The 72,089-nt window shown below is 48.3% G+C and overlaps 1 protein-coding gene across 1 annotated transcript; it reads left to right on the forward strand.

Moving 5' to 3' along the window:
• The first annotated feature begins 20,343 nt into the window (after positions 1-20,343).
• LOC135906200 (kinesin-like protein KIF2B) lies at positions 20,344-21,664 on the forward strand. Its single transcript, XM_065437461.2, has 2 exons — positions 20,344-20,728; positions 21,020-21,664. Exons 1-2 carry the CDS (start codon positions 20,420-20,422, stop codon positions 21,449-21,451), a joined length of 741 nt encoding a protein of 246 aa, XP_065293533.1. The 5' UTR covers positions 20,344-20,419; the 3' UTR covers positions 21,452-21,664.
• The last annotated feature ends 50,425 nt before the right edge of the window (positions 21,665-72,089 follow it).

Below are 72,089 nucleotides of genomic sequence, written 5' to 3' on the forward strand. Positions count from 1 at the left end.
CGAAGAAATTGTTGAAAATCGCCAAATCGAAAAAGAAAAGATTGAAATTTTCGACTCTCTGACTCAGTAATAAAAATGATATCATGATTCTGTAAACTGCACCTGTTAAGAGATCTGAAGCGGATAAAATTGATGCACTAAACTCCGTTGTGAGATATACTACTCTGTTGTGAGTAAGACTTCTGCATAACCCTTGTAAAAATTGTGACAATTTCACGTAAGTTATAAATTTATATATCAAATTTGTGATGCTTTAGATGCTATAATAGCGAAGTTTATACACACTAAACATTTTAACGCCCTTATGGGTGTTGAAAGCGGTGTTTTTTGTATTTACACCCATATAATCAACCTTTCAGCAACCTTTTTGGTCAAAACACTCTATCATAAGGGTGTATACCACACATAAGGTGTGACTTTGCTCGAAGAAGGGTGTTAAATCGACGACTGAAGGGTGTTGAAGGCATCGATGCATAAATCTGGGTAACGTGTACACGTCAGTGCATTGAGCAATGTGTTTATGTATTGCATTTTAATGCGAAAGCATTTTATGTCCTTTCAGGTAGAAAAGCTGGCGTTCTCCGCAACAACAATCCATATGGGACCCTGCTCATGCCAATCTTGCCATTTCCCTTGAAAGCATTCAGAACCGCGCCGCCCCTTTTATTCTCTCAAAGAATTCACGTCATTCTAGCTTCACGTCCATGAAAAGAACACTAGGTCTACGTGACCTTTGGTTGCGTCGCAAGTACTTTCGTCTCTGTCTTTTTCATAGAACATGGTACTTTTACCCTTCTCTTAAAGAAAATCTTTTCACCACACCAAGTTATCGTCTCGCATCGACCATCAACACAAAATTGATGTGCCATTATTCCTCTTTGCCAAGAACAGCCACTGAATGGAACCGCCTTCCCGCCTCCACAGTCTCAATTTGTGACACCACTAATTCAAGATCGCCGTTCAAAGTGTCTTACAGTTAGAATTTCTATTCTTGCCCTGCGCTGCAAATATTGTATATTTTCACCACTTCTTTCTGTTGTGCCTACTAGGCCTTGAAAGTATGTATAATGAATAAATAAAATGGGACATCATCACCGTCTTGTATGACGTCAGTAGCGATACAGAAAGTAGTAAATAGAACAACAACGTTAATAAATGAGTAATTATGGGTAATTAATGTGAAATAACGTGAAATAATTAGGGTAGAATAAATTGGATTAAGGTTCGTACAACTAGAGCAAGGGGGATTACTGCAGATTAAGGTAGAATTGTGAACGACACGTGACAATGTATGAACTAACGTATCACGGTCACGTGACAATTGCGAGTGTACATCCGTGAAGTCACTAAGTTTTCGCATTCCTAAGTGACTGTCGATTTTTTTTCAAAGATTCTGATGTTAGTGGCATGACGGCCACTCCAAAAATGTATCATCCAGAAAAAGTACGCTATTTCGCTTACAATTTAATTATCATTATATTTTGTGCTCACATAATATTATCATGCAATTAAACACTACAAGAAAAACTGCAGTAGCAGAATGAAAACACGTGAGCAACTTGCACAATTCTGCGCGAATATATCGGTGCCCTTATAGCCCAACAAATAGTGGCAAAATTAAGTAAGCTGTTTAAATACATTGCTGATCAAACAGGGACGTGATGTTAGACGAGGCCCTGCTGTACAATGGCATCAACGTACAATTTGCCTGGTGAAGCCATAAAGAAGACAATTATAGTAGTGAGAGCAGGTTGGAAGTTCTCAAACCCGAATTTCCACATACCTTGCCTAATTTATTCAGAGATTTACTAAGCTACTGATAGGCTTTCTAAGCGCACCCTCAGACACAGTTTGTAAGGCTCAGCCTATATATGAAGGGCTGGTGTCGTCATAGCTGCAATTGCTTATCCACACCATACGCTCTTACAAACGCAGTCTTCAGTCTCCTCATGAATGCTTACGCGTCGCTGTCGCACGACCAAGATGTGAGCTTCTTTATCGAGCCACGATCTCGCTGAAACTACGCTGTGACCTCGCAAGGTTACTTCGCTCTGACGCAGAAAGTAATCTAATCGCACCAGCAGAAGAGCGCCGATCGTCTCGCTCACGGTCACGATTTGTGCGCTGTAGCCTCATTGATGCAGCACAGACCGCACCCCCCCCCCCAAAAAAAAAAATGCTCAGCACGAAACCTAGTAGCAACTGCCCGCTCACCACTCTAGTTAGAGACCACTACGAAACAGCAGCACACACGCGGCCATGCGAGCAAGCAAACCTGTCAGAATAAACGGGTAGCAGCGGATGTTTATATATATATATATATATATATATATATATATATATATATATATATATATATATATATATATATATATATATATATATGTATATATATATATATATATATATATATATATATATATATATATATATATATATATATATATATATATATATATATATATATATATATATATATATATGGCTGACCGGCGCGGCGCGCTTTGCGCGGCCGCCCCCTACCCAATGAAAAGCGACCGGAAGTGACGGGACGATGCTGTACCATCACAGACCACTAGGCGCGCGGCAGGATGGGAAGGCGGAAGCTGCGCCATCATTGCATTCGCTGCTCTTGCTACAAGAAATGCATTGTCTCGTTTTCGCGTGTGTTAGCGTCTCGCGCTGTGCGAAATAATTTTAAACGTGTGATTAGTTTTGTGCGCGGTGTAGAAAAAGATGTGGCCCGTGCTTGTTGTATTACTCTTGCCCCACTTCAAAGCAAAACGTTCGTACGCACTGGAAGATGGATCCACAGAGACTGAAACGAGCAGTTGCAACGTGCCCGGTGTCGGCGGTCGGTAGTACTGCCATAATGGAAATCTTCAGGCAAGTGCCCGTTTATTTGGTATTTGTTTGGAGGGTTACGTGTTATTGTTTGCTCTAGAAGCATCTCGCTGTGATCTCGTAGCATAATTCACTAATGTTAGAGCAAGAGCAGCAGCGCTCCTAGTAGGGCAAGCTAAGTACCTCGATCGCGCCCCGTGTGTCTAATGTTTCTCAAACCTAGATCGGGCGTAGTGCGCCTGCATAGTTCCGCTTTGTGTCTCAGCGCCTGAACGTTGATAGATGGGATTCTCTGATGCGTTCAGCGCGGCTTCTTGAAATACTGTCGTTCGCACTTCAGTGAAATGTGGTCGACCAATTTTGCGTCGCGTAGAAATAGGATGACTGGCTTTGCCACCTTTCGAAAGAACAGGCGTGGTATTGGTTATCCCTGTTGGGGTCGCGTGCTGCTGTTGCTGCTTGCCGGACGCCTTCAGCATGTTTTCGGCTCGTTTTGTCTGCGTGTGTGCGTGCTCGCGCTCGGCTCGATTTGTGTGTTTGTGTGTGTGTTTGTGTGTGTGTGTGTGCGCGTGCGTGCATGTGTGTGTGTATGTGCGTGCGTGCGTGCACGCGCTCGGCTCGCTGTGTGTGTGTGCGTGCGCGCGCGTACATACCGGTTTGTATGGGCCGGCGTGTTTGCGTGTGTCTAGTGCGTACGTGTTTTGTGACTGTGTTTCTGTGGGTTGCTGTGCGTGCGTGCGTGCACGTGTTAGCGTGTCTGCCTGCATGTATGTGTGCTTGTTTGTGTTCATCAATGTGTGCGTGCGCGCTTTTGTGTTTGCGCTTTGAGAGTGCGTATATTTGTGTGTGCGTGCGAGTGCGTTTTATGTGCGTGCGCATGTATTGCATAAGGTCGGTAGAGTTTTACTCGCAATAAAACTCTTCAGATTTGATGCAGCGAGTGTTCCCGCCTGAAAGCCGAGTTTGGTTTCAAGCCACTCTGGACAACTGTTGTATGAGGCGCCGTTTCTCGGGAGGAGCAGTGGGAAGGCGTCAGGTACAGTGGACTCTCGTTAAACGGAACCTCAAGGGACCGGGAAAATATGTTCCGTTTATCAGGAGTTTCGTTTAGAGAGAGAAGGTTCAGGATTTCGCAATCCGTTCCACATTGCTTGGTCCCGAAGAGGCAGGCGTGCGCGCAATTGGCAGTCTCCGCTGAAGCGGATCTCAGATGCAAAATCTAGGTATTAAAGAGGATGGTACGGTCAGAACGGTGAACCTGTCCTTACTCAGCTTCCCCCGGTGCATTTCTCTCCTTTGAATGACAATGATTTTGAGGGTAGCAATTTGAAGAACAGTGCCGTCCCATCTACATTGTAGATGTTCTTTGCGTCGTAGTCCTCCAGAATTTTGGGGAGCCGTGTTTCTCGCCAGTCGGCGCATGCCGTCGTGTCTGCAGCGGCAGCCTCCCCTGAAACGGCACGACACACTATGCCATTCCGATCTTTAAATCTCGTCAGTCATCCTTCGCAGCACAAAAAAACCTTCGACGCCGAGCTGCAAAACAAATTATTCTGCTTTCGCGCGAACGAGTGGACCACTGATCGGAATGTTTTCACTGCGGGCTCTCCGCAGCCAAACCACCAGGCACTTCTCCAGATCTTCGTGGTTGGCGACCCGCAGTCGTTTTCTTTGAGGGCCAAAGCGTGACTTCCCGAAAGCCTGCCGCAGCTTATCCTTGTCCTGAAGTATCCTCGTGAGGCTGCTCTTGGGGACGGCGTGCTTCGTCGCAAGCGCTGTTTTTGTGAAGCGACCACTCTCGAAGTCGTTGATTATTTCCATCTTCCTTTCCAACGTAAGGGCATTGTGAGGTCGCTTCTCCACTGCCATCAGGTGCTGACTTCGCGACGAAATGTCGCAGACGACGCTTAACAGCGGGTGTAATGCTTAAGCCTAACGACAGCAAGCGCACCGTGACAGAAAGCACGCGATGCGGTTACAGTGTGCGAGAAAGAAGTGGGGAGACAGTGATGGGTACCGCGGTGGGGCTCTTCGTGGACGTCAAGTTGCGGTTTCGAGTCTATTTTCGGTTCCGTTTATACGGTGGTCTGAAAATTTGAGTTCCGATTAACGGGATTTTTTTTTACATTGCCTTAATACAAAACCAAACAACTGCGAAGCGTTTGTTCCGTTTAAGCGTTGATTCCGTTTAACCGATTTCCGTTTATCGAGATTCTACTGTATACGCTTTCTCCTTTTTTCCCTCCTCTGCCCTGATGAATCGATATACTTGGTTGTTATTGTGAAAGGAACGTTACATCTAGAGCATAAATAAGTGATTAAGAAATCTGGTAGTGTGCTTAGCCATTACACTAATTCTGATCTTAAAGTCGTGGATTTCCCATTAGCCCACATTTCCGTTGATGCAGACAACCGCTGAAATTGTGAAAGGTAGGTTATTCGAGACGTTATACGCATATAGCAATTGTATTCAGAAGCTTTAATGAATTTTGCAAATTTGAGGTATTGCGCTTTAGAGGCATCGTATTCAAGCTTTAGGTATCTCTGGGTAGTTTGCATGCCCTTCGAGAGCTGTCGCCTGTAGCCCTATTGAAATTCGTAACTACAGTTTGAAGGCTTGCCCTGGCTCTCGAGAAAGTGTTTAAGCTGGAAGTGTAGGTTGAGGAGTTTGGGGTTGGTCACACAAAGGCTTTTTTATGCCTTAGCAGTAGGAGTGTCAAAGGGTAAAAAAAGTGCATGTTTGTGAAGCGGGGGAAGTAAAGGCTTGTGTGTGTGTGTGTGTGTGTGTGTGTGTGTGTTTGTGTGTGTGTGAGAGTGCGCGCGCGCGTGCGTGTGTGTGTGTGTGTGTGTGTGAATTCGCTCCTCAAAAGGGAGTATGTGTGTAAGTGAGCTACTTCGTTGCTGGTGCTGTTTGCCAAGAATTGGCAAGAAAACAATAATTAATTCAACTTGAAATAATAAACTCTGCAAAGCATGCAGGTACAGTGGCGACAGCAGCATATGAACATACAAACATGCAGCTTTGTGACAATATTAATGCGTGACTGCAACATCTGGAAGGAGGCTTGCTTCTTTTTCAGTAAGCAGCATAAAGTCCATATTTTGGCTTTTCTCGTGCAAACCAAAACGAGGCTCATTGCCAATGATCTTGTCTTTTGTTCTAATAGCATTTGTTTATCTTGAACTCTAAGCGTCGTTTCTCGCAGGTCATGCAGGTGATAGCAGCAGTTTACCAATGCCCAGCCTTGGTGCCCTCAATTAAGAGCGAGCCACTTGAGTTCGCCTTCGGGCAGACGGTTGATGTCTTGGACGCAGTTGTGAATACAATATTCTAAGTAGATATAGGTGTGTAGTGTAAGATAATAAGTCAAGTTATGATTTATAACTCTGAGGCTCCTTGGCGGCCTCAGGTTGATATCATGTACAGTTGTGTGCGGTTTTAAATGTTGCCGATGGTACCGTGCATACTGCAGGTATGACTGCTGATACAAAGTATACACTTGCATTTTCTTGATGGAATTTCCTAATGAGGATTTTCTTTACGTAAGAATATTCACAGAATGGGGCATTGCAGCATCATATTCTTCATTGTGCATTTAGTGCTAATTTCATATTACCTTCCTGCTACCAATTTATTTGCAGGAAAGGAATATTTGTTTACTGTCTGTAATGAGCTTGTTATTTGCTCGTTGCATTACACTCTTCTACCTTTAATTTATTCCCATAGAAATCTCAAAACCTTAACATTTGAGCTGTTTTTATGTTGAATACAATATCAAAACAAAATGCGCCGGATTGCAATCTAGACTGCAAGGGTCTTGAAAAAATTACAAGAAACCAGGACCTCTCGTGGGTGTTAAAAAACGTTTCAGCAGGCGATGCGCCTATTTCTTGTGCTGAGCTAGTTGGTCGTGGAAATTGCAAGCATATTTCATTTCACACAATTTTGCAGCAAATAGCTGGCCTATCATTGTCTCCAAGCACAACCTTTCCTAATTTGCATCATGAAAATCTGTCTCATGCTTAATTTGAAACAAGTCTTGAAAAATGAATGCTTCATAATTTTGAAACTACACGAAGTATTGGTTGGGGCTAGACAGTTTTCAGACAACTTGACCATGTTTAACCCAGCCATTACTAGACGAGAAGAATAAACATGCACAGGAGCACTCATTCAATCAAATGCAATGCTTGTGGTCATTTTCCACGTGGCAAAATGTACTTTTAAGCGAGAGGGTGGGTAGCCAATTTACCACCATTGCGACTCATGCGGGTAGTGGCAACACAGGATGAGAAATGGTTGTGGCTCTACGGTTCATTGAATATCTGAACACTTATATACAATCCCTCCTCCCCCCTTCAGTGAGGGGTAACTGTGCAATATGTTTTGGGCGGTAAAGATGATTGTTTTAGGAGACAAGAAATTTCAGGCTCTAGTTGAGAGGCTACAGAAAGACGGACCATGTAAATAGTCGCAGACCAACACAAACTGCGTAGGAGGGACGTCACAGTTTAGAGCATGAAGTAGAAATTGGGAGCATGAGGAAGGATCATAAGTTTAAATAAGGGAATACTACTTGTCAGCGCATTGCCAAGCTAACCCATTGAAAGAAAGTGGCGTGCTCTAAGGAAAGTAGTTGACAACACGTGCTAAATTTTCCAGGAAAGTGTGCCAAAATGCCAATTCTTACTTAATTAGTAAATAAGAAATACACAATAAATTTTAGGATACAGAAAGGGCCTAATAAACTGCATTGGAGATCGTTTGGCTGGATGCATGTATTTCAGGGAAAATGAGAAGGCCAGTGGGGGTTTCTTCTTTTTAATTTTGTGTGCACTCTCTGTAAACCAGTACTGTCTCCTAGTGCAATAATGTGTAAAAACAATTATTCTTCATGGCTCGTGTATCAAAGTCTTAATGTGCCATATCCAATAAGGTTGTCAGCTGCAGTACTTATAAAGTGTAATGCACAGATATATTGCGGATTTCATAATGTCAATTTATACTAAGGTCGCATACACGCTCCTGGACAAATGTCTGCTGTTAAGAGATGTCGTTGGCAGTGTCTATAAACTTTATTCACTCTTATTTTCTATGGTGAAAAAGCTACTGTAAATTTATTTGCCTTTGCTTTTGTATGTGCCATGTTGTATTCACAGTGATATAGTTGTTTAGTGTTCACGGTAATGTGCAGTTCCGAAATTTGCAATATAGCAATTCCTCCGACCTTTCACTTGTCTTGTCCAGTTACCTAAGTTGTGCAATGTGCCCGGTCACAATAATTAATATGGTTGTTTTCAGGAGTTCGTTGCCTTATGAAATCTTTCGCCGTGTACATGAGTAATTGCACAAACTGGACTCTCATGATTCCCTTCTTATTTTGCTAATGCGGGATGAAAGATTCCAGCATAGCCATGTGCTGCATTTAATGGTCAAGATGCTCAGAGAATGGAGTCCCTGCACCTCGTGGTTAAACGTGGAGTATTTTTTTTCTTTTTGAAAGTTAAATGCCACTTGCTGCATAAATTGCATTTTTGCAGCTCAAATGTGTACCATATCTTTTGAAATTTTGAATCAATTAATATACACAGCTCAGTATATTTATACTGTTTGATACAACCAGTTGTTGTTGGCAAATGCTAACAGTGTGATATTTAACATGACTGCCTGTGTCTGTGTTCTTAGTAACCAGAGTATGGCTGATTTAATAAACCATATTTGCTCATTTGCATACTTATATGCTACAGCAAGCCCTAATCTTGCATTACCGCATCTAAGTGCAAATAATTTAGAAAGTTACAATGTATTTTAAAACACTGTCCACCTTTTCGACTCAGCAAAATAGTTTAATCAACAGTGGTTTGTTTTTATCAGGCCTCCATTGATACTGCACTTTGCACCCTGACAGTAGTAAGTGTGCAATATTCAATCTTTTGTTTTATAGTAAGAAAAGAACGCATTTTCAAACTACATATTGTATAGCAGACCAGTGCCTTCGGGTTACAAAACAAAAATTTTAAGAAACCGGCATTGTAATTAGAAAATCTGCTACACAGCATTTTTAGCCCAGAGAACTCTCGTTTCACAAAAGAAAAAAATATTTAGGCACTAAAGAATTCTACACATTTTTTCTGCTCAGGTAATCTTGTTGGAAAGAGAGAGAGAGAGAGAGAGAACATTTATTCGGAGAAAGTGAGCAATGATGCTCCTGGCTTAAACCTTATTTAAAGCAGGTCTATGCTTGAAAAATATTGTTTCAAGCTAGAGAATGTTGGCCAGTTATGCCTTACATCGACTTTCCAGACTTTTCATCATGCTTTGCCGTGACATTGGTGTACAAAATAACAGGTGTGTTTCTTGTGTGTTTGCTCAGGATTTCATTTACTTCCTTAATTGACTTTTGCAATATCCCTCCTTTTTTTCAGGGCATCAAAACTTGAATTTTTGTTAATTGGAGCTTAGTACTGAAAATTTATCACTTTATGTGGCCCAAAGTACTGCGAGGTCAACTCAGGCTCTTTCAGTGCTGCTATACATAGTTTCTTCTCTAATGAGAACAGATTTGATCAATACATATATCTTTAAATACATTTGTGGGAAATGTACATGTTGTAATTACCATTGTGTTTGGTGATTGTGCATGTTTCGATTTCATGTGATTTATGTATATCTTGTACTCTATTGTAGCATGCAATAAATACATTTATATTTTTCGTGAAAATGCAGCATGTCTTACCAGTCTGTGTTGCATGTTATACAGATCTGGAAATCGTGATAACAGTTGGTGTTGATACACATGATCAAAAGTGTCAAATTTGCTAGGTTGTATTTGTGCAGCGAACACGGGTTTTGCAATATACACCCTGAATTACTAATAAGTAATGTGATCCACACGTATAGGTGTTGTGTATGTCCATCGAAGCTACAAGGCCGGCTGTTTGATGGTGCGTTTGGAAGCCAAACTTGAACCTTCTGGCACACGCGAGAGTTACGCGTGGATCGCTGTACATAGTAGTAATTGAAAGCGTGTACTGTCGAACCTGCCCTCCATGCACACCAGAAATAAAAGGTTGTACACATAGATGGGTGTCAATGTGGAATAGCACCCTTACACCCTTCCTCTAGGGTGCTATAATTACACCCCAACTGTAGGGTGTAGGCAACGGCACCCTTAGGTTGTCCGTCTGGCGACAAAATGATTTACACCTTTAAGGGTGTTAAAATGTTTAGTGTGTAGAACTGCTATCTCTCCTGTTGGTGCGGAGTTATAAATTTTTAAACTTGGTGCTCCAATATTTTGTTTGCGTTCCCAAGTTTCGGCAATTTTTGCGAAAAATTTCAAGCTCTAAATCGAAATTATGTTTCTTAGGATCACTCGAATTTACCATTATTTCTCAAATCCAACAAAGCAGGGGACGTATTCTCGGACGATCCCTTTCGGCCATATTATCGCCTTCGCGTGACGCATTGTTCAACCAGCCAATCAGCTCGCACTGAAAGGGCACACACTACGCCCCCTGTTGTCTCAGAAAAGCTTCTGTGTGATTCCCATGTATTTGATTAGGGAAATTGGAGTAAGCACCGAGCTAAAGCTGCGTTTTATGAGCGAAAAATTTTGTTCGGCAATGTATTTTGCGCATTGTTTCAGTAGACCGAAACATGTACTGTTCTGGGGGCGTCATGTGTTAACGTTTTGTTGTTTGAAGTGGAAGAGACAAAATTTCTTGTAGAGCTTATTTTCTTGCAACTTCACCACAATTTTCTTGCAACTTCACCACAGAAGGGCTGTTTTTTCATTCAGTTTTCGTTCAGAGACAATGGTTTCGTTGTAACCAGTATGGTTCGATTTTTTCGGCACTGTGACGTCATATTTGATGCGAGGTGACTGACTGCTCTGCAAATAAGGGCACACGAGCTTTCGCATGAGTTTTCATCTGACTTGGCGTTTACATAACGGTAATATTTTGCAGACACCCTCGTCAATGGAAGAAGAAGAAGAGAACACGCAATGCTTTGTCCGCATCGGCTCCCGTTTTTTGGGAAGTTTCTGACCGGATTTTTTGCTTGTGGATGCCTAATTTCATCGTCGACGGATTCGTGAAGTTGTGAGCTCCAACTGGATACCAGACTGTTGCCAGTGAGTGGACTTTTTCAAATTTTACGGCTCGTTTCACTTCGACCGCGTCGCCGGTGGACCATAAGTGTTCGTGGCAGGAAACCGCTCTCGGCCTTTTGGCCGCTCAGCGAGACCTCTTATGGAATATACAGTGCAAGGGGAGGAGCTACCACCCGACGATTTCCTCGAGGATTCCGGCTGGCAATTAGCTGGCCGAAGACACCATTTGACGAAATCGTCCATAGACAGGCCCGGCAATGGAGCCAGGCCTAACGCGGTGCCCGGGCACAACAATCATGGCAGGACTGGAGCTGGTGTCAAGAGCCGCATTATTCGTCGTGGAAGAATGCCGCCGCTTCCCAGGGAGGACATCAAAATTGTGATCAGAGTGAGGGGTGGCCTGAATATATCCAAGATAGGCCCGACTGTGGTGGCTGATGCTATCAACACCGCTGCTTGCATCGAAGGTTCGAAGCGTGAAGCCGACACGATCTGTCCTAACTATCAACAGAATATTGTCGTGGTCAGTACTCCCGAAGAGGAGAACGCAACCAAATATGTGAGAATCAAGAATATTTTGGTGGCGGGTCGCCTGCACGAGGTAGCGGCATACCGCACCACACCACATGCTACGTGCAAAGGTGTAATACGAGACGTTGCCCGTTGTGACGGGCCAGAGGTGTTGCAGCGCAAGATTGTTAATGCAAGAAACCCCCTGGCGCTGGCAGCCAAGAGGATTAAGGACACCGGCACCGTCATAGTTGCCTTTGACGGATACCGGGTACCTAACTACGTCAGGTATGACAATGCATTGGTCAGATGTACTTTATATCGTAAGCAGATCGACATCTTCTACGTTTGCGGACGGCTTGGCCATCGTGCCGACGTCTGTCCGACACCCAGCGAAGCCGTATGCAGAGGATGTGGAGCCTCGAATCCAGACGAGCAGCATCAGTGCACGCCTAAATGCAAGTTGTGCGGTGAGGGCCATCTCACGGCAGGAAAGGAATGCAGACAACGCTTTAAGATCCCATACGTCGTTCGACGTCGCCGAAAAGAACGAGCCAGAGCCGAAAGGAGCCGGATGAGAAGCCCTACCCCGGATTACCGCGGTCCTGAGCTCCAGTTCCCGGAGCTCGACCAGCATCGGTCCCAGCATACAGCCCCCGAGGGAGGTCGCCGTCACTCGAGATCGCGGTCTAGGGATCGTGACCGTTCCTGGAGTTTATCCCGGAGCCATTCCCGTGGTCGCTCCAGGGGACGATCTGCTTCCATGGTTCGCTTCGAGTCCAGAAACCGGTCCAGGTCGAGATCCAGAGCCCGGGGACATGCTCATCAGCATCAGGTGGTCCACAAGGAGGGCCGTCCCACTTGGGCAGATCGGGTCCGTGGAGGACCATCAGAGGTGATGTCGAGGTCGCTGCCAGAGCATGATGATAGTTTGGAAAAAATCACGAGATTAGAGCGCGAGAACGCGGCCATGAGAGAGAACATTAATAGGCTAATGGCTGAGATAGCAGAGATTAAGGGCGCTAGGAACTCGCAACCCACCGCTACCATCAACGCGGAAATTCTGGAGGTCCCGATGACCGAGGGTAGCGACGGGTCACGACCACCGAAGAAGAGGGCAATAGCTTGTGATCAGGAGAACGTGTCACGTAAAGCTAAATCAGAAGTGCGCGAGATGCTAACCGCTCTCAGCGAAAGTCTGAAACAGTTAGGTGATAGGATCACTGAGATGCAAAGCAAGATGACGACCTTAGAAGCAAACACCAACCAACGGTTGGCCAAAATGGAATCCTTTCTCGAGTTTGTGGTGGGCCCGGTAACGCCACCGAACCCGCCGATACGTCTTTCTGAACCAACAGCTAGCAACGTAGCCCCGATTCTAGCCCCACCTAGAGTCGGCGTTCAGCTCGTAAGAGATGGCTCCGCCCCTTCAGACATTCCGAATTTGGCAATGGAACTGTAGGGGCTTCTCTAGGAAGAAGGCTCCCCTACAGCAATATCTACGCAATTGTGAAAAGATGCCCCAGGTTATCTTATTACAGGAAACCCTCTCGCCTGGCATCTCGATGGCTGGGTTTTGCTCGGTCGCCGTGCAGTCGGGAGGGAGGGGGTTATGTACTCTTGTTAGTAAGAAACTCACTCATGTGACACATGATCTCAAATTGGCTGGTAGTAATATTGAGTATATTATGGTAGAGGTCATACCTGGTCGGGTCAACCGAGGCAGCATATATGTTCTTAACATATATAGTAGTCCCAACGAAAAAAGGCAAAGATTTAAGACTCTGCTCCGCAAGGCCATAGACATGGCAGGCTCAAGCCCTCTTATTGTCGCAGGGGACTTTAATGCCCCGTTTCATGCCTGGGGTTATAAATATGATACCAATAAGGGTAAGCATCTCTGGCAGAATGCCATGGATCTGGACCTGACGCTGATCACTGACCCTAACTTTCCTACCCGAATCGGGACATCCACGTGTAGAGACTCTACCCCCGATCTCATCTTCGTTAAGAACGTGACTGAGGCCAAATGGAATAACTTGGCTGAGAACCTTGGTAGTGACCACTATATTTGTGAGGCCCAGCTTCCTATCGTGGGTAAAAAACAGCGCGAATTCTCGTACACGGACTGGGATAAATTCCGCAAGCTTCGGGAGGAGAGGCCTCCCTCAGATTCCCGACCTACTATAGAGCAATGGATGGTTCAGGTTCAAGATGACGTTCGGCGTGCAACCTCTAAGGTCTGCACCGACCTTCCTGTTGAGAAAATGGACAGCAGGCTAGCCCATCTGTTAGAAGCCAAACAGTCCATTCTCAACAGATGGAAGTGTCACCGACTTAATCGTAGGCTACGCAAAAAGATATCTGAGTTAAACAAACACATTGAGGAGCATTGTGCAACCCTCTCTAAACAGCAGTGGGACGAGGTTTGCAATTCGATAGACGGCCAAATGCGCAATGGTAAAACTTGGAACTTGCTTAAGCATCTGCTTAACGAGACCAATACTAAGTCCAATCAGAGGCATGTCATTGCTAGAACCATACATGAGGCTGCACGAATGACCTCTGAGGACGAACTAATCCGCACGCTTGCCAACAAATATCTCCCAGTCGGCTCAGGGCGGTCTCCTGTACATCTCGATTACCAGGGCCAGGCCAATTCCTACCTGGATGCAGAGTTTGGCGTTGAGGAGATTCGAAGTGTTCTACATGGACTCAATGGTAGATCCGCACCAGGGCCGGATGGCATCTCCAACAAGGCGTTGCGAAATCTGGATGAAAAATCAATCGCATACCTCACAGAGGATATTAATGAAATTTGGAGGAGTGGAACCGTCCCGTTACCTTGGAAGACTGCCCTCGCAGTACTCATACCCAAACCTGGAAAAACACCTAGCGTTGACAACTTGAGGCCCATCTCGCTTACATCCTGTGTGGGTAAGGTAGCGGAGCACGCGGTCCTGAATCGACTCTCCCGGTTCCTGGAGAATAACGACGTTTACCCCCATAGTATGATAGGATTCAGACCAGGCCTATCCACACAAGATACCATGAAACTGATTAAGAATCAAATCATAGACAACGACTCTAGCGACACTCGAGCCATTTTGGGACTTGATCTTGAAAAGGCCTTCGACAGCGTTCTACATTCGCATATCCTAGCCTCGATATCTCGGCTCAATCTGGGTGAGAGATTTTATAACTATGTTAGATCGTTCCTCTCGGATAGGAAGGCTACCATCCGGGTGGCCGATCTCGAATCCCAATTACTGGAACTTGGCGAGAGGGGCACCCCACAGGGGTCCGTCATTTCCCCCTGTTTATTCAATATAGCCATGGTTGACCTAAGCAGAAAGCTTCTCGAGATTGAAGGCATCAAACACACTATGTATGCTGACGATATAACTATATGGTGCACAGGAGGCAATGACGGTCAGGTTGAGGGCGCCTTACAGGAGGCAATAGACACTATTGAAACCTATCTAGAACCCACCGGTCTCAGATGCTCCCCCTTGAAGTCGGAACTTTTGTTGTATAGTCCCAAGAAACGCGGTCCAAGGCCCAAGGGATGGACATCGTTAGAAGACAAAGATATTAACTTATGTACAAAAACCGGTTGTCGTATACCCAAAGTCGATTCAATCAAGGTCTTGGGCATGATCGTTGAGTCAGGGGGTACAAATGGCAAGACTATACGCAAGCTAATTACTAAAACTGAAAGTGCTGTTCGTTTAGTCAGGAGAGTATCAAATCGGCATCATGGACTCAAGGAGGATAACCTCATTCGACTAATGCATGCCTTCGTTCTGTGCCACTTTAGATACGTGGCAGCCATGCATCGATGGAAACGGGCAGAGAGGGATAAACTGAATGCACAGCTTAGGAAGATTACCAAACGGGTTCTCGGGTTACCCGTATACACTTATACAGAGCGATTAATGCAGCTTGGCATTCATAACACTCTTGAAGAGATCGCAGAGGCCCAGGAGCGCGCACAGCTATCTCGCCTCACAACAACGAAGGCAGGGAGATCTATCTTGCAGGAACTCGGATATCACCCCGATAGAGTAGCAGAAGAGTTCTCTGACGTTCCTCCGTCGATTCGTGAGAACATTACGGTCGCGCCAATACCTAGGAACATGCACCCCGATCATAATAGCGGTAGAAGGAGGGCAAGGGCGGCCAACCTCCTTAGGCAAATACACAATGATCAGCGACAGGTCAGCTTTGTGGATGCCGCTTCTTGTAAGGGACGTCAGGCGTTCACCATCGTCACTGTTGATGGTCGCCAAGGAATCACCAATGCTGCCTCGGTTCGGACGAGGGACTCCGAAATAGCTGAACAAATGGCTATTGCACTAGCCCTGCTAGATAGCTCACGGGATGCCATCTATAGTGATTCAAGATCTGCAGTCAGAGCATTTGAAAAAGGCACCATTTCCAAACAGGCCCTCAGACTTCTTGGGGGCAAGGCAATCACGCACCACTTCATTTATTGGTTTCCGGCACATCAGGGTCAGATAAAAGGTGCTCCTCCCAACCTCAATGAGTCGGCTCACGGGTCTGCGCGTGAACTTGCCCACCGCGCTACCCTCGACCAATCGGAAGCCGACTCACTAGAGAACAGGGACACGCCCTCCACCTACAACGAGATAACTAAACACTACTATCTCAGCCGTAGAACCTACTTTGTTCCTCATCCGCGCCTCAATAGAGCTCAAGCATTAACGCTCCGTCTACTACAAACGAATACCTATCCGAATCCATCGCTCTTAAATAAAATCTATCCGCATACTTACACCAACGCTAACTGCCACGATTGTGGAGATATAGCCACGTTAGACCATATGCTCTGGCGGTGTGCTCGGTCACGCTCTATCATCGCTAACAGCTCGGCCAGATGGGAGGCGGTTCTCCGCAGCCCTCTTCTGGCTGACCAACTCTGGGCTGTCCAGCAGGCCCACGATGCGGCCGAGAGGCTCGGCCTTCCGGTTCCCACGTGGGAGCGGCCCGCTTCGTGAAGACTCACGATCTGCAGGACTTTAATTAATAAAGTTTTACCATACCATACCATACCCTCGTCAATGCGTGGTATGCACATCCGACTTGTTCATTTTCAATGCTCAAAACCAACCCATTGGCAAAAAATTCGAGTTTAGTTTTATTGTGTTGAGACGATGGTCATTACAAGATTTCTTGCTGTGGCTTCAGTACTGCCGATTCTTTATTTCCTGTAGCTGTCATTCACAAATGTAGGTATGGCTGTACAACTTGCGAGTGCACTTTCTCACTTCTTAATACGCTTAGTTCATGTTCGCATGCACGTTCAGTGATGTGTTGGCTACCTAGAGCGTTCCACACGATGTTAGTACCCCGAGAGTAGCAGCTGTCGCGCAAGGCACATTTCGCCAGCTAGGTTCCCTGTGACAATGACGTTTCTTGTCATGTCACAATATTTGTGGAAGGAAGCCGTAGCGTTCGCACCTCCTTCACCGGTGTCGTTGGATCCCATTGGCTGCAATGAATTTGAATGGGCTCGCGTTTGTGCCACTTTCAGTTTATTTATTGTTGCCATACTCGCACAGAGAAGCTTCGTTTACATCCTCATCTTCGTGCCTATAAGAATTCTCGCACCTAGCCTTCCAGTACTTACCTTTCAGTGCCCGCAGTTATACTAGGCACATATGTACAAACGTTCTGCTGGGCTGCCAATGTGATGTCTAAGATCGTTTCTTTCTTTCTCGAATAGATCGGAATTGAATAAAATTTTATCATCAGGCGTTTTTCGGCTTTTAAGGGTTTCAACACCACACAAGGGACTCTAGTTGTAGGCCACCGCCAAGGTTTGGGCGAAGTCAGAGAGGTTCAGGATATATTTATTTCGGTGGCAGGTTTCAAGAACAGTTCCCTGCGGGAGCTCGCCTGTTTCGAGAACAGTTCCCTGCGGGAGCTCGCCTGATGAGACATCCAGGGAGAAGGACAGGAAAACAAAGAAGTGTAACTCTTTATTGACGACTAAAGCAAGAAGGGGAAATTCTGAAACAAGCCTGGCTTCCTGAGGTCTTGGTCTCGGCGGAAGATGACGGCCGCTTGGACACCGATGTTACCAGCGGCAAACCCTGATGTCCAGACACAGTTCTTGATAGCGAGTGCACAAGAATTGCGTTTGGACAATCACGGCCTGTCACTGAGCAGGCTCGCGGCGAGGTGGCCCGACGCAGCCGCCTTGGAGTGTTGACCCTGCGAAGTCAGAGAAGGGAGATCGCGTGGTGAGGCACGCGATGCTCGCTGCAGAGGCGTCGCTTTGCATTTGCGATGACGCAGTCGAGGTGCCGACGGGAAAACCGTAACCATATGCACGCGTCGTCAAGCACTTCTTGCCCGCTTCGGCGCTCTTTCCGGTTAAGGGAGACTCGAGGACCCGTTACGGAATTCCCAGAAGCTGTGAATTCTGATTGGTGATCGCCTGCCGCTCTTTTTCACTCCGCGCGCCTCCACCGGCAGTCACTCAGGAGCGTAGGCGTGTGCCGGCGGGTGTTTGACGCGAGCATGTGGTTACAATCTGTACCGCCTACCTCGAGTGGGCGCCGTTTGGTGCCATCCACTGGTTGCAATGAAAGAGTGCAATTCACAAAAGAACACTGACCAGCTTTAACAAGATAAGCTGGTAATAAACTCGTTGTACTTCCTTCTAGAAGGAAGGAAGTGTCAATTTTCTGGCACACAGAACAGCTGACATAACAATGACCCTTTCTTTGCAACTCGTCATTACCCAACGAACACATAACAATTACTGGTAGATTTTACACATATGTAATACTCACCAACCAACATTCAAACACCTTAGATCGCATGTGGCAGTTACAGAGTTGAAGCCAGTCCGTGCTCGAGGCTCAGATTGACAGGAATACCACGACATATACCACGGGTTTCGCGATATCCTACCCCAAAGTCGCGAAGGATTGCAGTGGTGTACTGATTGTGATTTACCAATAAAGGCTTTCTTGCGCAGTGCGGGACGGAACTAAGTGAAGCAGCAATGTATTTAGTGAGAGAACTTGGGGACAGATACAAAAAAAAAAAAACTATTGCTAATCCGATGACTTCATTGGATATGCTTCGAGCCATGGCTGACGGGCTTCAGTTGAGGAATTGCAATGTGTCTACGAAAGAGTTAAATTTAAAGTTAACTCATGAATGGTTATAATCAACAATTTATTATCACGCATTCACCTCCCGTGCTGCTAAGAATGCGCCGCAAAAATAAAAGGATATCCCCTATGCAATGTCTCTCAAAATGTTTTCTAAACCTTCTTGAAACTGGTGGAATGCGAAGCCAATTACATGCAGCTTACATCGCTCTCTCTAAATTTTTTCATCAACACTTCCGAAGAAAGCAAGTGAAACTAGTTACTGTGGAGAAATGGACACTGTCATAACTAAAGCAAGATATGCTACTAAATGATTGTCAGCAAACAAACAACGTTCAATCACTTCTGATAATGGAAAGTGCTGCTAAAACATTAATCGGCTCCGGGTAGGTTTATGAACCTGATACTGACTTAGGCCACATGTGTATATAAACGAGAGAAGTACACTGACAAAACATGTGTGTTAGCTAGACCAGACTATAATCTACGTTTATAGTGCGACGCTTTATAATTAAATAATTAAATTATGGGGTTTTACGTGCCAAAACCACATTCTGATTATGAGGCGCGCCGTAGTGGGCGACTTCGGAAATTTGAACCACCTGGGGTTCTTTAACGTGTGCCTAAATCTAAGTACACGTGTGTTTTCGTTTCGCCTTCATTGAAATGCGGCCGCCATGGCCGGGATTCGATCCCGCGCCCTCGTGCTTAGCAGCCTGACGCCATAGCCACTAAGGGCCGATTTACGCTCGAGCCGCCCATCGCCGCAAGCTGCACCGCACGCTTGCGTTCGCGCGAAAAATTGCACGTATCCAGGACTTGTGCACAAATTACCCTTTACACTGTGTGCACAGTGTATACCTTACACATTGTAAACCGAAATTTGTGCACAAGTGTTTGATACGTGCAATCTTTCGCGCGACCGCACGCGTGCGGTGCAGTCTGCTCGAGCGTAAATCGGCCCTAAGCAAGCACGGCGGATAAACCATGCTTTGTATATCAGGATTTCTTTTCGCGAAGTCAAAAGGGCGTTATTGTGAAGGACGTTGTGCTTCCGTACTTGATCAGACAAAGGTTTCAGCCTTACCAGCATCGTTACTTTGTGGTTTAAGACCACACGAACAGCATGTTTGGGTGGAAAAGCCCGCTATAATCGTTATGTCAGATTTTGAATCTCACCTCTGTGCCCCACATTGACACTCGACGTTTTGGCTCATGTTTGATCCCAATTTCTTCTAATTCGGCCTGTTTTCTAGCAGTGTTTTTCATTGAGATAAGAAAAAATTTAGCTCGGCTACCCTTTCCTAAAATACCTATGGTTTGTCACAAGTGGTTACCGTATACGTGGCAGAAAAGGATTTTCGTGAGGTGATACGCATTTGTATATGTTAATAACATTATTTTATTAAGTGCAGTCGATATGTAGATATCAATTTTCCCACACATTTTGCTCTCGGTTTTTTTTACGCTGATTTCATTCGTCGAGAGTGGCTTTAGAGCACAAAGGCTACCGGAAACGCGTAATTGGTCCTTTTATGTGGCTTTCACCCTGTTTGATGAAGGACAAGCCCTCTTGCTACAGGTTTGTGCAGAGCAGAAATGCGCTTAAGTAAATTAAGAAACATCGCTATACGGTGCCGGACGGTACGGTCAGTGCCCGAAGAGCTGAAGTCCTTCTTGGCCGAAGTGGAAGCCACTGCGGGACTGTGCGGCCGCGCATGAGCCATTAGTATCCGCGCCACGGGCCGATGAAGAGGAAGTGAGCGTATACGGAAGTGAGCGCTGGAGCGCTCGGACATGTCCGAGCTAGGACCGCCGCAGGAGGACGCCCTGCGGCCAGGGCTGAACGTGGACATCCGCCGCACCGACGGCCGCGTCCACCCTGCTGTCGTGAGCGCGGTGCGCTCTCGCCTTGTCACCGTCGAGTGGTTTGAAAATGGCCAGACCAAAGGCAAGGACGTGGACCGCCAGACGCTGGTGGCCCTCAATCCGGCGCTGGCCAGGGCCTCTCCACACCTGGCGTCTCACCGCAAAGACTCGGCCGCTTCGATCGGCGGCACGCCCGTGCTGCACCGCAAGGCCACGGCGGCCTCCCTGCCTTGCGCCGTGAGTGCCCTTGCGATCCTCTCGGGCATGATGCACGTGCTGCCCAGAAAGCGGAACTTGCTGTACGCAGACGCTGCCTCGCCAGCCGCATGATTAGTCCTGGTCAGTCTTCAAGTGAGATGGCAGTATTTCGCTAGTGTTGCATTGCCGACGGAAATGAGTAAAACGCAATCTTGTTTATGCTGAACACAGTAGCGAACTTGTTGCTGCTACATTTCACTTAGACCCGCTAGCAACGTAGATGAGGCTTTACTGACACGCACGCGATCTGACTGCTCCCTGCCTCTGCAGCCGGTGCTCAAGGAGGACAACAACGATCTCTGCAACGAGCTGACCCGCGAGCTCGAACGCGCCGCACAGCTGAGCCTGGCGCTCAGCAAGAAACAGGCAGCTGAAGCTGGGGCGCAGCACCAACAGAACCAACATCGGCAGCAGCAGGTGGTGGAGCAGGAGGAAGCCGAGGCCGTGGCCGATCTGCTGCGGCGATATCGCGCCGTTGTGGACGTCAGCGACCTGTGGATGACCACGGACGTTCGGTTGCTCACACGCATGCTCAGCACACGCGCTCTCGAGGACGACACGTGGTTGCGCGAGCTCGAGGATTTGGTGAGCGTCAAGATGGAGCTGCTGTCCAACTTACGCGATGCTGTTAACAAGCTGCGCAAGATCAAAGACAGCACGCGCAACTTCGCCCGCGAAGCCGACGGTAATGGGAGACGTTGACCGTGCGCCCGACCGCGCACGCTCAAAATTTCCGGCTGGCCTAGAGACGCCAAGCGGGGCGGGTTGACAGCTGGGAATCATGGTCGAGGTTGCTTGCGTCCACATCTTTAGCATCCTGCCACCTTGGCGCCAACGGACAGTACCCAACTCGACATAACAGGGAACCGGTTTCTCATTTTTTTTAAAATAAATGTTATTGTACGCAAACAGTGATCAGGGTTGTGATTAATCACCCATTGCACTCGAAGCTGTGCAACTTAAATGTTTAGATAACCTTTTTCATCTCAGGAATCACTTAGAGATATATATGTGTGTAGCTAGCTTATTATAGGACCGGTGTGCAGAATGACTGTGTTGAAATTTTAGTTTCATTTTAGTATAGGCGCTTGAAACGGACAACAAAGTACAGAATAAAATCAGGACACACGCACCTACTAATAACTAAGCGTTCACTAGTAAACGCAAGAAGCTGCAGAAGCAATACATACAGTATTGCTTCTGCAAGCGAGACTGCTGAAACCTTTCATATCCAACGGATACCCTTGTGCGTTCGCCGTGCCTCTGTGGAGTTACATGGCTTGTTTTTCCTTATCTCGTAGTTTATTTCACGGGCCTTTTCCTGAATAAACCAAAGCGAATGAACTGCACTTGAGACGTGGGGCGCATAAGCATTTTCACACAAAAATAAAACTACTGTCTCGTCAGCCTCCTGTTAACTGCTAGCGGTCACAATGAAGGTTAGAGGTGCGTATGCACGGTACAACCCAACCAGGAAACAGCTGTGGTGTGTGGCGTAAAGTTCAGGTATACTCAGGATCGTAGACGTCGCACTTGGAATGATAGCATTAAACCGAGTAAGCAGCAATGTAAGCACTTCGATAAATTCTGCACGGGAAACGCGAGCCTATACGCACTGGTGGCGGCACAAAAAAAGTAAGCATCGGGCGCCATTCTTGCGAACATAACGTGTGCTGCAGTAATGCGGATCGACTGCGTCATAACGTGTGCAGCGGAAAGCGCACGCGCATGGAGTATTCGCGAAACGCATGCAGCCGCTGGTCAAAGTGGTAGAACTGCGTGATAGACCTTCAGATTGTCGCAGATTGTCGCTGAAATTGCTCAGCCCAAACAAAATGGGTTTTTGCGTATAGTGCGTGTCCATACATCGGCAAAATGTTCTAGTCCACCCCTCGTTTCAGATACAGTAAGCGTTTACCACTCATGTTGTAAGGACAGCGCGCGCGAAACGAGGTACGAATATTTAGGAGGGACATAGGCAGCGCTGACTTACCATTGGTTTTCTATTTATCAAAGCGCCCACATTTATAGTCGACACAGTACAATAAACACAGTTCACATCAATCTTGCCATGCACCGAAACACATTTTCTTTCAAAGAAAATGTGTTTCTGGTGCATAGTGCAAACTGCGTTATTTCTGCTGCGTCGACTATAAAAGTGGGCTCTGATAAAAATAAAGCCAGTTGGAAGTCAGCGTTGCGTATGTATCTTCCACGATCGTCGCTCGTTTAACACGCTGTTATTATATCATCATGGTCAACCAACTAGCCCAAATTTTCCCCCTAGTTTTCCAGTGATCATACAGATATTAATTTGAAATGGTTCATTTAATCGATAAGTGTTTAGTAGATTTAATGTAAGTCTTGTTAACCAGCTTTTATTTTCCCATCCAATAAGATAATGTTCTAGATTTCTGATATCAGTACCAGTTTGTTTTTGTTATAGCTTGTGCGTTATGAGGTGTGTTTCAAATAATTATTTGGACAACAACACTTAAGCCACTCTTGCTGAAACTGTCCTCCTCAAGCTGCTATTGTGTTCAACGGACCTACGAGTGGCAGTAAGTAAGATTTTTTGTACGTGTATTGGGAATGGTCCGCACAAGAGAGACGTTCAAAGAAATATCAAGTCTTGAAGCGATTAACAGCGGTCGAATAATAGGAATGTCCCTTACACACTAATCCCCTTGTCGAAACATTGGCTTCCCAGTGACGGTCCTTGTTCCACCCCTACTGATAACTATTAGGAGTGGTGCGATAAGGGTTGGCTTCCTTACTAATGCACTAAGCTTACGAGTAATAAAATGCTGGCAATGAAGGCACTGCAAATCGACATTTCGGTAGGGAAAATATGGTAACACATTCAGCGCGCTTGCTAAGAGAACAAGAACTGAAGGGATGTAATCTGAGAAACAACACACTGGTTGTGCGAAACGCCGTAGTGGGGATGCTCCGGACTGTGATCTGACGAAGTGCTTTAGCGTACGCACCCGAAGCACGATGCACGAGCGCGTTGGAATTCTACGGCCGGGAATCGAACGCTCAATCTCGTGCTCAGCAGCACAACTCCATAGCCACTAAGTCACTGCAGCGGCTGACGGAGAATCCGACATTTCGCAGTAGTGGCAAAGAAGAGCCACCACAGTACCATTTCTTCTCAGCAAAGTTCTGATCGTTGACGTGGCATCAAATGCCTGGCGTACGGTTCTTTTTAGTAAATGCTCCAAAGAGCATGCAAACCCTGTGACAGGGAGCTCGTTAAGGGCAGGAAACATCCCGCACTATATACTATGGATTTCGAGGACACGGAATCAAGTTTACAGCTTAAGGGCATTCCCATATTTCACTTCCCTTGGAGTGCCGATCCATCTTTGTAGCCTGAAAAATCTGTTCTCCAACGGTAGACACGCCCGCTGATCCTACCCTGTCCCTGATCTTACCTTAATGGAATAAGTTGCGCGTTCCACGACGTGCGTCTGTGATTCAGCATTTGAAGACCCTATGACTGCAGTGTCTATTGTGTTCAGGGACAAATGCTACATGAGAGTGGGTGTTTAGGGGGACGGTGATATAGGCAGGCCAGACTGAATATTTTGTGTGTTAATTGTGGACAAGTTCCATGAGCCATTTGCGCAGTTTATGCACGAAGCATAATCAGGACGCATTTATTTAACTATATAAGTAAATGTGGCAACCTATTGGTCAAAAAGAAAGAAAGGAAAATGTCGTGGCTCTTAAGGGCGCAGTGCATAGCATCATGATGTCAGGATATTGTAACCGAAGTGATGCGGGAACTGCATTCCAAAACTTCATTCGTTTGTGTTCGTCACGAAACATTTAGCGGGGCCCTGCTTGCGTTATTAAGGGCTGAAATTGGGTGGTCGGAATAGGTTTATAGATTGATCGAGCTAAGTGAAGGGGTGCGTTATGCCGGCGCAGGAGCGAAATGCCATCAAGTGGTTAGGAGCTGGTTTATTCTGGGTAGTTTCATGAAAACAGCGCTAACACTGTCATTTATTACAGAAGGGCGCTATGTGGGCGTTGAACTGTCCATCTTAACGCACTCTGCAGTTCAGCACTCCGCAATTGATTCGCTATAGAACTCTTTCCACCACAGGCTGCTGTCGGGCCTGCGCCCGTAAACAGCCTGTGGTGGCTCCGAGTTGTACCAATTGCACAAGGAGTCGGGTACGGATGGGTTTTTCACGCCACGGTGCGGATGATTGGGAGGCGAACGCACTACTTGCGGAAGAGCTGGTGCCATGGTGGTGGAGATGTGCGCGTATAGCGGGTATCCAGCGCCTACTGTGCAGCAGTGAACTCCACTATTAATATTATTAATAAGGAGCCCAGGCATCCGTTCATTAGCATCCCGAATAATACGCGCGACGGGTGATTGTCGGTGAGGCCTTCGTGGCTGCGACCACGTCGGGGCGGCCAGGGCGCGAGCGTGCGCTCTACAGTCCACGCGGATCTTGCGCGCGAGCAGCTGAAAGGGGAAGAAAAGATGAAGAAGGGTGTTTTCGGTATGCGCTCATGACTCGGGAGTGAAGGGCGGAGCAAGGAGGGGGGTTTCGATAGGAGCAAGAATTTTGGGTGGAGAGGCGGGGAGAGCAAAACGCCAACAGCGAGCGTACAGTGCGAATAAAAAAAAAAAAAAACGGGGAAAGAAAGCGGCGAGTGGTTTGGGATGTTCATAATCCGCGGGGCCCATTGGGATGTTTGGCTGCCAGGAATGCGCGAATGAGAGAACGGGGAACGACGATGGGGCCACGGCGAGCGCACGCCGAAGCCGACGGGAAAAACGAGCGCGTGGCGGGCGCGTTCATATTCGCGGTATGAGACTCTGGAGCAGGTGATTAATTCGAGTCTCCTGGCCCTGACAATGGGGAGCGCGGGCGGGCGGCGCGGAGGAGCCATCGTCGCCTTGGTCCACGCGGGAGAAGCGGCTCGGAATTTGAGGCCTGTGAGTGCGCGCGCGAGCGACGGCTACGAGAAGGAAAGGCCGTCCGACGCGGGATTCCTGGCGGCGCCCGAGATATTATTGAGGCTTCCAGGGAGCGAGCGAGCACGCACGCACATACCGACTCGCTCGGCGAGTTAATTAATGATCTGGCTTTCTTCCAGGAGGGATTACTCGCTCTGAACTTGCTTGCTTGTGAGAGCAGGCGCCCCGAGCTCCAGTGGGCGTCGCGGGGAACAAACCGCGCCGTCGAGCCGACGCTCTTCGGCAGACACCGCGGAGTAGCGTGTCTTCACTCAGAGACTACAGACGGTACAGCACAGCAGCTAGCGACGCCGTAGGAGGACCACGGGAAAACCGTTCGCGCGTCGCCGTCATCACTCCGTCTCGCACTGTTCCCGTACACCCGAGCAACAGTGATCACGACGCACGCTTGCGCACCTTCCCGAGAAATTTGGGAGGTACAAACGGCATTTACCCGCAGAAATGACCAGGTTGCAGATTGGCATATCTTCTCTCAAGTAAACGCGATTTGTCTCGTTCTACGTTTCAAGATTTGAGTTGCATGTTTGTTTGTTTGTTTACCATAGGATTTCTTTTTTTTTAGTGATGTTCTCCGAGCGGCGAGACAAATTTCTGCTTAAACCGGTATAACTTGCTTCCATTTATTAGCCCCTTTGACGGAGCCTTGATACCATCTATTATGCACCCTGCAGGTGACTGAATTGTCGAAAAGTCGCTGATGCATGTTTCAGGTTTTCGAGAGATTTAGCTCATTTCCAATCCTATTTAAGGAGGTTTTGGTGCGTCAGGCCACCTCTGCGAGTGAGTTAAGACGAACTTTATTTATCTTGCAAGTAGGTCAGGAAAATACATATAGATCGCTTTTGTCCCGTTTTCATTCTGTCCTAGACATCCTGTTCAAAATTTTGAGTATTCTTACGTACACTTTGAAACTTGTATTACTTAAGCGGGAAAAATTATAGCAACGTGAAGCCGACCCAGAACATTTAGTAGCTTAGTTATTACTTGCAAAACAATTCCCGGAGGGCCTTGAAACAAAAACAAGGGTTTAAAAGCCAAAAACACTCACTAAGTTCGAATACTTTGTCTCTGTTAACTCCGCTTCATATCGTAAAGTGTATAATACCGCCTTGTTTGTCAATACCAAAACCAGCAATATTTCACGAGGTGGCACAACGAGCAATTATTTCGGCATGATCGCGTACGCAGCAGGTCAGTGTGCACGCGAAGTGTTACTGCCTTCAGGACTTGTAAGTTCACTACGACTGTCTTAGCACTGTTGTAGAAATGCTGTTCCTGTGAAAGGCGTGAAGAAAGCAGGAAACAGAGCCTACATTTGGATCTTAGAAAATTTTTGACCTCAACAGCCATCCACAATAATGAGTCGGGCAAGTGGAGGTCACGTTCTGCGGCTGCTTGCAGACCTTGTTCCCACAGGTTGTTCAATCTTTCGGGCCATCGATCATCCATGGCAGCTTATGCCAACTGGAACTCATCCTCCTGTGCAGATTAGCCGATCGGAAACTTCATCTGGTTAACCTCCCTGCCTTTCGCCTCTTGTTTTCCTTCCTTCCTGAACAGTAGTGAACGAACCTTCTCACGCCGCATAGAAAAAAAATTCAGGTTGCGGGACGATTTTCGTCCAGCCGGTGGTACCTTACGAGCCTCGACTATCTTTGTCAGGCTGAGTCGCTGTTACCGAAAGGCTACCGTACGTGCGCTGAGCGAGAAATGTATGTATGTATGTATGTATGTATGTATGTATGTATGTATGTATGTATGTATGTATGTATGTATGTATGTATGTATGTATGTATGTATGTATGTATGTATGTATGTATGTATGTATGTATGTATGTATGTATGTATGTATGTATGTATGTATGTATGTATGTATGTATGTATGTATGTATGTATGTATGTATGTATGTATGTATGTATGTATGTATGTATGTATGTATGTATGTATGTATGTATGTATGTATGTGTGTGTGTGTGTGTGTGTATGTATGTATGTATGTGTATGTATGTATGTGTATGTATGTATGCATGAATGCATGCATGCATGCATGTATGTATGTATGTATGTATGTATGTATGTATGTATGTATGTATGTATGTATGTATGTATGTATGTATGTATTGGTAGCAGGGGGCGGCAGAAAGTTAGGTGACCGGGGTAGTTGGAGAAGTATGGGAGAGTCCTTTGCCCTGCAGTGGGCGGAACCAGGCTGATGATGATGATGATGATGATGATGATGATGATGTATGCTGTGCAGGTGCGGACAAAGGTAATTGGAACACAGGATCTGTGGCCAAACTGGAGACCCGCTATATATCGCTCCCCACTGTGGGAGCCTTAAGATGGAACACTAGGGCGAACAATTTTCCAAGCCAGAGAAGCGCAGAGCAAGATTGGTTTGGAAGAAAGCCTCAGAAACTTGGATGAAAATTAACGGGTGGCTAAAGTACATAAATATTCATACCTCAAACGCGTGGACATGCAATGGAGGAAAAGGTCAGGAATATTGGCAACCAAGTATAGGGTAATTGAAACTGTAAATAGGAAACCAGGAGTCGTCAGAAAGAAAGTGAGAGAAACAGAGACAGTAAATTGGATTACGAGCAGTAAACAGCGCTAAACAACAGAACAAAGAGAGGGACACAGGCATACGTAAATTGGATGCAAAGGATGGAAACAAAAAGAAGACCATGGATATCTAGAAGAATGGCAACAAATCAATTAGAAAAGAAAATCTGTACGATAACATAAAGGGCAGTGCCTTGCTATTTGTGGCCCGAGCTGGTTGCCTAAGGACAAAAACATACTGGAGCAAATATTCGAAACATGATGAGGCATGTGTCTGCTTCAACAAAGCTCCAGAGACCACTCAGAACATCCTAATGGAATGCGAAGGTATTCACCCAGCGAGACCCCTAGGTAACGTACACCTTCCAAAAGCGCTGGGAGTTAAAGCGGATGGAATCATTAACCGGTCAGCAGTCGAGATAAGCAAGAAACTTTTAGAGTATTGGTTGAAAAAAAGCAGGGAAGAGATTGGTAGCACCGGATTTGTTACAGGCATAGGTAACTGTACAAATTAGACGTAGATGTTTTAAGGACGACACAAGGTATTAAGGAAATGTAGTCAAAATGATAGACTGATTGGCATGGGTATATTACCTGATTAGCTCAAGCCGGCTAAGTGATTTTCTGTCACCGCCCCGTTTCAAAAGGAATGCCAATAAATCATCGTAATTATCGTCATCTGATCGCGTAGCTCGGCGGCCAGGTCAACGTCTTTCGCTACTTTTAGAAGATCCATTGGTCGGCCGCAGCTCTCGTGTTCCATTTACTTTTAACCGCATCTGTATGCGTGTATTATGGCGTGTCACAAAGAATCACAAAATCAATAAGGCAAGACGCGTTTATTCAAAACCATTTATTCAGGTCCCCCGGGTTGGAGCGCGGTTATTTTAGGAGCCCACGTGCCAGTGTAGCAAGCCATACAAACATGAAAAGAGCCGCTTCCGATGGTGGTATATAGTATATTCTTTCCACGTCTTTAATTTCCGCGCTCCACCATTGTGTCAGTGGCGTTTTGTGTCTCGTATATTTTTTACCGTCGTCACATAAAAAAAAAGAAAATCTCGATAAAACGATTCTCCGTTAGAGACACATCCTTACCGCCAGTATTTTTCATCTAATACGGCATCCCGCATTCGGCCGTCGACTCATTTTCGTGAATGACTTAAAACGCCGACTTGAAGCACTGACATGACAGCGCGATGTCGTATTACGCCCTTCTGTATGAGTGGACGGGAACGGCCTCGTGGCGTGTCTCCCCGCGCTTATCTCAAGGAGTCAATCCTTGTTAACGCGCGCTCTCATGGAGCACTCGAAGGTATTAAAGCACTGCGCTTTCGCGACGCGCCAAAGCCGAACGCCACCATTGCCTCGCGCTTGACGGGCAGAAGGCGAAAGCAGACGTACCCAGCATATGGCTGGTCGTCCGGCGGCGCGGCTCGATCGCCGCCCTAATGAGAGGTTTCCTTTGAAGCCCCGCCGGTCCGTGAAATCATTCGACACGTCGTCAACCGCGGCCAGCCGCCTTTGAAGCGGCGAGCGCCGTGCAACTGGCGCCCAATCGATGGCCCCACGCGAGCGCCTTCTCAGAGCTCGCGCTCGAGCCGTAACGGTGCACCCAGTGCCTGCACCGGTGATTAAGTTCCCTGCCCTAAGCTCGGCTTGCCGCTTGCGGCGAAGTTTCACGGCGCTCGCCAAAGGCGCCTCATTTCCACTGGAGCTAATTGCGTCGGATCCTTCGTTGAGCGTATGCGTGTCAGAAAACTCAATTGGTTTTGCTCTTCCTTCCCGCGTCCGTTTCTCCGAGGGATGATCGGTCAGGCAGGGTCCTGATTACCGTAAACGTGCGATGGTGGAACGCGCTTACGTCTTCCACCTGGCGCTGACAAAATTTGCATTTATACAGGTTATCTCAAGAAAGATGAAGACGGGGGTTCGAACGTAAAATATCAATGTTCCTGGTTATTTGCTCCTCTATAATGACAAGCACAACGAATGCTAATGTCACTGGGAATCGAAATAAATAAACGTTAATTTATTTTCCCGATTCACGAGCGACGCATGTATTTATCCATAGCGCAGTACATGCGCTGTACGTAAGCACTTTACTCCACAAGTATGCGCCCGAGCTGCCGTGGTTTCTCAGTGGCTATGGTGTTAGGCTGCTGAGCACGAAGTCGCGGGATCGAATCCCGGCCATGGCGGCCACATTTCGATGGAGGCGAAATGCGAAAACACCCGTGTACTTAGATTTAGGTGCACGTTAAAGATCCCCAGGTGGTCGAAATTTCCGGAGTCCTCCACTACGACGTGCCTCAGAATCAGAAAGTGGTTTTGGCACGTTAAAACCCCATAATTGAATTGAAGTATGCGCCCGCTTATCCTATCTCATGCCAGCACCACGAAAAAAAAAAATAAACGATAGAAGTACTGGCGATACGGGGTCGCTTTCGTTATTGCTAGCCGGTCGTGGGTGCCATCGACGCATTGGTTTAGTTTCACGAGATGCTTGACTGCAGGTATGACGAGGCCCCTGGGCGCTGGAGAACGCGTTGTGCTCAACGCTAGTTAGCCTCCTCTCTCTCAAACGAGCTTTGTCTTTTCTCCGCAGAGGCCTAGCGAATCGGGGTGTGTTACGTAACTCTTGGGCGTATTCTTTGTGGATCTAACATGGTGCATTCATTTTGTCACGTTTCAATATTTTATACAAAAATAAAAAATCGGTAGACTTCAAGGGCGGCGACTTCGAAGCCATTTATTGCGACACCAGTTACTCCGCTGACTACAGTAATGCCCCCGACTTTGTTAAAAGCTCCTGAAATCCTGTGCAAACTCCCCTAACTGCACGCAGCGACGAAATAGACGGCGACGATGGCCTGACGACGAGACGACGACGATGTTGGCGGCATTGCGACCACGGCATGGCAATGCGTCATAAGTATAACTACAGCACGACGACAACAAAGGACGACTAGCACAGGTCAAGTTTAAGATACAGCAGAGAAGTCAAAAATGTTACGCAGGAAAAAAGAAGAAACAAAGCAAGATAATAAATGTTCGGTGGGAGGGGTGGCAATAAGCAATGCGCCCCGGGTAGATCTCAGTACGGCGAGTATTGGGGAACAGCCACCATCCACTATAGGAAGCTTAGTTTTCATCAGTTACGGCCGGCTGGTAATGTTATACCGTGTGGCAACTGTGCTAGAAAGGGCCGCTTGCTTAAATATTCGCGGGGATATTGCCCGACTATTTCACTGTGTACGGACCACGCACGCGTTTGGGCTTTCTATTTGCTCGACTTGTTAAAACAGCTTCGTGTAGAGACAGTATTACTGGCCTGCACTTTGGACAATCGGCGGTTGTAGTGGTTTCTTTTTTTTTTCTTTCTAGAGCGCAGCTCTTAGGCGCCCGTTCCTGCGTCGGCGTCCGCGTCCCTCGGCGTAACCGAGCGAATGAGCACAGCGAAGGATGAACCCTCTCAAATTACAAGTACCTAACAGTAATGTTGTTCCCAAAATCGTGCACTACCGGACACTCGTCAACCCGCCCTACGGACGCAAGCTTGCAAGAAACTTCAGCCGGAATTGCTTAAAAGCCCGTATTCAGGAAAACAAGCAGCAAATTAACCAGGCAGGGTGTCAAATATGTACATTTGAGGCATGTCTTCGTACAAAGCTACACATTTCCGAGTTCGGGGAGGTTCTGGAAGCAAGAGCGAAGGCGGAAATTCTTGAAAGGGAAAAGTATATGCATACCCACTACAAAAGCATTTACTGTCTTGCTTACCAGTCTTCCGCAAGGAAAATTTGAGTCTACAAGTGTGCACAGCCTGTCTGAAAAATGGCTGTCACAAGAACAAGTGAGTGTTCTGTCGAAAGGCACGAACTTTCCTATCGCACCGCAGGTTATCTCGAAACGCGATATCATAGTAGAGACGGAAGAATGTTTCGGTCACATGACAGATACTGCAGCTATAAGCCTTGCTCGTAGTCGCATTGTGAACATTTTGGCGAATTCCCAGACGCATCAGTCGAATTTAACTAGTAAAGAACGCGCTGCGCTTGATGGCCTGAAGTTTGTTGCATTTGTCGTGCACTGTCCTGGAAGTTGATAAGGGCAGAGCCATTGTAATAATGAACCGAAAGGACTATGAGAGAAAAAATTCACCGACGATTACGATACTCCCTAATGCGAAATTATAGCGCAGCTGTAGGTGTTTTCATTTCGCAATATATTGGCTGTCGCGGACAATCTCTCTCGGTCATCTCCCCCACGCTTTTCAACATAGCAATGATTGGCTTGGCAAAACAGTTAAAAGAAATCGACGGCATACACCATGCCATGTATGCCGACGACATCACCATCTGGGTTAACACAGGCTCGCTCAGACAGAAAGGAGAGAAGTTACAAGAGGCAGCCACCTGCGTAGAGGACTACGTCAGAGTAAGAGGGCTAGCCTGCTCCACTGAGAAGTCCGAGCTCCTGAGAGTTTGGAGAGGAAAGCAAAACCGCACAGTCCCCACCAGCGACGAGTTAAAGCTCAACGTCTACCTCGAGGGCAAGCCGATACCGGAAAAGACGCTCATCAGAATCCTGGGGATGTGGATACAGTCAAACCAACGCTGCACCCACACCCTCGCCCTACTCAAGGCATCCACCCTACAAGTGGCCCGCATGATCACGCGCATCTCACACAGACGCCACGGCATGCGAGAGGAGGACACACTCAAGCTGGTCACAAGCTTGGTTGTCAGCCGAGTGGCATACAGCCTCCCATACTACAATCCCATCAAGAGTGAGGTACAACAGGCGGACGCGATTCTACGCAAAGCCTACAAAACCGCACTCCACCTTCCCCAGAACACCTCAACCGAAAAGCTCCTAGCCTTAGGACTACACAACGCCTTCGACGAATTGAAAGAGGCGCAACTAGTCTCCCAACAACGCAGACTACAGCAGACCCCATCTGGCAGGGAGCTCCTGAAGAAACTAGGCTGCGCCGATCAACTGCAAGAGATCCAGAGGACCGAAACAATTCCGGACGAGTATCGCAACACTCTAAAAGTAGCACCCATACTCCGGAACATGGATCCCAACCTCCACAAAGCACGCAGAGAAGCGAGGGCTGAATACCTACAAAAAACACTAGCACCCCAAGAAACGACGGTATATGTGGACGCAGCCACATACACCAGAGCAGCGGGGCAGAGCAACAGCAACGCGGTAGCAACGGTGATTGATTCGAACCTACGCGAGATCACCAGCGCATCACTACAAGGCTGTACGATAATCGAGGCTGAAGAAGCGGCCGTCGCTCTAGCGGCAGCGGAGGGATATCGTTCTAAACGGTCTTTGACAATCCTTACAGACTCGCAAACAGCGTGCCGCAACTACCTACGCGGCAGAATAGGGCACGGAGCGCTCCGCATACTCCGCTCCGGAGACCACATAACACAACGACAAACAAAAGAAGAACCAATTAGGCATACAATAGTATGGACGCCGGGACACACGGGAGTCGCAGGGAACCAAGAGGCGGACAGGATAGCTCGAGGGCACACTTATTACCGAGCATCCCACGTAGGCGACCTCGAGGAGACCGAACCTGTACCCCAAGACTATTCGGCGATACTAAGTTACTACAAGGGCTGCAGAAAGCGGTATCCACCACCGCACAGCTCCCTTAGCAGAGAGGACTCTGTCGCGTGGAGGCAGCTACAAACGGGCTCTTACCCGAACCTACACGTACTCAGCAAAATTTATCCGACACAATACAATGACAAATGCCCCTGGTGCCACGAAACACCCACGCTGTATCACATAACGTGGGCATGCCAGAAGATAGAAGTGGCACCCGTTATACCAAACCCGAGTGCGGAACAATGGGAGGGAGTGCTCTCCAGCGATCGCCAGGTCGACCAAGAAGGTCTGATTCGGCGAGCACAACTGGCAGCAGCATCCAGCGGAGCCCTGGACTAAGGGCAACCGACCGTTGTGTTAGAAGATGGACGATTCCATCTGAAGACCGCAGAAGACCAGCGAATCTAGAGCTGATAAAGTTTTTCACTCACTCACACTCGTGCGGCACGTTCCAAACGGAGCGAAGTGTGGCGCGTCTGCCTCGCTAATCGGGGAATAGCGAGAGGCAGCGCGCGGGTGACGCGTGGGTGCGATTCACAGCAGCAGCCGCAGACAGACCTCCGCTCATGCAGTGCTTTGTTCCCATACAGACGACGCGCGCTACACTAGTGCCACATCGTAGCCATTGTCTCCACACAGCCCATTTTACGCGGCACTACGCTTTTCTTCTCACGCTTTCGTTCCACCTGGTTCCACCAAGGACGAGAGCGGCCCTTTGTCTCGGGAAAGCCGTGCCATCAGTGTCAGCGGCGACAATACCCAAGAGAGCGTCACATCGAGCCTCGTAGCCGCTCGCCATCGCCCCTTGCAGAAGCTGGTCTGCACTTTGGTCTGCATCCACGTCACACACGCTTGTGCCGCGGACTGACCTCAGAAGCTGACGCTGTGGACGAGCGTAGCCCTCCCAACTTCACGGCACCCTGGCCCCCCCTCGGAAGCGCATCTGAGATCGCCCACGCAAGTGCGCATGCGCAGGCCGTCTCCCCTCCGCTCCTCCTCCGCTTTCCGCCTCATGGTTCCGCTGCCCCCTCCTCCTGCGCTATCACCTTTCTTTCATCTTTTCACCGCCCAATCAATAATTTGTCTCTCTACCGCTCTGCTCCACGTTCCCTTTCATTCTTCGCGGCACTCGTTTGCTCGGTTACGCCGACGCTCGCCACAGGAACGGGCACCTAAGAGCTGCGCTCTAAAATGCAACTCCTTTTGGATGAGCCTTTGCAATTCCAGAAGACGCCGAACAACCCACTTCAAGTTGCGAAAGGCGATTGGTCGACTATTTGCGCAAGTTAAAAACGAAAAGAAAGCTCGACCAGGCGTTATGCCATCGCCTATTTTCGGTTTGCCAAAAGTTCACAAAGACGGCTGCCCCATGCGCGCTACTGTTTCTTTCGTTTCATCGCCGACTTAGAATCTGGCAAAGGTTTCGGTTGAAATTTTGAAGCCACTTGCGGAAGGAAAAACGTTCACGGTGAGGAATTCTAAAGAATTTGTAACCTCTGTACGTCAGCAGCAGCTTCGGGATGAGGATGTTAGGGTGTGTTTTGATATCGTGTCCTTGTTCACGAATGTGCCAATAGCGCTGGCTACGGATAATATTGAGAAACGCCTGCAGGATGATTGTACGTTACAAAGCCGCACTTCACTGACTGTCGACGACATCATGATTCTGCTTAGGTTCTGTTTGAAGCAAACGTATTTCATGCTTGCCGGAACCATATATTATCACCAGATAGAAGGCGTCCTGATGAGCCGTCCTGTTTCATTAATCACGACTGATCTGTTAATGCAACATGTGGGAACGACTGTGATGATGTACTTGCTCTTCCCTGTCAAATTGTGCTGTCGCTATGTAGATGATACCTTTGTCATTGTAGAAAAGAAAATATTCATGCCATGCATGCATAGGGCGCTTAATGCCGTCCATCATTCCATCCAATCTACATGGGCAATGGAGAATAGCGTCAGCTTAGCCTTTCTATATGTGCTAGTACGTCGGAGCAAAGGCGGTTCAGTGGAGACAGCCATATATGGCAAAACTTGCGATCGCAGGAGTGTGCTGAGTTTTGACTCGCGCCACCCTACAGAATACAATCCGTGGTACGCTCCTGTCCCGTACCAAGGGACAAGGGAGCAAGAAGTAATTAATGTTGCCGTCCTTTTGAGAAAACAGAGTTACCCTCAGCGCTTCGCTAATGATACGCGACGCCGCATGAAAAGATCCCGCGAGAGCACAGCCGAAAGGCCGGCTTTCTTTGTGTGCATATCACACGTCCGTGGTGTGTCAGACGCACTACGCAGGGCTTTGCGGCCTTTGGGCCTTCGAACTGTGTTCAAACTCATGTACACACTGGCAAACGTGTTCCCGAAGCCATTATACATCCGGACGAACATTTAAGTGGCGTCGTCTACAAGGTTGACTGTTCGGACTGGGATGCCAGCTACATCGGTGAGACGGCGCGGCAACGTCGCACTTAGCTCAAGGAAGACATAAGGGACGCTACGAACGCATGCCGCACGTGCAAAGACGGAACTGGTGCATCATTGCTTGACAAAAGGGCACATGTTCGATTTTGATAATGTAGCCACGTTAGCACGGGAACACCGACGGAACCCAAGAAATTTTGTGGAATAATGGTTTATCCGTCGCAATCGATCTGCATGCGATTAAAACCGTGGCCCCCTGCCGGATGTTTACGGCAGTATCATAGGATGAATTCCCCCATTTGTGCACTGGCGATGCCACCTGCATAGCTGGTGGAACTCTGTGTTTTTTATATACATTGTTGAGTACAGCCAGTGATAAAAAATGTTGAAGAAGGATGAAAGAGCGAACACGGAAGGGCAGCTGGGGATAAAAGACGGCGACAGCGAAGAGAGCGCGAGGAGGAAAGTGAAGGAGAGAGGTGCAGTGAAGGCACGAGTAGGTAAGCGGAGGAGGAAAGTATGGCGAAAGGGTGAAGAGGAAAGCGGAGTGCTCAACGACGGCGACCAGGCATGCGGCGAGCGCACCAAGCGATACCATATATGGAAAGTATTTGCAAAAAAAAAATAGCAGCGTTTCCGTGCGCGATAGATCCGCTTTCTTGATGACGCAAAACCAAATTGATGAGTTTGGAGTTTTCCGCGTGCCCACGTATCGGCGAACGTGTTGACATTTTCAGCTGTATGGATTCTCATGCTAATTGCCGCGTTTGAAGCAGGAAAGTTCGACCGTCGGCGTACTTTCTATCTAGTCACGACTTTTTCCTCACAATAAACAGACCACTGGTGTCCCGTCATGTCAAAAAGCAAACAAACCTACGCCGAGCAACCGGTTCAGGGGATGCGTAAAGGCCTTGGCTAATCGTGCGTGATAAGCAAGCGTGTGACGACAGCGCTGAACTGCACGAGACATGGCGCGGTCTTCACTCGCATCCACTGCTGCCATGAACACTTCTTGCATCCGTACTCGGCAAAGTCGGGTGCACTCTTGCTCGGAAGTGCGACACTGCACGACGCTTACAAGTGCTGTCTCTTGGAGCGGTGCACTTGCACACAGATATCGGGGACGCAAAGCTTCCAATGACGTATTGCGCACATAGGCCGCGATGCCATAGGCCTATATGGTGGTAACCGCTAATACCCGCGAGATCTTGGGAAGAATTGGCCATTAACCAAGTCACGCCCATCGCCACGCGCTTTTGGCCTCTCCCAACCGCAGAAACTCTCCGTATAAAAGGCTCGAGGAGAAAGGAGACGCGATCATAAGACTAAGACTCTTTCGAACAGCAGAGTGTCACTTGCCGCGGCCGGAGTGCTCGCGGAAGAGAGACAGAGAAATAAGTAAAAGTAGTCGCGCCACACTCCTGGCCATCGAGACCGAGCTGTCGTCAAGTGTACCGCGGAGGAGCGCACTGCGTGCGGCGGCGTGGAGCTCTTAAAAACGAAGCTGCGAGTGGCTCCGGAGGTGCGAAGCTGTCGGGCGATTTCCAAGGTGGCCATTAATTTGAGCGTCGGCAGCCACCAGAAGGGGCCGCGGAGTCGTGGCGTCCACCTGGGCCATCCATCAGCGCTGGCCACCTGAAACGGGCACGGACCACGATGAGTAATCACCGCTGCCGCTGTCATTAGGAACCCCGGCGGCCGCCACGATGGAAGAGCGCTCCTTCCGCTCTCCCGCCGCAGTCGGCCAAGCGTGACGCCAACTTGGCCGCTGCCGGCCTTCGCCAGTCGCAACAAGTTAGATCGAATTCCGCTCTTTCTTGGCCCCCGTTGCTGCTGCTTTATTGGCGCCTCTCTGGTTCCGACCAACGCGGCAGGGACGCGGAACCAACCCTGTGACAACAGGGGTGAGGCCTGCGGTCGCTCCGCGCTACCAGGCAGCAGCGTTGCAGAAGAAGCCCACTGGCTGCATCCGCGTCACACGTGTCAGACCACTGGAGACCCCGATTATTGCAGGTAACGGGAACCAATTGCCAGGAAATCCGTGTTGACCAAAGGGAGTTCGGTGCGCCTTTTGCCTCACGTTTCTCTGATTTATATATCCCGCAGCGAGCACCTTGTGTTAAGCATTTATTTATTTCCTTGCTCTTTGGTTGTTGTTGGTTCCGTTAGAGCAGCTTCCGTAGTGCGCGAGGGAATCACTGTTATACTCCACGTTGAAGCGCCAAGCATGCATGTCTGGTCATCTGCTATTCACTGCAGTGTTACCCTTGGCACATGTTTCTCTCAGATGGGAAAATAAGTGCCTGGCTTAATCGACAAATTTTTTAGCTATACACACGTACGATGAAAACAAAGCGTGTTCGCTGATGCATGCTTTGTAATGTGGTGTAAGTTTTCTATATGCTACGGCAGTGCTTTGCGATGGCAGTTGCCAAGTACTGGCATAGAGGAATTGAGCTGTTATTGCAATGCGAGCACTGAAATTGCTACGGCCGCTTTATCACGGCCTGGGCGCCAGTGATGCAATAGAGAAATGACAATGTCCTTGGGTCTGATATGGCAAGAGAGAGAGAGGGGGGGGGGAAGACTACGACATGAATAGGCGTTCAAGTGCGAGCTTGTTTCATCGAACTCTTTTGCGAGGAACCGTAACCAGCAACCTTTTCCAATACTTTCATTGCATACGAACGCTCGTCGACGAGCAGTATCCTGGAGCCACCTCAATTATCATAAGCGTTACTATAAAGCCCTCTGACCACAGACAATCCCAGTAACATAGCCCATTATATAGTTGTTATTGCCAACCAGCATCTTACGAGCCTGGAAAGTATATCATTTGACCGAATGGCACGGGTATACATGCAAATAAATAGCAGCATGTCAATGTGCATGGACAAAATGACCATCTCGATCACAATCGATTCACGCAACTACGGAAGCTGTCACTCACGTACATAGACCATTCCGCGTGTTGACGCGACCCATTGGAGACTGACACCAGCGGAAACAGTTCCTCGACAGCCTTCTGGCTTACCTTCTTGCGGAGACGAGCCACACGGCCCGTATTCACAAAACCCACACTGACACTCATTTGGGCGCTTATCATTCAAGATAGGGATATGCGTGATAAGGAGGTGGTAGATGCGCTAACGGCCAACCGCTAGCATATGACGCGTTTCTAAGCGAAGTGCTGCGAATGCGGATGGCGTGCTCTCGGTTTGTTCATTCTTGTTTTCTTCAATGTAACATCAAAATGAATGTGAATGAAAACACTAATGCCTTTACATCATCTTTAACGCTAGGATTTGGAAAAAAAATTGTGAAATGCAGTACTAACGTGTGCTACAGTACCCTCTAACGTAAATGTTGCCTCAAAATAAAAGCGTGCTCGTATTTCGAGTTATAGTTACTGAAATTTATTCGCGACTTCAGCGGACGTCGTGACTGTATATAGACCGGCTGAATTCATCCTGGAACATCCGCCGCGCTCAATTTTAGGCTTTCCTAACCGGGCGATTGCTGCTAGCATTTCACCCGTCAACTTGCTGCTCACTATAACTCCTCCCCCCCTGCCCCCCCTCCCCCACCCCCCAGTTTCATTCGTTCGCCTTTTCTTACAATGTCATGTTTTGCGTCCTTCGCGTGACCTAATGGCCCGTGCCTCACACAAGCGCCATGCTTCTGCGCATGAGGTAAGATTAAGGCGCCATGTGGCCAGACAGAGAAGACCATCATGCAACTTGTCATATTTTTTTTTATTCCTCAATTAATTTTTTTTATCGACGACATTAAGCAGGCGCTCGTTTAAATCGAACTTGCGATAACAACCCCGTCCTGGCGGCACCCGTGCACCTCTCGGCCAGGGAGGCACGCCATCGACGTTTCTGACGTAAGCAACAAAAAAAGAGCGATGAAGCACAAAAGGAAGCCCAAGGCTGCATCCAACGCCTGCTTCCCTTTGCCCTCCAGTGCAACCGCGCTCGTCTACGACCGCCGCCGAGTTTGCCTGCAGGCCTGCTTACTCAAGCTTCTCTCTTTCGTTTTCTTTTCTTTTTTTCTTTCATTTTCTCCCGATCGGTGTAGGTCCCCGAAATTCCAGTTTCTCACACTGTCTCCAGCGGTCAGCGCAGGCGTTCGTCTTGTTTGCTTCACGGGACGCCATCACGCTTATACGCGGAGGGAGCTGGGATTGGCGAGCGCGGCCCCTCGAACAGTGACGACGCGCCGGTTTCAGCGGCGCTGCAGTAACACGTGCGCGCAACGGAGGCCCTGTCACGCGCCGAGTTTCGAGCGCCCAACCACTTCTTCTGTCACGGTCGAAAAAGAAGGACCGAGCGGCCTCGATCGCGACGCCGCGCCGTCGGGACAGGCGCGCGCCAATGTCCGTCGGGCGGAAATGGAAAACGGGCTCGTTCGTCATCGGCTGATGGACCCCCGGCTCGGACACCTTTCGCGCCGAGCGGCCGAAGTAAGCCACGTTGCTCCGCGTCTGCTGTGCTGCTCTAAATCGTCCGATAGGGAGAACAAAAACGGCAAGAATGCTAGCGTATATGCGCATTCCTTTTCTCATTTCGATGCGGCGTGTTCGAGATAGAACGCCTTCTTTCGAAAAATAAAAGTTCCACTATGTCGCCGCCACGTCACGTCGCTGGGTTTTTCTCGCAGAATGCGCACAGGGCTGCTTTTTGCCTTTGCAGGTGTCGCCGCTCGCTGTGTGGCGCACAAGCTAGCGCCACACCGCCTTCACAACGATGCGAGAAACTGTGTGCGGAAAGCACCAAGCTATAGTGTGTGTAAGAGGGTGTCGGGCCTAAGTCGGTTGTGCAACGGAGATACACTCTCTATGCTCTTTATGCAGTCTGTCTCTTGTCACTCAAAAGCAAGCGGGAGACGGAAAAAAAGGCAGAAACTAGTGCATGCGAGTACTTGTGTCAAAATGAAAAGTTCGTGTGAACAGCGAAAGAGGAACGTGGTATTACTGCTTCACAAAGGTCACAGTATAGTGATGCGTCGACATCACGGCGTTATGTTTCTTAGGATACATTCGACATAAGAATTCGCATTCGTATCCGTACTCAAATGTTTCAAATGCACGCGTGGATCCCGCATTTCTTTGCTTATGCAACAATAAAGTCCACGCTCATGTAACGTTGTCTTTATAGTACGTGGTAACACGCTATCAAATCCCAGCAATTTTTCTTGGCCAGCGTGAAAAAGCTTCACTCAGTCCTTTCTATTCTGGCACATGCTGGAGCTGAACATACGGCGTTCTTTCTGTGTTTCGGTTTGCGAGAGTGTGGTGCGAAATAATGCGTTGCCATTTTTACCTCTCCTCAGTGTCAAATCAGGCATGGGCGTATATGTGAGCCTTCTGGCAGTAAAGAAACTATTGAATACCTCTTGTGCATTTGTTCCCGGGACAGCGTGGAGCGTGAACTTCTCCGGAGAGAACGGCTGTACTCAAGACCGTTTCCAGAAAAGTAGATCCTTGGACCATGTCAGGGCGCGTCGCTGGCGCAGAATAAACGAGAGCGTCATTGAAGTACCTCAAGTCGACAGGCCTCTACGACCCTTTATGGACTTGGCGCACGCAAATAGGGCTCTTTCTTTTTCAGTCCCCTCGTTTCGTCCTCACATCCCTTTCCCCCTCTGTAGGATAACAAACCGAACGTGCGTCTGGTTAACCTCCCATGATTGTCCCCGCTTCCAGTGGCGTAGCCAGAATTTTTTGTATGCTGGAAGGGGGAGGGGGGGGGGGGCTACTCTACTTTTCTCTTATATCTCTCATCACAGTCCAATGTAAGTATTATCTGTTCTTATCACTGCAGGTATATTGTACGCGCCGTGGTGGCGTAGTGGCTTTGGCGTTGCGCTGAGAAGCCTGAGGGCGCGGGATCAAATCCCGGTAGTGGCGACCTCATTTCGACAGAGGCGAAATGCATGAACAGCCGTATAGCTCGCATTGGGTGCACGTCAAAGAACCCCAGATGGTCAAAATCAATCCGGAGCTCCCTATATCACGGCGTGCTTCATAATCATATCTGGGTTTTGGAACCTAAAACCTCAGAGTTTAAATGTATAATGTGTTCGCGAAGCGGCCATGGCGTTGTGATTTTTGGTCCCAAGTGTAGCTAGTCCGAGAGAATTTTTATACGTTATTTGTTACGTCGTAGCGTGCCTGAACCAAAGTGTAAGAACGAACGAATGAAGGAACGAAGGAGCGAACGAAAGAACGAACGGGAGCGGTATTTTTTATGCGCTCATAACTGCTGTTCGCCGTAAAATGTACAGAAGAAAGGCTGTGTGACGGATAAAGGCAAATCATATGAGGACAACTGCAGTGACACAAGGAAATGAAAAGCCTAACATACAAGTGCTGTGCAAGCTCTTTATCTGAGTTAGGGCAGTAAGCCCAGGACGTACAGTGGCTGGAACGCATCTGCAGATCTCTCCGCCCATACACGATCGCTGATGTGACACTATCTGTCAATTAGCGTTTCTTTAAACTTTCGAATTCATGCTTGAAACTGCAATTGATATCCCAAAGTTTCTTTCCCATTCATTTTGCGGCGCTAATTTCATATCACTCACGTGAACGCCGATTTCCAAAATCGCGCCAAAATTTCCTGCATCCTCCATTTGTGGCTTTCTAGCACAATGACTCATACTGTGGCAAAGTATCCTTGGAAGGAAGCAGCCATATGACAGTGGCGTTAAGGAGAAAAAGAAGTCGCTCTGCATATTAAGTTACCCTGCTTAAATACCAAGAAAAGTACTCTTGCCGTGAGAAAAGGCTAGCCATAAAAACAAAGCAAAAAAAAATAAAGACGGGTGGAGAAATGGTGGATTCGTTACATGGTGGATTTTGATGGCCTCTGCTCGGGCCCAGTTAATTTCTTGTCAGTAATGATTGACAACATTGTATCCTAAAGGAGCCAAAGACTAAACAGGTTTCGACGACTTTCATGGAGCCGCAACAGCCCAAACACGAGCATATACTTTGAAATCAATGACTACATTGACGTGTCGGCTCTGGGGTTTCAACGCAAAATTCAAAAAGTGGAAACATGGTCACCATTTTCTATTCAAATAATCGACCTCTTACCGCGAAATGAATGAAAATGTGCTTTTGAAGAAAAAAAAATTTTATCAGTCTAAATTGATTTAGCGATTTAGTGTCTCTTTAGTGATTTTCCCCCTGCTAAGTGTCTTCCAAAAAATTACCATTAAGGTTCACACGAACGGGCACTACCTAATCAATAATGACTCAGGATAATAATGACCGTGATGCAGCGCCCAGTAGTCCGCTGTCACGCTGATTTTTTTTTTCTTCTTTCGAATGCACCTAGATTGACTTGAGACGCGTGACTGACAGTATTGGCTGAAAATGTTTGTAGTGATTGATTGATGTGTATTAATTTTCCCTTTCCATCGCTTTTTTTTTTCGCTGCTCTGCTCAGGTTTGCTCTTTATACTCAGGAAACTAGAGGAACCTGGCCAATGGCATCCGCTTATTCCATTCGACGCACCAGAGCCGTGTAGTATGCCGGGTACTTGAAAAGGCGAAATCAAAGGCCCGATGCACGTTCGAGAGTTTTTCCGTGTTCTCGTCCGTGCACATGAAAGTAATACTTGACTCAGATATTTGTGCTCCCACGATCTAACCTGTGCATTGGTTTAAAGGTGCATTTCATGGCCTCTTTTCGCGAGTTCAAATACGACGGCGACTCAGTTCAAAGTGAGGCACGCGCTTTTGCTGTTTTATCGCTGGTAAGGAACCTTAAGAACTCGAGCTCGTCAATTCACGTAGCCTGCGCCTATTATGTGTTTGTTCGGTTAAAGCTTAATATTTTGTTTGCGTTCGTACCACCAGTTACGGATAAGGAGACTATCCGTGAGCGCGCTGCTGAGGCAATGGCGGTGCCACATTGCTGGAATCCGTTTAGCGACGAAGTTCTACGTAGTCCCACGCACCCAGAGGTTGCCGATGCAACGCCACCCTTACCGCTGTGGTGACCAGATACCGGTTGGACGGTGGAGTTGCTGAGAAGAGTTGTCCTCGAGCCATTGAGTTTCGACTACCCAAATGCAAACAGCCCAGAATAAGGGAGTAGTATATATATATATATATATATATATATATATATATATATATATATATATATATATATATATATATATATATAGCTCCTCAGCGTAAAGTCGAAACAAAACTGGCATTTCCATTTCACTGAATTCTCGTGTTGAAAGATTCCTTTCTGCCTCTCTATTTTTTCCCCCTTCGGGGAACTGGAGAATATATGGAGAGTGGAGGGGGCAACGAGAGCGAAATGAAAGAAAAAACAAGCAGTCGAATGCGGTTCGCATGCATAATGAAACTCCGTTTGTGCTCCGGCAAAGCGTAAGCGTTGCTTCTCCGGTGCCGAGGGGAAGTAACTTAAACAATCTAGAAGAGGTCTCGCCCGCTCGAGCTGCTCTCTTCAGGCCGCCTTCCCTTCTGAGCACGTCACCCAGGAGTGTTTCCTGCCTTCGCACAATGACGGCGCCGCCCGGGCAGCTGCGTCAGCCACCCGTTTGATGTCGCGCGATTGTTTGCCCGAGCCATTTGTCGCCCGCACTGCGCTCCGCGACGCGCACTGGCTCGGTAGAAATTCCGTCTAAATGCCGCACTAGCTCCTTCTGGCTAGTGGTCTCCCGTCGGAGGACAATTCAGACCTCGTTTGTCGAGTTCGCGGTTCCTTCCCGTGGTATTTCCGTGCCCATTCAATTGCTATTAAACCCACTATCGCGCTGTTTCACAGTGTATCGGACGGGATTCACTTTCGATGAAGAAGAGCCTATCGTGATGGCTTTTAGAACTCATCAGCCTGCCATCTAGAATCTTCCATAACTCTGCAGCAAAATGAATTCATGACAGCCGTTTCTTTCTTGGTGTTTTTTCTTAGATGCCATGAGGGACGGTGTATATTTGCTATATAATCTCAACCACCACGGCTGCCTGCAGAAAAAGTAAAGTAAATGTTCATATTGAAGAATATTATAACTCGCAGCTGTAAACTAGCAAATCTGTATTTTTCAGCAGTGCAGTGGTCATCTCTAAACAGGTTATATGATATAGCGTGGTGAAACGAATATTTCAGAAAACGTGATTGGCACGGAGCCCAAAAAAGGTTAGCACTATGCATCCACCTACTCAAACCAAACGTTCTGCAACCAATGAGATGCAAACGTGACGAATGTTCTAAGCGTCCCTTACTTGGACCTAGAAGGTGAAAACGCAGCGTGTCCCTTCTAACTGGATCAGTTTGGAAGGTAAATACCGCAAGAAATTGAGTGAGTAGTTCTTTTGCGTTAGGCGTCATGCGGTCCACTTTGTACGTGGGATATGGAAAAGAATCATCGTAAAACATGGTAATATGGCCTGTTCAGCAAAGGCACAGGCAGAGCCCCACATGATTGCATGTGGGGTTTGCATCGGGAGGTGCTATTCTATCCTTCTTTGTTCCGCAGTGCCATTCCTGGCACGTCGAGACAAGCAACGTTCTTGACTTGAGTTCCCGAGTGGCGTGTGCATCTGGAATCGGGTTCCCAGCGGTAAGACAGGCCGCGCGGCGTAGCCTCCCGCCTATCGATGGCCGTAAGAACCTCTGGGCCCCTACGGCAGCGCGCAGTTACCACGACATGCGCAATAATGAAACGTTAACGTCGGCGGGCCGTCGCGGAGGGAGAAGTGGCCTGGAAGCCGTCTAGTCATGGTGCCACGGGAGACCCCGGCACCCGCTGATAGGACCGCTGGTGGCAGGCGCGGGACAGCGAGGGCAGCTCGGCAGCCGTGCTCATCCGGCGCCTGATTAGGTTTGCCGGCGGCGCGCTGTCCCGGTGGCTTGAAAGGCGCCTAATTGGTCGCCCGCGCAGCATTGCCCTAACGGGAGCGGCAGGTGCCGATTCCCTTTCGCCAGACCCGTCACTCGCCGTCAGCGGCGGCGCTGCAGCCGGCCGCCCATGACGGGCCGTCGGTTGCCGCAACCAACGGAGACCCGTTCCCTGCGGCACCCCTTCCCTCTTACTTAGCAGCGCAGGGCCGCTGGATCGTTTGGCACGTGGGCCTAATGCTACGCCGATGCTTTTAGATTTAAGCCACCGAGAATGTATTGCTGTACCTGTTACGTCGCTTGAGTACCTCTCTCTGTTTTTATATGCGTAAGAATTTCTATGCCTCCCCAATGAGGAACCCCATCCGTCCCTCCGTCTGTCCATCACGTAACACGATCGCTTTCAAGATAGCAGCAGCGAGCGAAGTCACCTTCGTGCTGCCTCTCGCATCAACGCGAACTAAGCCGCAAGAACACAGCGCACACGAAGCAATCAGCACACGGCGTACTGTGCCCCCATCGCAGATAGCTTTCAAGACAAAGCTCGCGCGGCCGCGCCATACGCAGCCGCCGCCGGAGTACTGCTGATCACGGTTCATAATGGTTCGACGCGAATAGATGAGGTGCTGAAGAGCGATAACGGCTTATAGTGATCGGAAAGTCATCAGCATATCTGGCGCCACCACCTGCAGTAGTTTTCTTGCGTTATCAATTCACCTTGCGCCGCCGTCCGCAGCAGTTCGTGTCGCCACAGCGCTGTCGTTTATACTCGTCGGATCAAGTTTCATGACATTGCTGATGACACCCGGCTGCGTGGAGATGAGCAAGTGGCACAATGCTTACGCATACTTAGACAACTAGCAGATGAGTTCGTGTGTTTTTCTCTGTGGTGGCAAACGAAACCCGTCCTTAGACAGGAACAACAGTGTTACGCGCCCCGTTATTCGATCCTGTTGCGCCTGTCTTGAAATTGCCGCGGTCTGGAGGTCGTGTTGGAGAGAAAATAGTGCAATATATGCAATACAGGCGAAGTGATGTGCTTAAGCCTGCTATGAAGCGGAACGAAGGGACAGTGCGGGAAGAATAAGTGATCGAGTTGCACTGTCGTCGGCAGCTATTTGTGTACGGCTGCGTGCTCATTTTTTCAACAAAGCGCCGACCTATTCAGCGTGATTCTAGCAAGTACGTGCTTGATTTAACAACCCAATAACTTAATTCGCTCATTACATATCAAGGATTTGAAACACACGTTTCAAACAAGTGATGCACTATACCTAAGGAGCCTACTAGTACAATTCTATCTCGAGGAACTTTTTAACAGCGCTGAATTGCAAGGAACACGGCGTAGGGAGAGCGGGCGCTCGTCTTTGTCTTTGTCCTTTGTGTTCCTTGCAATGCTCCCTCTATTTGGGGCTCTTAAAATGATTCATCATTTGCTCTCAAAACTTTAACATCGTCAATTTTCTGAGCTGCGCTTTTGAGATTTGGTTCATTCTCATACTACGAAGCTGTCACATTACCTCCGTGGCCAAGTGCCTCTGTAGAATGTGTTTTCCGTTCACGAAAGCGGTGCCTCCGCCCAGGTAAATACGTCTCACGCTGTAGTTCTCTCTCTATAGCCTAAACAAGACAACCGTCTGAGAACTATTGTTGCGTCAGTCATTTGACTAGAGACGGTATTTAACAAACGGGTCGCCCGTCTCCTTAAAACGTACTGTTGTGAGCAAAAATAACAGACCGTCCAACATTTTTGAGACCACCGCTGAGAATACTAGTTTAGGGCGTATTTATACGACTGAAGAATCTCTTTAACTATAAACAATGATGACATCTTTGCCAGGTGATGCACAAATGGAGGTCAAAACGGCTTTAAAAAAGGGGGGGGGGGGTGTTATCTGTAACTTTTCCATACGGGGATACGTAGAAGGTGTAAGCCGCCCCGCTCCTTTCAGAGTTGCCTGCAAGTCAAAGTGTCAAAGGTTAAGCAACATGCAAACACCGCCACGTCCAGTAGTTTGCTCGCCGGCTGCAGCCAATCCTAGGTGCGCGTTATTTCTTTGCTTATTGATTCAGGCGAGTGAAGGCGCGATGGGAAGCGGTTTTTCTCTTTCCTTCTTCTTTTCTCTGTCTTTTTTTCTTGTCGCCTGGCGCGGCTTTCCAATCTTGCGCCACAAATAAATAGTGAAGGAACGACGCAAGCCAGCATCGAAAGACAACGCAGCAAGCGGCGTAGCAATGTAAAGCGCCAGAGAAGCTCAGGGCCGGCCTGAGCCAAATATATTGCAAGAGTAAGACTGCGGGGCAGCCTCGTAGGACGCGCGAAGGAAGAAAATAAGAGGGAAGCGCGTAGTCACACAAGAAGCCCGGCGCGTATTATAAAGCGCCGAAACGTAAAGAAAACTCAGCTGTCGAGGAATTCGAAATGGCTCCCGCCTGCCTTCTTCGGCGTAGCGTGCGTGAGCAAAGAGGCCCAGCACCGTCTTCATCTCAGTGCCCCTCCTTCGTTGTCCTTTCACATTTGCAGCGTCGCAGTGAAAAGAAAGGACACGGTGGTGTTTCTTTTTTGTCAAAGTGTCCCGGCGGACGGCGGGCAGAAAACAAAGGTGCGTGACAAGGGACTCGTGCGCGTCGAGGAAGGCGTCGCCAAGAAGGGCCATCACGTGACCCGTTAACCTCTGCAAGGGAACGGGAATTGGAGCGGCGGCGGGGGGAGAGCTGGCCATAATTACGCGGCGTGTTCCGTGTGGACAGCAAGTTGCTGTCCCCTGCTGAGACACTCGGAAGCAGGAAAAGAGCGCAGCACTATGGAAGTCGGATTGAGGCTTCCGCCGCTGGCTGTCGGTTTGCTGCCCTGCTAGGCTGCCGCTTCTTGGATGCGGTCGTCCAGCGGGCGGTCAGCGCCGGCTAGAACGTGCCACCAGGAGACGCGCGCCACGGCGCAGGCTAATCCGAGCAGGGCAGGCATGAGGCGGAAACGGCACTGCCGGCAGCGAGACTCAGATAAAAAAAAAAAGAAAAAAAAACATGGCTGCCTCTCATTGCGGGTAGGGCGTGACCGCTGCGTAGCGATGCTTTCCTGCAAAACGCTGCGCCGAACACGCGTGCGCGGAGCCTATCTAGCCGTTCCTGCTGCCCTCCTTTTCCGCTGTTCGAATATGGATACGCGGCATTTAAGAAAACTCGAGCGCCGAAGACTGGAACAGCAAGCACTGGTCGGTGGTTGTCGGCACTGACAACATCCCGCATTTCTTTGGCGGCGAGGGTGAGTTGATTCGCGCCAAAGAGCGGACGTGCATGAAAGCGCGACAGTGCGATGTTGCAAACTTTTGAGCACCACCAATCGCAACCTTCTAACCCAAACTCGGTGGCCTGCCAGAGATTGCGGAAATAAAGGGTCACTTGTTTTGCACGTTGCACTTCAAGTGTGCATTTTGCAGCCTCTGTCATCAATCCTAATCAATGGCAGAACGCCTGTCGTGAGCTCTGCTCGTTCTCCATTTTTCAAAGATGTATGTTTTTTGAACCCTATACTCTAAGTGCAGTAGACCATAGGTGGTTAAGAACATGCTACGAAGAGGTGATATGAAGTAAAAATTAGGACTTGCTCCGTTTAGGCGCGCAAGAAGGTGGCGAGTGACGGAGGTGACATTAGAAACAAGGGATTCGATTGTTAGCAGATGCCAGTCACCGATCTCCAACGCGTGTACCAGGGCTCAAGAAAAAGTAAGGAAGCGCTTGTCCTGTGTTCCTGCTTGTCCCTGTGTGATTTTTTGCGCTATGTATCCCAGTATGTATGTATCCCGCCAACACGCCCAAACTTCTTCCCTCTAAGGTCAATCTGTGTCTTGTATCTGGTGGATTTAGCAGTGGGAAGGAAAAAAAGCCTAGCTTTCGCAACTTACAGGACCTCCGCGGCTGCTTAGAGCGTAGAGTTACGTCCGCGAACAGAACGATGAAGCACTTCAGCTCATATGCCTTGCTTCCACCGTCAGCACCCCATCTAGCTGTCAATTTCTCGTAGGCCTGCTGTATTACAATGCGCAGGCGCACTGAACACCGCGCAGGGAGACCGAGGGTGTCATTGAGATGGTAAAGCTATGCTGGAAATTAAAAAGCATCGACGAAGATGACGTAATCGTTTCGTGTTGCATTCCAATGACGTTGTTTACCTCACATTCGCCTTCGCTGAGCAAGGACTCTCACAATATTTATTGGTTTGCTGCTTCTCTTGTAGACTCGCACATATTCCTCCGACATATTTCTCTCTCTACAAAATTTGCAGTTGGTAACTCACATAAACGGGCTTTCTCCTGACGCAAGCTGTGGCTGAGAATGACAGGACGTTTATCTCTGCAAAACAAAGTAGAAATGTCGTGTTGCAATCAACGAGCATGCTCTACATTCCGCAGCAGATATAGTCCCACCATACTCTGCTGATGGGTTCTTTTGCGTTAATTAGCGCACCCCTCTGGTATGTTTGCATAATGTCCATTACCGTAATATAACGTGGTGCTTGTCAAGTATGCAAATCTTTCCTGTGGGCTTATGTTAGGAAATCCATGTCCTGCGTGGTAATCGTGTAAGTAGACGCATTTCACGTGCACTTGCACGAAGCATGCCTGGTCAAGCCGGTCATGCCACGTTACCTTAAACGAATGTCACTCACCTCCATTTGCTGCAAAAAATCAACATGTTTTTTTCTTCAGCAATATATACAAGGCGTAGCTGCAGGAGTACGAATGACTTAGATTTCTTGCTTAGCAATCGCCTTTTTCTGGCATATTTAGCTGCTGCTGTCAGAGGCGCACGTAGTTATATCATTCGAAGTTGCATACATTGGCATGTAACATGACCGCACCAGATGTTGCTTTTTTATTATTACCATTATTTCCAATACGCCATGGATAGCTGAGTCCAGTTATTACGGCGTCACAGATAGGTGCCTTAAAACTCACTTGCGCTTCCCTCAGCGCGTAGATAACCTATTTTCTTTTTTTATCATCTTCCACCTTTAGTGTTGCCCACCTTGTTGCCTTTCGTTGTGTCACAGACGGCCGACGATTGAGCTTGACATTTTGATTCCTAAACAAGCGAAGCAGCTCTCAAACTTAAGCCATCGAGAGATGGGTCAAGCCAAAACAAGTCTGCTTGGGAGTGGGAGGTGTGCGTGTGTGTCTGTGCGTATCCTATGTGTGCGCGCATGCCGGCGCGTGGTGAGCACGCATGCACTCATGATCGCTAAAAAAGCGGACGAAAGGGAAGAAGAAAATACAATAAAGGGGGAGGAGGGGGGATGCATAGAGGGTGGCGTTATAGAATAAGAGGAGGAGGTTACAACGGCTCAAGCGGGAAGTGGAGGGAAAAAAATGTTGCGACACATTCTGCAAGCTCGCCGAGGCGCCCCAAATCCGAAACTGCGCCGACTTTCCAGGAGGCTGCTCTTTTACTCTCTTTCTTAGTTTCCCATTTTCGGCGCGCATCTGCTCGTCCTCCTCCCGTTGGCCGGGTGGCAGAAGACAGCCGTCGGTCTCCACCACCGCTCTCCGGCCCACGCGCAGCACCGATGCGCACATCTCTCCCTCCTCCTCCTCGGTCTACTCGCCCCTACCCACCCCGAGGCGTTTCATTCGTTGATTGTTTGCCCAGAGTCCCGGTCTCTGTCACCACCCTACTGCCCTTTCTCTCCCCTGGATGCTGCAGAATCTGCGCGAGGCGCCTCCGACTGGCTTTGCCAGCTGTCGCGGCGGCCGCTCTGCGTGCGCTGCTGTCGAATTGGGCTCTCTGCTCCCCCCCACGATCTCCTCCACTCCCTCCTTCCTGCGGGCAGCGTCCAAGAAGGCAAGGGCGAAAGGAAAATCGAGCAACGGAAAGGAAATGGTGAAACGAAGGAGGAAAATTTGACGGAGGCAAAAAGACGGACAGCGTTCTGCTCCTCGCGATTTCTCCCAATCCCGATTCCACCATTCCCCTACGATTTTCCCTGTATGTTCCTTTGTTTTGGACTCATCCACCTTACTGCTGCTAACGTGATTTGTTCGCGGATTTTCGAAATAGGAAAAAAAGAGAGAAAAGTACATGTACTTGTCATCTAAAATAACTGCGCGAAAAGGAGAGAGAAAAATAGAAAAGACTATCCGCATCGCATTGTGAGCAATATTGTAGTGCACTTCTACGAAAGCTCTGTCAGTCATCGAAGAGGAGTTGCTCAGCGCTCAGATATAACTCGATGCGTTCCTATAGCCCTTTTCACCGATGCATAGCTAACTTGACAGGCTGGCACAGGACGACAGGTACAAAACGCGTGGTGGGTACAAATATTGATCACTATACCGAAGCAGGTACGGAAGCAAGAAACAGCTCCGCTAAATGGAAAGTGTGTGCCACTTAAGTGAATACTGGCGCGTTTGAATTGAGCTACGCCATAGTAAACATCGCAAAGAATAACATATAACCGAATATTTATTCATTTTTCATTGCCTGACAAATCAATGTGTGCTTCATAGCTAGATCCACAGCCGGCTGAGGACAATCGAATGCGCTGCGTGCCGCATTTTGCACGCGCAGTGAACGAACCGGGGCGTACATAGGAATTGCCGATGCCGCAGGCGCCATTTTGTTCAACACAGAGAACGCGTCCTATTGCTTTTGTTCGCGCATCGATGAAGGACGCGTGCAGAATAAAATGTATAACTTGTTCTGTTAGGTATACCATATACCATTTTCTTAAATATACTTTCATCGGGTTTCTAAAAACAAAAGTACCTAGATAGGACAAAACTCTAAGAGTAAACTGCCCCCATGGCTAAAGCTATCGATGTGCTAGCAAACAAGGACGAATGGGCCTATAAAAAATGTTTTTTTTTTCTTTCACAGTCACAGTGTAAATTTGGCAGGCAGGCGCAAAGAAAGTTGTGATTTCTTCATCGCGTGGCGTCTCTCGTGTCTTTTGTCAAGGCGTGAAAAGAAGGGAGCCGCTCAACGCAACTTGTTTTCACGTCGCAGTTGCTTGTTGACAAGCTTAGCATTGCATATTAGGCTTAGAAACACTCTAGGACAATATCCATCCTCACAAACAGTGAGGACGTGTGGGCCTAACCTTGTATAGCGGAGATAAGATGAACCAACATAAAACTCGTCATGCTATTCGCTTGTTCTCGGGAAACGCATAAGCTGAGAAAGCAGTCACATTCGACCCAAAACGGGCGGCTCTTGCTTGAAGGTGTGGCGCCATGTCGCACAGCGCCGGTTATGGCACGTAGCGAACGCTCGAGCAGCCCAGTGACTGGTGTTCGGTTCCAGCGCGTGCGCAATGGTGAGACGCCATTATTTTAGTGGTACCCTAAGCTGAGGTACCCGTAGTATAAAGCTCTCTAATGTCTCATGTAATGTAATAGTGCGCTCACAGAGCGCACTATGAGCGCACGTAGCGCTAGCAGAGGAATGTGGGACCCTTAAATAAAGCGAAATGCGACGTCGCCAGGCCTGTCCTGCGCTGCCGAGGTGTATAGCTCATGCTGACTTCGCTATGACACTTGGTAGGAATAAGGTTCATTCTTCGGGTCACGCAAGGTCGTCGCCGCTCAAACAAAGGCTGGAAATTGTTTTGGACATCGCACTTTCAACAACGTATTGTATCTCTCAGTACCTGAACATCTGTCGTAAGCGTCACTGACTCGCGCGTACATCACTCAACAACATTTTAACCGTACTTTCCCGCGAAACAAGTCACTGACCTTTGTCTTATCAGCCAGTCACCAGCCAAATGAACGTGGCTCCTAATCTAGGCCGTAATTAGCTACGGCAACTGTTCACAAATAGCCTACTTGTAGTCGTGCCTCAGAGTGGTATACCAAATACAGCTGCCGCATCTTTGGGCTTCAACACAGCTTTCATGCGTTTCTTGTCTCGTGGCGGCGCAGAAAGTTTTCAGAGGGTGCCCAGCCAATCATCAGTGGTTCATCAGATGTCATTACCATTGTCATGTCTAGTACAGCTACCTGTTTTTTCAGTTTTTGCGCCTGTATGCTACTTGTGTACGGTCGCGGAAGATCGCTAAGCGCAATGAATTTGACTTAGTTGCAACATACAGAACCGTCGCGTAACTCTAATACCTATGAACGGAATGGGTATGAGAATTTTAATTGTTTGTTTGTTAAGCGGCCGAGGCAAGAAAACGTACTGATTAACTGTCCACAGTCTAACCTTTGGACATGAAAGCTGCGAAGTCTTCAGCTGTTTTCAAGTGCGAAGGTAAGTGATCTCGCGCAGCCTTGCCGACAAGGATTCTAGCGGCAGCGAGGTGACAACGTAGTCTACAAGCTTTAAGGCAGCGTGAAAAGATCTATATGAAAGCTGAGAGGGGCAGAAGAGATGACCTTTAGAGACTGGAGGGCCATCCGAACGCATTAACAAGAAAAAGAACAATAAAAGCAACAACAAATTGGGTTCAGGCCCATGACACGGTCATCCAGAAAGTCTCTGTCTCAGAGACATTCGTTACCGGCCTAGCGCTTGGTCACGATCGCCTTCAGCAGCGTGGAAGCGAACTTCCCAGACCCTACCGGAATCTGCTCGGGCGTGCCTAACATCTGAACGCTCTAATCATTACAGCGTGGCAGACTTGGAGATGCTTGTTTTGTCATTGCTATTTTTAATGCAAGGGGGACGATTTTGAGCACGATGGAGAGGTGAAGCGCGAACGGTGACTTCTCGGCCACTGAATGTTGTTTCTTTTAGATGTCGTCGCATTCTTCCCAGAAGGGAGAGACGCACTCGGCGTGAAGGTGGTGGACGCACCTGCCTGGCTGCAAGCTGCAGAGGATGGGACGGGGGACACAGAGGGCGACACGGCGGGTGCCTCGGCAACAGAAGTAGCCAGGAAGCGAAAAAAAAAGAACAGTGGTCAAAGAAAGCCCCCGGTGGGAAATAGTGCTGAAGCACGGAGGAAGGGAACTGCTTGCTAGTCGCCTCCAGTTTTCCGTCCAGTTAGCGAGCACGCTGGAGCCTGACCCTAATGAGGAGTTTCCGGCGTAGTGGCCTCACATTTTTCTTTCTTTCTTTTCAAGTTTCAACCTGAAGTCCTCGGATCATTCGTTCCTGTGTAGCGACACGCTGCTTTTGTCGCGTTCTTTCTGCACGTGCGACCCGAGGCGTGTAACGAGCTTCTTTCGACTTCCCATTTTGTTGATAAAATCGTTTGCCTGTTGACTTTATACTTGTTCTTCACTGTGAGACCCTAGAGGACAGAGAGTCCGTGCTAGCGGGGAGCTGCTACGCTGGACATGGCGACAGCTTCCCCGTGAGTGTTCTTCACAGGTGAACCTCCATCTGCCACGTGACTCTTTTCCTGCACCGGTGCGCAACCTCACGAATGCACTGGGACTTTTGATGACGAGCGGCGGAGAAAGCCCACAGGCGTTACCTGTAGAACAAACAACGCAAGCACCATGATAAGGAGAGAGAGAAGCGATAAAGGAAAGGCAGAGACGTTAACCATGATTGTGCCCGGTTTGCTAGCCTGCACTGCAGGGAAAGGGCCCAATATCTCGTACGCTGATAGGGCCAGTGCTCTTTGTTTTTTCATTGTGTCCCTCAGAATTGGTGCGCAAGTACAGAGGCCATCAAAAGAAAGCAGCGGAGTTGCGGTCAAGCAATGCTTTAATAGGACTGACTTTCGAATGGTTCAAGTAGGGAAAATAATCTGCTACAAGGGTCTCCAAATAGATGTAAATATTCATTGACTGTTCATATAGACTCTAAGGTAAAGCTTCACTGCGATCTCGTAGGTAGGGACGTACTCTCTCGTCTGAAAACAATGCGACCCAATGTAACAAAGTGCGCGTCACCGTAGGTGTTACTAATGCACAGTATGATGTTGCACCGATGGAGTTATAAAACGTGCATTATGCTTAACACAATGCGTTGGCGGGCTAGTTGGTGCGAATCCATGAATACTTTGTTTAGCGCAAAAAGACAGACACAAGAAAGACGACAGGACAAGGCCTGTCGTCCCAGCGCCTTGTCCTGTCGTCTTTCTTGTGTCTGTCTTTTTGCGCTAAACAAAGTATTCATGGATTATGCTTAACGCCAAACACATCGGCTGCGATTGCGTGTGAATAGTGATACGTGAAATGATTTGTGTTCAGCGGCTTAATGCACAAATAAAGATCTTACCCTAGAATTCCTTGGAAGAAAAAAATTCCATCCACTACTGATGCTGGTCAATGCGGCTGATGAGCGGAAGCGGCCAGCCAATGGAAACGAGCAATTACGAACAAAAATCATTGTGAACTTGGTTCTTTTTTCACATAAATTATTCCATTCTCTCATTCTGCTCCGCTTGTACATGTTCGTTACTTGCAGATGCCTATTATTTGTCGTCCGGATAACGGGGGAGCCGGGGCGCAAGCGTAACTGTGCTGTCTCACCTGAGCAGCGCGAAGCAAGTCAGACGTCGTTATGCGAACCCTCTTCGCGCAATAGCTGATCCCAAAACTTTAGATTACTGAAACTCGTGGCTGCCGAGTCCCCTGCACAAGAATAAACTTCTTTCGCTAGCCCACTTGCGCATGGTAAGCGAGAGCTCCTATCGAGCATGGCGTATAAATGTATAAATGTGGCGTGCATCTATTCCAACTTTCACTTGGGTCTTGCAACGAGGGCGGAGGCCAGAGATCGACCCGGGGATCGCAGACGATGCTCTTCAATTCGGTGGCAGGCGAAGGTGCCTATCCGGGCGCATATGCAGGTGCGCCAATCGAACGCTCCGAGAGGCCTTCCTGGCATCGCGCTCTTGAAGGATGGGCAAGCGAGAGCGGCGTCCGGAATCTCCGATAAGGGGACGCGTCGATGTGCTCCGAGGGCGGCCCGGCCCGATCGCTAATTTCCGCCCGTCCTGTCGCCTTCTCCCGCCCCACTGAAAATCTGCAACCTCGAGATAGCTTCGATTTTTGGCTGCCGGGCGCGACGACGGTGGTCGGGAGTGCGCCTCTGCCGCCGCGTTGGCAGCGGCGCCAAACTGTCAGTGCCGCAGCGTCCCCCTCGATCAGCCATACAGGCTCATTCCTGCGCGGCCAGGCGGCGGTCCCAATCGGCAAACACGCGAGCGCATTGCGCGCTTCGCGTGCGCATTCCGAGCACTCGTGTTTGACGCTCAGGCTGAGCTTAATTCGCCAGAATAGCAAGTGTGACAATGAAAGCTGATTTTAACGCGTTTCTCGTTTCACTGCCTGACACACTGTTCTGAAGCTCCGATGAAGTGCGTACTAGAGCGAGGTTTAGGTGGGACGCGTGAGGAGGATCCGTACTGGAGTATCGGGATTTCCCGGCTCTCAGGTATCACACCGTGCTTGCTGCATGGTGTTGCCGCCAGCAACACTTCGCAACTGTTATTCAAAGTTACTCGAGGAGGAAGATACCGAAACATACGCAGAGAAGATTCCGCACAAGAAATCGTGCAATGTGTGAAGAAAAAGAAGAAAAAAACTAAATATAAGCGGGAATGTAACACAACACGCATGATAAACCCATGATCACTTTTAGTCCCTTAGAAGCTATAATATAACGTGACCTTAGAGCTTTTCGAAACTGACGCTGGAAAGACTCTGAACCCGGCATATGTTCTGAAAAGTTACATGACACCCAAAGAAACGTACAACGAATATATAAGAACTGAAAAATATTTGGCTACTGCAAGATATCGCTATTTCGAATGCCTGGTCTCCTCATTTCTGCTGTGACGTCATCCTGATACGCACTGTGTGTGTGCCTGAGCCACAGACACGCGCTAAGATAAGCGCTATGCTTTCATTTCTTTTAACCAGTTCTCATGCAAGTCATGTGACCGTTCTGGCTGTATATATTTCACGACGGTACATTAAAAGTGATCATTCTTGGTCATGGGACGACGATCGTCTGTCTGACAACGCGCGCGCCGTCGTGTGCCCGCGCTGTCGGTGACTGCAGCACGATCCGCCGTACTTGAATGGAGTGGCGCCGTATTTCCCGTCGGAGTGAGTTTGCACTGACCAGTGGACCCCGCAGGATCTAGACACGCTTCCGCTTAGCACGTAGGTGGGTAGATAGCTGTACACTCGCGCTTCTAAATATATGCAGCTATGATGGATGGCCGCGACGATGGTCGGCAGGACAAGCGTGTGGTCCTCGTTTCGCAACGTCACCATTGCTCTCCTGGCGTAGGGTGAAACCGGCGATCAAGGAGACCGGTGCAAGAGAGCGCTCGGCGAGAAGCGAAACCCTATTGCGGCAGCCTCCTCTTGCAGTACAAGGCTTCTCGAAACAGATTCCCGAGAGCTCAGCCCCGTGCGCTCTATCAAAGTGTGAAAGAGGCTGGGCGTTGCACTGTAGCGCTATGTTGGAGTTCCCCTTCTCTTTTTCATTACAATGTGGCGTGGAACGCTACTGCTGTCTGCATCACCAAGTATACTCATCCGGTGCTGTAGCCCAGTGGCTTTGGCGCTGCGCTGCCATAAGCTCGAGGTCATGGGTTCCGATACGACCGCGGCGGCCGCATTCTTATGGAATGCAGGACCGCTCGCGTATTGTGCACTGCGTGCACGTTAACAAGTCCAGGTGGTCAAAATTAATCCGGAGTCCCCCACTACGGCGCACCTCATATAAAGATCGGGCTGTTGGACGTAAAACCTCAGAATCGATATTTTTTTACATATCCATACCCGCAAAATAAACGTCGTATTACAATGTTGGAACACTCATTGGTTTGCTCGTCCTACATTGTTAAGTGCCCATGGCCACTAGTTTCAATTTTCCTCGACTTTCCGAACCGGAAAGCGTTCGAGCAATGCCAAGGCGCGCGCAAGGAATTGGCCGCGGACGCGGGACTGTCGTTCGATGTTCGTTGCCGCGAACGCTCGACTGTGGAGGCGCTCCTTTCGTGCGACGTGCGGAGCGGGGCCTAGTCGCCCACTTCTGTTCCTGCGATAGCTCCTTCGTGTTTTCGCTCGTGCTGATTATTCACCGCGCGAAATCCCGTTAAGCGCGCCGGCCGCTCGCCACGCACGTTACACCGCACCGGCGTCGTCGAGCGCCGGCGGCTTTTCTTCGCCCGACAGCCCGCTTCTCTGCACGCCGCCCCCCGGGAATTGTGGATCAAGTTGGCGGCGGCTGCCTTAAGGCTTTCGGACGCACAAAGCGCCCGGAGTGGAATATGGCGACGCGCCGTTTACGCCAGACGAAAGCTCCGAAATCTTCGCTAATCCCCCGGAGGTACATCTTGTCGTCGCTGCCGCCTGTTTGCCCAAGCGCTTTTCTGGCCGCCATCGTCGGCTCGCAGCCGCCGCACTGTTCTTGTTTCGCTCCCTGCTCGGCGCGCGCGCCTGCTGCAGTGCCACTCGTGCAGCTAAGAATAATGATGTCACGTACCGCTGCTACACGTGCTAACTATACGCGCGTGAGCGAGAGAAACTTTTGGACGGTAGCTGTGCCAGCCCTGCGACAACGGCTCGTCAGCGTGCAGTCGTATAATGAGCAGCAGCGCGCTCCTCCGTGGTGCCGCGTTTTCCGCAACCTTTTCTCCTTCTTGTTCCTTTTGCGCGCACACAATTTATAATGGCACGTCTGCAGTTGCCCTCAGCGCACTCGATGTCGGTGATCACTTCTCACCTTTACATCGTCTTTTTTCGCTCTGCCAATAAAAAAAAAAGTAATTCCCTCTTTAACCCCACATGCGTCTCGCTCGCTTTCACCTTCTATGCCACATCACTTCTGCACTCTTAATATGCGTATAGGTTCCAGCCAGGAAGAACTTTCTTGCATCTCATCCAACTGAAATAAGAAAAGAAATCTTAATTTCGCTGGTCCGGCCAGAGCTCCTCAAAACGAGGGTCGACAATGGCATGCCGCGTTGTTTGGTACGCGTACTAAAGTATTCAACAGTATTTTACTTCAATTCTTATCCGATTATATTTCTTCCCCACCTAGAGCTCTCATTCTTAACTGTAACTCATTGTTTGATACTTACATGCAGCATTCTGCAAAAGAGCGGCCCTGTCAGATATCTGTAATCTATCACCTCAATGACTGTAATCTTGAGAGACACTTCCGATAGTCACTTTAATTGGCACACTCAACAAAACCTTACCAATTAAGTTATGTGACGCACCCAAACATGCTAACGTCCCAGAGTTGAATGTGCATGACGTTCATGTTGCCCACAGGCTCGTTGAAATACTTGGAAGGAAACGGGGCACTATTATTCGTTCTTGTCGCCAATCACTTATGAATGAAAGGCCTAAAGCCCTAAAAGAACGCGACATCACATGCATTTATAACTGGAAACCTGACGTTCTCGGGAATGCCCAAATGGAAATGGATACCGCTTTGTTTTGCAATCAAACGGGAGGATTCCTGCTCTCAGCGCATAGAAACACCGTGTCATCGTCATCCGCAGCCAAAATGACCTTGCCCGAAATTGTATGCGACGAGCCTACTTCCTTCTCTGTTGGCTGCTTTCTTCGGTGCTTGTTGAAGTTCGCTTCTGTAATGTCAAGTAAAAGAAAACAATGTGGGGCCCTCCTAATATTTCCCTATATACATACTCGTCATAGAAGGCCCTAATGCTCATTCGCTTTAGCACCAGAAATTTTTAGAACAAGCAAAATTAAATGAGTACCTTTATTGAACTGGCGCATGCTAAATTCCAGAAATATGACCGTATTCAACAGGTGTTTTCGTTCGTAAGTGCTTTTTCTTTGCTATTGGGTGGCCGCCTTCGCTATTGTATATGGCCAGCGCCAGGATCTTCTCTTGCCAACATTTCTAGCGTAAAAGCTTTGTTGTGAATACTGGCCCCGTAACATTGAATCAGAAAAGTAAAACGATCGTCAAACTCCTGTGACTGTTTGATTCTCCTAGTTCAATTACTTCGAACAGCAATTTTGAGCGCCCTACTCGCGGGCGTTTGGAGAATCTCACAAGACACTGAGGATAACTAACCGGTACTGCTGGAAGACATTAAAATAACTCCATTGTCACCAGGGCCCGTATTAGCAATAAGCTATTGCGCTATAGAATTGCTCGTAAGAGAAAATTCCAGCTAATCCCGATGCTGGACAAATTATTAGCGAAGGCGGCCAGTCTATGCCAAAGCGCACTTATTGACGAAACGCTTCGTCCATTCTGCCCCAGACTGGCTGCCAACTCGCGGACAACGCTCAGAGGCGTCACAGCAATCTCAAAAAGCTCGCAGCTCGCATGCAGCAGCAGCCGCGCTATCCGTACCGCATTTGCGAGCGAAAGACGCCCGGTAAACTCTCTCTTTTTTTCTTTCATTCTTTTTTAGTCAACAAGGCTTGAACGTCATCCCCCTTTTACAACAACACCTTGCCGGTATTCCGTTTTTTTCTGCTCCTAATATGAATTTGAAGCGGATGTTTGGAGTCGTCGTTTTGGAGCGGTGATCCTCCACTGCACCTATCTTCGGAATAACTGCTTCGCTGTGAAACGCAGCCTATACCATCTCACCCCGCACGCCCGAGCCGCGCACGACTACGATAATAAGTTTCGGTGCTCTTAATTATGCCGGGAACATCACGTAAGGCGAGATGCGTTCTTCTCGTTCCCCCTAAGCGCACACATAACGGATCAAGAAAACTTCGCGTTTCCCTAGCGGAAATGTTTCACAAGAAACGAACAGAAGAAATTAAGATAAGTCGGCTAAAATAGCCGTCGTCACTGCAGAAAGGTTGGAAGGAGCTAGCATTAATAAAAAAAAGAAGAAGAAGAAAGAAGAAGAGAAAAAGAGTAAGAACAGGAGAGGCACCGCGACAGGGCTACTTCCAACTTACCGCGGTGCAGAAATTACTATGCAAATTTCGAGTCAAACTCAAATTTCTTCTTCGTAAATTTCTCGTTGGTATTCTCTAATTTCATTGTATTATTACATAAAGGTCCTTTTTAGCGGACTACGCGCGTTTGTGCGCGGCATGGTATAGCGCCACACCACCTATTTATATCCTTGTTCTTGGAACCTGCATAATATGTATACGTACAGCTAGAGAAGCTGGATACTCTGGCAGAATTCGAAATCGACCCGGGTCTTGCATGGGCATGTCTGCGCATGAGTCTCGCGGCCGTCAGGCGCTGCGGTTCACTTACGGTATACGATACCTTTCTTTCCTTCCCTCTTTCCTTCATTGATTCATTCATTAAACCTCTTCTTCTTTTTCTCTCTTCTTTGACCTTGATCCGCGGAAGCAGACAAATATATTCTTAGCACGTATTCACAAAACTTCTCGCACGTAATAGCCATCCACGATTGGTCCTCGTCGCGAGGATTCTCTCGTTATCACGACGAAACTCTTTCGAAAATGCCGAGAGCCATGGGCCACCGCAAGGGCAGTCGTCTCATAACACCGATCGATATCACTAGTGGCGGGAGCCCGACTGCTGGTCAATGGAGAAAAGCTCCAACGTTGGAGAAGCCTCGTTGAATACCGACTTAGGATTCTCAGCCCATGTTCACAAAAACATTCATACGCTGTCCGTAAGATCAGCTGGCAGTCATTCGCAATGCTGGACATATGATTAACGAAATCGGCCAGCTAATAGAATATAGCATTTGCGAACGAAAATATTTGGGGATTTCGGCATCTTATTTTCAGGGCTTCCCTTACATAGGTGCGTTTCCTCATTGGTTGCGTCGTTTAGGCTTCCGCTATACTTACGGTAACGATCGCCTAGGTAACAAGACGATTGTCGCCGTGGTGGCCAATCGCGGGCGGCTTTCTCAAAAATCCCGATAGCGATCACCGTGATAACAAGATGATCGTCGTGACAAGGACGAATCACGGAGAGAATTTACATAAGAGAAGTGTTGTGAATACGGGCCAGGTTTCTCCCTGTTTTAGCTAGAACACCAATGAAGCACACGCTGTCGGTGGTCCGGTATTTGTATATGTACGTACGAACGAGAGGAGTCGCTGCATAACGGCAACAGGGAGCGTTATGAAGAACGAGGCAACGTTTGTCAGAAACACATTGCTTAGTGCTCATGTTTGGAAACACCGCCCCTATAAAACAAACGCAGCGACGATCGGACCCGGTGGCTCCGCTGTTTCACAGGCTCCGGCGCAGTTACGCGGCAGCAAGTAACCTCGACGCGTTGCACCTACCGCCGACAGACGAACTAAAAAGGCTACGTTTTCTCTTTAGGATTCTCCCTCTGCGTATGCTTGTCTTTCTTCGTTCTATTTAGTATAATCTCGCCGTTGTAACTTTCCTAACTCTAATTCGTGTTTTTTTTTGTTTTGTTTTTTTTTGTTTTTTTTACAGCAAAGCTGTTAACGGCTAGTTCCCCCAGGACCATGTCAGTGTGCAGACACAAATCCCGAAGATAGTGCAATACCAGCCGACCAGCGGCGAAGGTGCACTTCGCAATTAAGGAGCCCACTGGTCATCCTTATTCACAGGGTGGAAGGGCACCGGGTTCCTTTTTTTTTCACCAACCGGTATACAGTTTGTAGCAAGCGCTGTTGAAATCACGAGGCTGTGGCTCTACTTAACGTTAAACGGCGTAGAAGGACCTTATATTCGCAGTATTAGCCATGTTGGTGGCTGAATCCACCGTGACTTATTGCAATAAGTCAGCAATAAGTCAGCAATAAGCTAACTTATTGACTTTGTAATATCTCGTTCCTCTTCTCAAATTCAATTTTAAGCGCTTCTCTCTCTCGTAATGCGGTAGCTTTGCAAGAAATTAACGATTCGCGTTAGCCGCATCATTTGAAGATGCAATTAGTGTCAAAAAGTTCGAAGTGAAAATAAATAAAATGGTTCTTGCCAAGTCTGGCCAGCTGCTCTAAGAAGGGCTTCATTTTCTTCCCGATTCGTTCAGCGTTACTTAGAAAAAAAAAAGCCGAGTACGTGAGTAAAGCGTGTCGAGCAAGCTTTGTGACAATTTGCTGCTATTTCGTGGAAAGTCACTTTTCTTTCTTTACTGTCGAAGTCAGCGCCAGCGTCCTTTGGACTTTCCTTTTCCTGACTGCTTTTTATCCGATAATAGAAACATGGCAGGAGTTCATCGCAATGGTTAGCGAAAAAGAGAGTTACCTGACGCCAGTGGTCCAATGGTCGGAGTAGTGGTGTCCTTGATAGTGTCGCTTCAGGCGGGGTTAGCCTGGCAGCATGGGCCAGCAGTTGATCGGCTAGAGCCCCCTTTGTACATATCCTAGCTACATTTCAATGACAAAGAAATAATAAGAAAAAATTCGAGGACATCCTAAGCAATTCTAATAAGTTATGAATGCGAAAGCATTAACCTCCAATTAAACGCCGCTGAGCTGTCCTTCGAGTTTTGCGCTGCGATTAATGTACCATAGCGTACGTGCAGTCCAAGCCGGCAAGCAGCAGCAGCAGCCTGCGGTGCCAACGTCGCACGCCCCCGACGTCCTGCGCGGCGAGAGACCGAGGAAGCAGCAGCGGCCACCAAGGCCGGCAGGCGAGCGCAGCAGTTAGGGCCAATTTACGCTCGAGCCGCCCATCACAGCAAGCCGCACCGCACGCTTGCGGTCGCGCGAGAAATTGCACGTATCCAGCACTTGTGCACAAATTACCCTTTACACTGTGTGCACAGTGTAAATGTTGCACTGTGCACACAGTGTAATTATCATTTACACTGTATGCACAGTGTAAATGGTAATTTGTGCACAAATGTTTGATACGTGCAATCTTTCGCGCGACCGCAAGCGTGCGGTGCGGCTTGCGGCGATGGGCGGCTCGAGCGTAAATCGGCCCTGAGCCCAGTGGGTGCGTGCGTGAGAGAGAGAGATAGGGACCGCGCACCGGCTTTCGAGAGCGAGAGCGATGGTGATGTGGCGTCGCAGCGTTGCCCTCTCCCTCACGTCACACCTGGCGCGCCAATGCGGCAGGTGTTCCCTTTCGCCCGCTCTGCTTGTGACGTGACGTCGCAGCCAATGGGAATTTGGTCGCCGTTTCGCTGCTACATACTACAGACGCCGGCTTTTTTGCTCAATGGGCCATTCGACGCTTTCGCTATCTTATTTATTTCGTGAACTATTTCGTAACTATGTGGCTCGTCGCACAATTTCGCGAACTTTCTAATATTCCGATTTTGCGCCGGCGTAAGTGAGAGTCCCGTCACGTATCGCCACGCAGATATCTCGTTTATAGAGGTGAGCGAATAGTGAGTTTTGAAGCCGAATCGAATACGAACCGAACAGCGCCAGAAGCGAATCGAATCGAATATCGAGTACTGTTCGAATAGTTTTCGAATAATGGACAACTGTTATCCCAATTAATATAAAACTATGTTCACATCCCAGTATTCTTAAAGTTAGCAAGTTTCTGTCATTGCGTAGTACGTTATGAAGCGTTATTTATTAAACGAACAAATTTATCATTGGAAGCAAGCAAGTTCTTCGCATCCACAGGGTTCTCCAGAGAGTTCGAATGACCGCTGTACCTTGCAAACTGCGGCTACCTAAGTGACGTAGCCTGCTGCGCTGCGCAAGTTCTAATTTTGTATGTTTATACTATGCCTCCAGGGGTGAAAATATACCTTACTTTTGCTCCAATTCGATGTTTATTTGGGCTAAGTTGACGTTTAGAAATTTTTGAAAAGTATTCGGAAAACATTCGCATTAACGAATAGTCACTATTCGGTTCGAAGACCGAATCGAATAGGACACTATTGGATTCACTATTCAAAAGTTGCGAATATTCGCACACCCCTAATCCTTCACATTACCAGGTGAAGCGAGAAAGAACCTAAGCTGGAGGCAAATGACCAGCGGTCTGGCACGAGAAAAAAAAAAAGAAACAGCGACAACCATCGGGCAATGCTGGACTGGCAAAGCCGTTTTGTTTCGTCTAACGACAAAAAAAAAATTGAAAGTATATAAACAAAGATGAAGGAGAAGCTTTGAGATCCACATGATAAAAAAAAATAGTCGCTGTGATCAGAAGAGAGGGAGCAAAAAAAGAATAAATCCGAAAATCAGACTAAAGCGCAAACGTGCGTTTCCGTGAGAGGAGAAAAGGACACGACGTTCTTTTTAAATTAAGGACGCCTTGAACCAAATAAAAAATATATATATATATTCAGCCGCCAGTTGCAAGAGGAGCCCCTCGGAGTCCCATTTACAAACGCAATCTCTTTGGAGGGCGACGCCTCCTGGGTGCTATACGTGTTTCTTTCCCGGCTTGAACTGCAGGCGACCGCAGCTTTTAGGAGTAACAATTGTCGAGCGAACATTGTCTTCAGAAGCGAAGAAAGAAAGAAAGAAAGAAAGAAAGAAAGAAAGAAAGAAAGAAAGAAAGAAAGAAAGAAAGAAAGAAAGAGGAAGAAAGCGATAGGCGAAGACGTAACAAGTGGCCGCGAGAGAGGACGGGGCGCACGAGAGACGCCCGAGTGATACGCGGCGCGAAGAGGTCGGCTGCATTCTTTACGAGGGTCGCAGCAAAGTACAAGAGCTTAGCCGGCATTTTTCCCGGTGCGTGCGCAACGAGCAGACGTGCCCAGGAGGCACGCCTCGGTCAGGTCGCTGCCATGCGCGCATTAGAGGAGGCACGTGAAGAAAAAAAGAAAAGCATAAATAACGCGACGGACGAAAAAAAAAAAAGAAAAAGAGAACGAATCGCGCTAAGCACCAGCGAACGAAAGAGTTGCCGAAGTGAACTTTTCCTTCCCATTTGACTCGCGCCCGTTTTCTCAAAAGCTTATTCTATATCTCTCTTCCCCTTGACGGCAACGCGTCCCCGCACGGGCAGGCGCGCCTCGCGCGCATGGCTCGAACCACGGTCGGCACGTCAGCGAGGCGCGGGCGAGCAGCGGCCCCATTAGCGACCAGGGACTGCGAAGTATTGCAACTCGCCTCGTATGGCATAACCCCTTTCCCCTCTTCTACCCCCGCCTCTTTTCAACACAGGCGATTCCCGCGGCTGGATATTGGGGAGCACCGCGCTGACACGGAGCGCATGCTTCGTTAGGAGGCGGTGCTACTGCTTCCATTTCGCGCGTCCATTGACGAATTCAAAGGCGACTCACTCTCTCCTTGTGGCGACGATAATGATCTCTACGAGCTTCGCTCGATTCCTCAGGTCTGGTAGCGCTGCGCGGCAGGCGCGTGCTGTCAGTTCCAAGCTCCGATGCCGTCGCCATGACACCGCCACCGACGATGATTTGCTCAGCAGTCTCTTTGTGTCCTTACTTTTTTTTCTGCGCGCTTTCTTCTCTATATTTATGTGCCACAACTGCTGAGCACAAGGTCAATCAATCAGTCAGCCAGTCAGAAATGAGTTGAGACCTATATTACAGCTAGTTACTGGTGTGGCGGTGCGCGTCGGAAAAATAAATCAGCGGACAGGATTTGCCTTCTTTCCCCTTTTATTTTCGCATGGACCAAAATTTACTTACAATAAAATGTCACCTCAAGCAATCGAATCTCGGTCCGTATCAAGTGCCCAGGCCTACTCGCCCGTTTAACTATTCGGGGTTCATCGAAGTAAAGCATTGCCCACTTATTCTCGCAGTACGTCCCGCCTCTCCACTGCTTAGAAAAACGCTAACGGAAAAGTCACCAGTGATTGTACGGCTCAAGTATTCATAAAAAAACATATATATATATATATATATATATATATATATATATATATATATATATATATATATATATATATATATATATATATATATATATATATATATATATATATATATATATATATAAACAATCGTTTTCAAGCCAGTGGCCTTCAGCCGTACATTGGAGAAAATTGTCGCTGCTTGCTCGGAAGTGTGCGCGAGCGACCTTGGGTTCGCCTGCGTCACTAACAAGACATAGAAAATGAAGAGCCAGATAGAAAATACTCTCGGTAAGTGGTTTAACGGCGCGCGAAGGCGCCGGTCAACAAAAGAGCTTCGTCCTCAGTTAGCGTCGTTTGGCCTCTGGCGGGAGCTGTACAAGACTTGGCGATTAGGACCACCCGTGGCTCCCTCGTTCGCAAAGTTCGCGGCTGTGTGGGGCGATGATTGCGGCTTGCCTGCAATGGCCTTCCTTCCTATCCGCAATGGGCACGCGCGGGTGTAAAGCGCCGCGGCTCTCGGTAAAACTCATGTGTTCGTTTTGGCGGCGGCCGACTGGCGCACCCATACGTATTATGCACAGGAGTGCGACGTTCAAGCTTAATGGCTCCTCGGCTTTAAGTGGACGGGATAGACAGTATGGCTGCCCAAGATACGTTAGGCGGCGGCCGAGTGTTCTCGGAATTAACATTGGGGAGTCAATCTGCAATGGATCACTCGACGAGAAAGTCGTTGCTGGGGTAACCCGTTGAACGCATTCAAAAGTCCCCGAGTTGCACTGACTTTTACGGTTTAGGATGGCGAAAGAAACTTACCCTAGCGTGTCTAGTGTCATCGGCCGCCCTGTCACTCAGGACACGTCAGAAGAAGTGTATTGAAAGGAGGAGGAGGAGGAAATAAAGAGCGAAGGCAGGGATGTTGACAATAAATGCGTCTGAATGAATTTTCTGTATAGAAGGCAGCAGAAATTGAGAGACACGCGAATAATAAAATTATCCATACTTCGCGCAAGTTTTTCAGCAGCGAGTGCTTACTACAGGTCGCTGGTAAACTTGTGCTTTCGCGAAGGGCCTAGACAATTTAACAACCAACCCACTGGCCATGCTATAGGTGCATCTAATTTTTGCGGGCATGCTGTTGCGTTTTGTGGCCTGCCACGCTTTTGCGACGGTGGGCGATCTATCGGCGTACATTATGAAATTGATATACAGCGAGAAAAGGGGTGGGGGGGGGGGGGAGGGGCGATGACTTGTGACATTGTGGTAAATCGTTGCGGGCATCAGGCGGCGACGCCAGAATACCGAAATGCCATGCTTTAGTTTCAACTTCTATTGAAAAAAAAACTTATTCATTTATTTATAGTTTTGTTTCTTTTCTTTGTTTTTCACCTTTGTTCTAAAATTCATCTCACCGGGGGCGGCGAACAACATTCTTGGCTGGCTGCGAGGACAGTTACTTTGGCCTTGATGGCTTGGCGTTCCACCGAGCGGCCAAGTGTTAGTTAAAGGTGGCTTCAGTATTCTCTCACAAATGCCTCCGTTTTCATTCCCTACGCACATTTACACCGGAACCTAGCTGTACTTTAAAATTGTATTCTTGCGTTTTGTGGAATTCTCATGCCTCATTCGTTGCGGTCAATCCGCTTCATCAAGGAGTTATAACCGAGCTCTCTGCAGTGGTCAGGGTCACCTAGAGACCGGGAGCGCTTTCATTGAACCCAGTAAAGGCTTTCTTTCGTCTTTACAGCTTTCAACATTATGCTTAATGGTGTATTGAAGGGGGTTCCTGATAATCGTAATGCGGGCGTGCTCATGAGGGATGGAGAGCAGAGTGCAAACGACAGAAGGCGCCGGAACAATCACCTGTTGCACGCATCTGAGCGCCGACCCCCAGTGACGATCTCTTTCGTCACTCAATGCGCGATGCGCGGAAGAAGCGCCGCGGAGACGCGCGAAAGGACAAGGCAGCGCGCCACATCGCGACTTCCGCCGGCGAGTCGTAGAGCCAATAGCGGCCACGCGTCTTCTGCTACCAACGGCACCACCCGCACTAATGAGGATGGTTTCATCTCGCGTCATTAGGTGTTCTAATTACCTAGCGCCGCTAGAGAGGACGCCACAAGTGCGGCCCGCACGGTTACCCGGGGTGCCAACGCCGTCCCCATGACGACCGCGACGCGCGCGACGGCGTTGGTCTCCTCGGAGACGTGCCCGCTTTTATATTTGCGCCGGGGCCTGTCGCATGTCTGCCGCTTGACGTGCAAATAACGAAGAGCCGCTCCTTGGCGCTGTCAAGCAGCCTGTCCGTAATCGCCCTCCGGGACAAATCAGCCGGCGCCGAGCTCGCTCGCCTGTTCCTCATTTGGGGGCTCCTGGAGACACCCTTTAATGGCGGCCATGCCATCTCCCTCCTTCGCTCCTCGAATAGAGATGGGGCGCCGCACACCTTCTCGCGGAAGAAGAAAGAAAAATACACCGACTGCACGCAGAGGGACCTGACCCGTCTTTTTATTCATTTCAGACGCCCTTGTTCCATTAGGGGATTGTCAACACCGCAAACCGGGTGATAAGAGTGCGCCGAGCCGGTCAGTAACGCGAACGTCTTGTCTGCCTTCCTTTTCATTTCAGCGAAAAAAAATCAGGCTGAATATCTGACGTCTGTTTTTAATGAACAGGAAGTGCCGCCAGTGAGAACCATTTTCAAGTCACGATTAAATTCTTTCGCAATAACACTGAGCAGGGAGACAGTGACAATTCTGTATCCTTGGACGACAGACGATAGCTTCTTGTGCTCATGCTTGTTGTTCCATTACTGCAAGTATGTGTGTTCGTTAGGCCTTATAAGCTGAGTTATTGATAGATAGGTTAATGTCTCAGAGTAACAGCGGAGCTACAAGAGGTCTACAACCTGTCTTCAGACATGTGCCAACCAACACAGGTTAGCGCGTTACTACAAGAGGCACCGCGGTGCAGGGCTCCGTAATAACTTTGGCGACCTGGAACCCCGTAACATGGATCGAATGCAAGGTAAACAAATGCTCGATGTTATGCTTAGCAGAACGCCACAGCCAATGAGCCATTCTTAATGTGCGTGCGCCTCCTGTGGGACAGTGTGTGTGCGTGTGTGCGTGGTCGTTCGCACTCGCCAATATGTCCAACGCTTTGGCATTGTACATACACGCCAAGCGCGGTTTCATAAAGGTGCTCACTTTGAAAAGCGCGTCGTCGCACTGTGTCATTCTAGCGATACCTTTTTTTTTTTTTTAAATGGCAGTGTCGCCTTTACGTCTCACTTCATTATACGTCTCTGAGCCAACGGATAGTGCTTATAAATAAAAGGGCGAACGGGAAGGAGTTTTATTACGAGCACGGGAATTTTGTCGGCTTGAACTGTGAACTGAATAAAAAATATACCTTAAATCATTATAGTCACACGCTGAAGCTGGACCGTTACTTCTTGGCTTCGATTTCTCTTCTGTTCCCGTACAAAGCAACGATAATTTCATCGTTTCGGTGTCAGTTGACTGGTAGTGGCGTGAAGCCCTCTAGGTCTAGAATTCGAAGGAACCAGATGTGAGATAAACAGTATAATATGTGAGTGGTCTGTGCTACACATATCGGTATGTGCTTATAATATTAAACATCTAAACTCATCTTCTGATATTTCTTACGTTGCTAATTGTTTCAGTTACTACCGGGAGAAATAACCGAACACTACTGCCGTAGCAGCCACCTACCATTGTTTATCCTCTCAGGAAATTATGCCCAAGCGTTCTGAATATGATCACAGGAAAGTGTACCAAAATATCATGAATAAAAAAATATGTTTCCTCGGTAGGGTAACTGCTCCAACCAGTCTTATGAGACGAACATGGGTTGTATTTCTCAGCATAAGGACTGTCCTAAACAATGAGGGCTATATGAACGATTATTTAGGCTGAAAAAGTTTGAGGTTCTGTGTCCGAATATTAAAAGCGGCATCCAACTAAGGACCAGCTACGCACATTGTGATCCTCAGTAGCCCTTTTGGTCGGTCATTAAAGATACAACGTCGATGGAACTTATGCTGCCCAATAGGCGCTCGAAGGGAAACCTGTAGTCCACAGTTTTTTAGAGCAATCAACATAAAAATATTTTTTTCGATGTCGCATATGTTGAACTGAGATGAACGTGAAGTAATTCCGCGACTCATATTAGCAATTTAACTATAGGTAACACGGAAGTAAATATGTCTGCTCTTGAACCAGTTAG

Source organism: Dermacentor albipictus, chromosome 1, assembly GCF_038994185.2.
Source record: "Dermacentor albipictus isolate Rhodes 1998 colony chromosome 1, USDA_Dalb.pri_finalv2, whole genome shotgun sequence".
Taxonomy (NCBI): domain Eukaryota; kingdom Metazoa; phylum Arthropoda; class Arachnida; order Ixodida; family Ixodidae; genus Dermacentor; species Dermacentor albipictus.

Coding starts and splice junctions, on each gene's coding strand:
- LOC135906200 (XM_065437461.2), top strand. CDS start 20,420: ATGTCCGAGCTAGGACCGCCGCAGGAGGACGCCCTGCGGCCAGGGCTG. Junction 20,729..21,019: donor CGGCCTCCCTGCCTTGCGCC/GTGAGTGCCCTT, acceptor CTGCCTCTGCAG/CCGGTGCTCAAGGAGGACAA.